Source organism: Mytilus trossulus, chromosome 11, assembly GCF_036588685.1.
Source record: "Mytilus trossulus isolate FHL-02 chromosome 11, PNRI_Mtr1.1.1.hap1, whole genome shotgun sequence".
Classification (NCBI taxonomy): Eukaryota; Metazoa; Mollusca; class Bivalvia; order Mytilida; family Mytilidae; genus Mytilus; species Mytilus trossulus.
The window spans coordinates 63,536,628-63,597,575 of NC_086383.1; the positions used below are offsets into that span (position 1 = coordinate 63,536,628).

Genomic DNA, 60,948 nt, shown 5'->3' on the forward strand with positions numbered 1-60,948 from the left:
TCGGAAGACCTCAAATGGACCACCCACATATTAAACGTGGCAAAGAAAGGAAATTCAATTCAATGTTAGGCTTTCAAAGAAGAAACTTGTAATACTGCCAACAAAATTGCAATAAAAAAACAGCTAACATTTCGCTCGTCAGATCAACGATGGAATATGGAGCCATAGTATGGGACCCATATACGGTAACAAACACAAATAAACCAGAAAGGATACAACGTTAAGCGGCAAGATTCATCACCATCTATTACACGTCAAGAGAAGACGGTTGTGTCTCCAAAAGGATTGCCAAACTGGAACTACAAGACCTCTTTACAATTGCAAGACGAACAAGCTAGAAGTTGATGTTTATGTACAAAGTGGTTCAGGGGCTGATTCTCGTTATTGAACCAGACTAATCTTCTAAAAACAAGCACGTTCTAAGAGAAACATAAATGCCAAGAAGTTCGAAGAATACCACGCCACAAATATTGTGGAAAACAAGTTAGAATCACTCTAAGTGTTTTGACATTCCGCTAAGCAAAACACCCCAATACTCAAACTCACTCTTTGAAAAAACAGTGACCGCGTCGAATCAGCTACACAAGACTGTAGGCTAAGTGCGCGCATCAAGCGTAGAGAACGTCAAATCTGCTCTTAATGCTCGTCAATATATCTGCGCGCTGTCTCAAACCGTTATATTAAATCCAGAATTGGTATCGACAATGTATTAATTTTTTTATGGAAATATTCTTCATAAGGCACAAAGGTGCCAGTTTTCACCTCAGAAACTATCAAAACCCTTGAATAGACTTAGTAAGAAGGGATATAGTTACGATACTGTTGTCAGGTCATTAGAGATTGCACATTTTGGCGTAAATATTGATTCACTTATAGGTTCTTTGCATCGGAACTATACACATTTATCAAAAAACAGTTGTTGGCATGACACGGGTTATGTTCTTCTCAAATATTTTATGATGGTATGATACTAAACCCCTAACGGGAAGGATTGTGCCTGATGTTCATATTATGAAATCATAATCTTTCTGTCAGTTTAATTGAAGATTGGAGCTGGCATGTCAGTTAGCTGATAGTAGTCTGTTGTTATTTATGTATTATTGTCATTTTGTTCATTTTCTGTGGTTACATTTTCTGTTATCAGACTCGAATTTCTCTTGAACTGAATTTAAATGTGCGTATTATTATGCGTTTACTTTTATACATTGGATCGAGGTATAGGTGGAGGGTTGGGATCTCACAAACATGTTTATTCCCGCCGCATTTTTGCGTCTGTCCCAAGGCAGGAGCCTCTGGCCTTTGTTTGGCTTGTATTATTTTAATTCTAGTTTCTTGTGTACAATTAGGAAATTAGTATGGCGTTCATTATCACTGACCTAGTACTAGTATATATTTGTTTAGGGGCAAACTGAAGGACGCTTCCGGGTGTGGGAATTTCTCGCTACATTGAAGACTAATTGGTGACCTTCTGCTGTTGTTTTTTCGGTCGGGTTGTTGTCTCTTTGACACATTCCCCATTTCCATTCTCAATTTTTAAAGAGATATGTCTTATACATTGTAAAAAATGTATCCACTAGAAGCACAAAAGAAAGGTTTGTTGCACAATGTAATGATAGTAGCAATACATTAAAACACATTTCATTTACCCTCCCTAAAAATAAGCTTATTCTTGTAGTATGTGCGCCATGTTGGACTATACCGGAAGTAGGGTTTTTGCAGACAATTAATCTATATCATATAGCCGAAGGTAGTAGATAAAAAAGGTTGGTACTTAATATTATGTTAGTAGCATGATAATAACACCTTTTCACATATTAGCCTTCGATATAGGGCTGATTTAAGTATGATGACCGCCATTTTGAATTTTACCGGAAGTGAGACATTTTTTAAAATGTCTCCGTTTCTGAAATGAAAGAGTAATGGTTGAGGAAGGTCTATGCCAAATGTCATGCTTGTAGCAGGATGTGTACAAATCGTCTGAAATATACGTGTAACCACCGCACTAATATCACTATTCCCAGAAATGCTGTTGATTCTGATGATATTTACAATGTGCCCTCCTTCTTGTATAGCCGTTTGTGATCAAACCGAACGTGTAAATCTGCCATTTGAATCCAAAGACGGTGTTGATGCTATTGACAATGTTGATAGAGTCTGGCGAGAGTCAGCGTTGATCTTAGGGTCGCCCAGTTGGCATCGATGATAATCTTCATTTTGTGTTTGTTGAGCCGTAGCTTCCGCTGGATTTCATTGTTGGTGTCTTTAATGTCATAGTAACATGGGCTCAGTGCGATGGAAAACGAGTTGGTACCATCGCCAGGAGAGTAGCAGAAGGAATTGTTACCTGTATGCCTATGGATGTTAGGGATGAAGTTATTGGTTTCTAGGTTCACCAATGCCATCTCGTAGGTCTTGGATTCCTTGAGTTGCAGTGGGGTTGAACCGGGTAAGCATTTGGCTATCGTTTCTAGAAACGATGAAAGAAAACCCATGCTTGGGATTTGTTTTTTTATCAATTTGCTTAAACCATGTATTATCGATTTATTTATGGTACACCATTGTCACATATATTTGCTTCCACTCTTCGATACCGTCATACTTCTAAGTTGTTTAATTACCTTCACCACGATTGCATATACTTCGGCTGGGCGGCTGGTAAAGAGGAGTTATTTGAAGGTGAATTTTATCCATTTTTTTTTATTTTTGTACACGACATTCATCTTCTGACCATCGGATTAAAACTGCAGGATTCTGTTGGAAATCACAGGTGCAAACACCTCGGTGTTTGCAGGTACTTTGCGTTCGAACTCGATCAGGATCTGAATGTCAATGCTCGACTCTTTCAACCGCTCGTACTGGTGACTCACATCAATGACAAGAAGTGGATACAATTCGACGAAATCGGAAAGGTTAATGTTGAAGTATTTTTTTAAGAACTCTGCGACTTTTTTGTACACTCTGGCGATCTTTGTTTGTGTGAAACTCGCATTGAAGTCTACCGCCGGGTAGCGTTCTGCGATGAGAGTGACGTAGATAGTTCGCAACTGGCAGTGGTCGAACACGATTGCAGGATGGCATTGTCGTCCGAGTCGCGTACGAGAGACAATTCGTGCTTGATCCATACACAATCTTGTTGTAATCGTCTGCAAAGCCTAAAATGTGGAGGTATGGTGAATGAAAACGATCCTTTGTTGGCGGGCTTGGTGATAATATACCCATGACCTGCTGCAAACCCTGTGTTTTCGGCCTCGGCGTCGGTAGATGGTTCTTTGTACCACAGCTAGTGGAGAAATTGTTGGGATAAATCAACATTCCCAGCATGATGATGGCAACGACTGGGATGTTCGATCAGCTAGCTTGAGAGCTTGCATTAATTGTAACTGATGGTCTTGAAGAGATACTAGTACATGATCCCATTAAAAATGAGAGACACTAGATCTGCATAAGCAGATGCACTACCGTCGTTATTGTACCAAGAGATAAATTTCAGCGGGATGGAGGAACAAGGTTTCGATTTTGATTTGGATCTCACCTGGATTATTTAGGTTGACATCAGCTTTAGGTTCGTATTCTGATATTCTTGCAGAATTTCGTCGAAGGCCAACCCCTCGGTGGTTATAAGGATGTTGGACATTATATATCTATTTAAAGCGCTGCACGAAGTCGTGGATGGTAACCATGCCAGAACCGGAGATCAAGTTGTTAAACTTGGTTTGCTGCGGTTTGCTGCGTTGAACACTAGACTGTTGAGTGGACATTCTGCGGTTAGGGGGCGGGTAACTTTATCAACCACGTAGACGAAGGCTTTTGGGCCCCTTTTGCAACACCTTTCAAGGCTGCATTGGTGGTTTCACTCACGGCCTTACTTCCTGTGGTTTTGGTGGCAGATGAACTAAACATGTGTCCAACCAAACTGGCAATTGTTTCAAACAGTCCTCTACCACCGTATGCGTTCTTTCAGGCGTAACCTTTCTTTATTTGCTACATTTACTAATAGGATGCTATGATAATGCGCCATATATTCTTCGATGCTGATATGTCTACCCTTTTTCCTAGCATGGAACATCGAAACAATTTCGTTGCGCACACCATTATTTCCTGCTCGGTAAGCTTCAGCACACAGTTCCAAGCGATCGAGAAGCTGCTTGAAGTTGAAAAAAATCACGGTTTGCAGCTCAATGCCAAACTTATACTTCGGGTAGATGTGGGACACGATTCCCCTCCACTTGTAATTCTTATTCGCCTTTGAGGTTCTTGAAAGGATGAAATTTCCTTTATACATAGTACCGGAACTTTTAAGGATCTCTGCATAGTCGTCAGGGTCGTCGAGCTCGAACGATTAGGGTTTCTTTTTCACAATGACTTCCCAGAAGCCAAGGGTTCCTTTGTACTTCACTCTATCCATAAATATTATCGCCGTCAAAAGTAACTAGTGAGCTCCCGATGAAGATACCAACGTTTTCAGATCGAAATCCAAAGGCGTGGTCGGCGGGAAAAGTCATACTGAGCTGCAAATACTGCTGTGCTCAAGCTCCGAGGACGGTGTCTGTAGGTGGTGCTGTGAGTAGTGGGTCGGCAAACTCTGGCGGTGGTGAATGGATGGCTGGCTGGCACTGTTGCAGGAAGGTGTGCCATATTTTCGGTGATCTGTGAAGCTGCCTTTCGCTGAGCCGCAACCACAGGCTTGGACACCTTTTAAAGGTCCCGGCTAAGTTCAGTCTTGTCGAGATGATGCTGCATATAAATGGTTTGAATCTTCCGTTTGGTGTCTTGCAACTTACGTCATTTATCTAATCGATCGAATGCTGTTGAACGCCCTTAAGTGTTTGTGTGAACGCACTAATCTATGAGTTGCACATGAAGGTATTACACAGCTGATACGGATCCCTTTTCTTCGATAGATTCACGTGTCATGAGTATGTGCACTGGTGGCCTCAAATCGTCCTGGCAGGCCATTTGGGATTGAGAAAATTGCTCCATCTTACCATAATGGTAGAGGTCCATGCGTTGAAATCACCTCAACCGCTTTAGATCGGGTGAAGGATCACGCAACCGCATTTTCAACATATGCTCCTCATATCGACTGGAATCTACTAAAAATTGCATTTGCAGGGCCATTCGAACTTGCAGGGCTGGGTTCCTCTGTGTCCAGATATTCATCATACTTAAAGAAATATTCGAGCTGATCCATTTTTCATCATATACCGCATAGAACTCATTTAATTTCATCGATATTTTCCATTTGCCTTGGACCAGCAATGCTTACACAGAGCGTCAAACTGTTTCTTGTGAGATCGTTGCAGTGATTGCGTCGGATGTGATCGATATTTTTAGCTTTCTGCTGGAAGAGCTAGGAGAAGAAGGCATTCTCCCGGATCGACTGGTTGGGCAGTGTGAAGTAGTTCTGGCACAGGTAGAAACAATCGTCGTTGTCTTCACACATGTTCTGTTTTCTCAGCATCGTCGAACACCATGAGGTTCACCATGAGGTTCTTCGGCTTGGGTCAATTTCTCGGGGGTCTAGTACATCGCTTCCTTGCTCGAAGAAAAAAGTTTCGATACTCGGGTGTCGTGGTGGTAGTAAGGTGTTGACCACATCGATCAACGAGTAGGGTGACTTACCCTTGCACTGTAGGATGTCTCGGATGTCTTATTTGGGAAGCTTTATTCCAGCGCTTGCTCCAACAGCTGTTAGATAGGTGGGTGAATGAATTATCCGAAGACGAACAATTGATTGTAGTCGGAGCCATCCATCGCGCAGGAATAGGTTGTTTAGCTGCGTCGTCTTACCACAGTCCGACTTCCCAATGATCGACCGTCTTATCGATCATTGAAGTAAGGAGGTAGTGAGTACTCCTCGTGTGGGCATTAGCACTGTATGACATGTCCTTAATGTTCATTTATTATGATAAAATAGCGATGATTTTCTGTGTGAAAGTCGTAGGAAGACGGACACAGTTAACACAAGCGATGTAATGACCAGCAACGGGCGACGGTGAAAGGTTGGCAACTGCTAGGTGTGCGATGCCAAGATGTCTCAGTTTGTTGCTACAACCGGTACAGGGTTCATGAACAATCTAATCAACCGATTACCCATGGAAATGCATCTACACGGACACAACTTCACCAGGCCAGGGACTTAACTTAGAGAGCGACTACTTCCCGACGGCACCCTGAAGGCTTGGTCAAAACCCATTAATCAAGTTAATCAAGACGAGGCAGCATATCACCAAGATCTTTGTTAGCTCAGTTCAAGGATTCATTCGCACACACCTCTATCGTTCACGAAGCTATGCTACAATGTAGCATCGCTTAACACTTGGACTGCAACATCGTCGGACCCATCATCGGCACCAAAGTTGGATTCGGTCTGGGTGTTAAAAGGAATGTTCGCTTGACCGATGAGCTAGCTGAGGGGTTCACAAACCAGTTTGACGCTAGTTTTATAAACGCTGTGTAGCTGTGGGTGGTGTGGATGAGACCTGGGCGGACGACCTTTATTATATGAGTGACAACAAGGGAAATAAATTTATCCTGAGCATTATCGTATATTTTCCAAATATGGCTGGATGATACCACTCAAGAAAAAGAAGGGGTAACGGTGCGGGATGCATTCAAAGCGGTGTGCCCAAGAAGCTATCGACAGACAAAAGCACTGAATTTTACAACAAACACGTAAATCAGCTGCTTCAAAAGCATGGTAACGATATCTACTCCAAAGGGAAAGAAGAGAATTCGAGTATTGTCAAACGTTGGAGCCACACCATGATTTATTAAAATGTTCAAATACTTTTCAGCCAACTCCACACGCACCTATATCGATGTCCAGGACGATCTTGTTCGCCAGTACAATACCACCAAGCACCGCTATCAATATGGCTCATGTTGCCGCAAGTCATAAGGAGCATGAAAAACAAGTTGTATTGGAACCTTTCCCTCAAATACAACCACGGAGAATTTCCGAAGAAGAAAGGTACATTCGAGAAGGGATACACCCCCGCTGGACCGAGGAAGTATTCACCATTTCCCTTGTTTTGTCAGAGGTCCACTGGGCCTTCTACGATCTTTTTATTCATCTCCTCAAGGGTTTCAACAAAGCCCGTGGCCGCGGTGAAAATCTAGTTTCCCCGAGTGAAAGTATCCCTCGTTCTCATCATCCGGCTTACCTGTTGGATTAATATTTACAAAGGTACATACAGTGCATGATCACATTGTTTTGCCCCTTAAAACGCCCAATCGTCTATTACTTTCATTTGTGACATCAGAGAGACCTTAAGGGAGGTATGCACGTCCATGCCAATAAGCGGGGTCATATTCAAGGTAGTAAATAATTCTTTAAACGTTTTTTTTTCGGCCAATGTACCTCAATTTTATCCGCAATGGCTTTCCTATCTTCCAAAATCTTTTCCTGCACCTTCTTTAGCAGTCGATCTATCGACAGCCTGCTAATCCCTTTCAAACCAAGTTGTTTTGCCTGGGTGACAATCTCCTCGTGTGGGGTTTGGGACGACGATGAATTTTAAGATTTGTCTTCGTTTCTATCAACTCTAAACCATCTGATCTTTCCTCAACCGGGATTACCCTCGAAGGTGGTTCATTTTGGCTATACCCCTCAGGGCTTTGACGTTTTCAACTACTAACTCCATGTTCACTATTGCATCAATGTCTTTATCCTAACAAAAAAAAAATATTTAGGTCACCCAAAAACCACCATTCCCAATTTACTGGTTTTTAGACCCAGTTTTCGGGCCTACAAAACATATACTGCGGATTCATTTATTTTCGTGGGTACCAATTTTCGTGGTTTAGAGAAAACTTACATATTCGTGGATATTTAATTTCGTGGTTTTTGCAAAGTCTTCACTCATTCCTTTAGAAAATTTGTAATTAGTTGAACATTTGAATTCGTGGTTGTCCTGTACCCACGAAATCCACGAAAATTGGTATCCAACGAATATAAATGAATCCACAGTATATTCGAACACTTTCGATCCTACAATCCTTATAAAAAAAGTCGTAAAACGTACGCGGTGCGTCATGATTTTTCATCCCATACCTCACAATTTGCACAGCCCTATCGGTTCTCTGTTTGCCAAGACGGTAGTCAGCTGCTTATTTAATCTCTCACATCCCCATGTGCGAATAGTTTCCGCTTTCCAGCACAAGGTTATAATTTTGCAGGCCTTTACTTCGTGTCGAAGTCTTTAATGTCTTTGACAATCTAGGATGAGTCCTGCCCTACTTTTTGCAGTTTGATAAATTCCTCATCATTGCAGCGCTGTTCTCGATTGGCCTTAACAGCAGCCAGTTTTTTTTCAGAATTTTTACCTCTTGCGCCGTATTCTATCTCTGACAAGACATATTTGTAATCTTAAAGTCTTTTGTGTTTGATATATCTAATTTCCATTTTTTTGTGTGTGTGTTCATTTCATCCACAAAGAAAATTTTTCCCTCGACTCCAACCTGAAAATGGGTGTGTGGCAGAACTCTCATAGTCATGCAACTGTTCATCTCTTAATAAGCTATTATTCGTTGCGGAACATATTGACTATATACATTTTGTTTCTCTTGTAATCAGCTTTCGAATGAGGTATAAAATTTATCTATAATTAGGGCCTAACGGGTCACTGCAGTCTATTACATTATTCAAATTATCCATTTCATTTTTCAAAATTTCCATTTCATTATTCAAAATTGACTATTTCTTAATTTTCACGCGTATTTTGGCATTTAAATCTTCTAATATTCAATTGAGGTATATGGTATATCTGTAAAAAGGGTTCAACGGGTCAAAACAGTTTATTCTGTAGGGACTGAAGGGCTGTAGTAGTCCATTCCATTATTCAAAATTGGCTATTTCTTAATTTCCATGCGTATTTTGGCATTCAGGTCCTCCGTAACCTCTCTAAGGGTCATTGTGGCCCATATCGTTTATACTCAGTTTATTCCTCTATCAATAAGCTTTAATTTGTTGTATACAATTTGCCTTTATTATGGACTGAAGAGATGTAGTAGTCCATTTCATTATTCAAAATAAGCTATTTCTTAATGTTCAAGCGAATTTCGATATTAAGGTCGTTAGTTACTTCTCTAATATGCGTTGTGGAACTTGTTGACTACATTCATATTGTTCCTCTCGTAATAAGCTTTCGAATGAGGTATAAGGTTTATCTATAATTAGGGGCGAAAGGGTCGCTGTAAAAACTGTAAAAAAAAGTAATTACAAATTTTATAAGGCTATTACATATGGCTAATCATTGTACACGTAAAAGAAAAATGGGGGTCACCGGACAAAATTTTCAAGACATTCAAATGGATAAAACCAGAGGATTCCGAAAATCTGACAAAAAAATCTAAAACAGGACAAGCCAGCTTCCTAAACTGAATAGTGTAAAAAAAATTCTGCACACGATGCGCATTTCGGCAATAGATGTATCTTTAGTGATGCTCAAGTAATATGCAAGTCTAAAACATACAAACAAATGAAGAGCTTAAAAGATATTCTGTGGTGTCATTCGTTGATGAAATATGTTCGTTGTTGTTCTGTGGTTTCCATGTTGTGTTTTTTTTTTTGTGCTGTATTTCTGTTACGTTCTGTCGTATTAGCGATATGTTTTATCATTGTCATATAAGCGTGAGGTTCGGATAGCCATTCAACCAGGTTCAACCAATCCTTTTTTCTTAAAATATTTCATAAAAAGTCAGGAATATGACAGTTGTTATCAAATACTTACGTTTTTTGGGTGAAAAAGATTTAATCTTTTAAAAATAGTATTCAAATACATATTGAAAAATAACTTTTCATTATTTTTATACCTTTATACAATTTTTTTAAAAAGTTGAAAATTATTTTGTTTATCTATATCATGTATATTTCCTTTAACTGTATTACTAAATTTTATCATATCCTAATTTCCTTGTGAAAATTAACCGACCGTGCAAGGGCTTTATAGCCAGTCAATGTCGTTAAAAAATTTGTTGTAAAATTAGAATGATGTGTGTTAAGGTGGTATGGGAGTCTAAAATAAAAATGATAGAATTTGTTCATACTTTGCCAAAATGTAGTATCTATTGATACATATTAAAAAATATTATGAAAATGATAAGTCACCGTGCATTTTTTCAAGCTACGGGTCGTGACAAAATGACACATTTTGTATGGATTATACAGGAAAAAACACAATTTTGTGAATAGAAACTAAACGAAATGATAGAATTGTAAAATAAATTAGGAAAATATAGCTTTCAAACAATGCTTTGATAATATCAAAAGAAAAGGTAGGGTCACCGTACGTTTTTTCGGCTAAAATACAAAGTAGGAAAATTCCATGAACAATCCAACAGAAAATGCACTGTTTTAGAGTTACCTCCCCTTAAAATGACAATTTAAAAATATTTAAAAACAACCAAAAATAATCTACACTTGTACATATATTTATATTTATAAGTTATATTCTTATAAATTGGATCTTTTAAATGTAAAAACACATGAAATATCTGCATTCTTGCACCAAATTTTGCTAATTTGATAGAAAATATGGACCTTAGATTTTCTGTTTTTTACAATCCAAGATGGCGAAAGACACCCATACCACCTTAAGGCTGAATAGATGGTGGTTTTGACAATGTTAAAATTACTTTTGAAAAATATTAACTACAAATTTAGTATATGATATTTGAGGTTGAACTACATCATCACAACAAGTAAAGAACATAAGACAAGACCGTGTTACACAAATTTATAAAATCTTTAAAAGTGCAATGAAATAATGATAAGATTTAAAATGACTTAACCAAGTGAACATGCGTTGATGTTTTGGTAACTTTGATTTACATTACATCAAAAATGTCCCATAAATACTGAAATTCAGCTCGAAAAAGTTCGTACGCGTTATGACCTGAGGTTTCGATTCTTCAAAACAGGTCATGACCTGCATTTTCATCGTCACAGGTTGACAGGTATGTTTGTAGTGTAGTTCTTTATGAAAATTTGAGCACACTATTGGGATACTTTTTACTTGCAGAGATTATATACTAAAGTTTAGAAAATTATGTCACTTAAAATACAAAACATAATTGAAACGCTGGACAACTTTATCAGAGTTCTAGGTTTTAAAGTGAGTCTTTATGGTTAACTTTTCATCACTAATGTTTATTTCATATTATTTTTTATCAACTCGATTTGTCATGTGTACCATTGTAACTATATAGTGTTCGAGAAATAAAGAATCTTGTTAATCCTGAGTGCAAACGACGTGTTTTTCTGAAAGACATAATCGAATCAAACATATTAAACTTGGCTTCTCCTTATATCTTCTCTTTGTTCTATGTCAAAAAGACTTGTACATTACCTTTGTTTATTTTTATTTTTACGTAGTCCCAAATAGTCAAAATAAAACAATGAGTTTATATAAATATTATTTATCAAAACACTACTTTATTATTCAAAAATACGTTTCCGCTTATACATTTTAATAAAACGTTTTATAATAACAAATCTTCTATCAATAATGAAAACAAAATTTCTCAAACAAAACAGTTCGAGTAAATTCTTATTGAATAAAGATATGAAAAGAAAACAAAACACCCCACAATTAACAAACAAACATCACTGGTCAATCATGAAAAAATCTCTGAAACTAAACAACTGTAATAGTCAATAGCACTTGCATGGAAATGAGCACTTTTGTAAATGTTCAACATTTATTTTCAAACAATGCTTTCGTCATCTGGACCTTTTCGATATTTTGTTTTGCTGTCCTGTTTGAGATTCCAAGGCATGTGTTCCTAAAATAGTAAATAAATCATATGCAATAGAATTGAGGTAAATTTCTTTTACTTATTTAAGACATTTTCTTTCTGTAATTGGTTAAATTTTAACGTAATTTATTTTATAAATACATTTTTAGCAGTAAATGCAGATAAATTGTATGCGTAATAAGGTCAACGGTAATCGTGCTTTATCGATAATTCGTATATTTTCCGTTTGATCTTATTGCCTAATATTTTCGAGTATCAACGTACTGGATGTATCACTGAAAATATTAGTCAATACATTCTGTGACGGCATGATTACCGATAAACAGAATAATAGGTAGTTTCGTTTTTGATACTGACTATATCATGTGGAATATCTTAACTCGCCCTAACGGGCTCGTCTAGAAATTCCACATGATATAAAAACGAAACTGCCTATTATTCTATATGTATCAGCTGTCCATGATGATATCATTATCTGATAGTCATCGTTGCAAAGGCTTCATCACATCTTTAAACGTCATAGATGTCAGTCACTTTTGCAAAGGCTTGAGCAAATCTCTAATCTGTATGACGTCATGTCGTCATGTCCCATATAAAAAAATATGAAGCACATGTAGAGTAGAAAAATGAAGGTATTACTATTATTGCAAATTTGTGATGGTTATTTATGATATTTTAGAGGAGATCTTTAGACTTTTTAAGAAATCTCATCGGATTGACATCCCTGGTTGAATAAAGATCATCGCAATATGCAAGATAATGAACATAACTTAAAATAAAAAATAGTGTTTCGTAAAAGTTAAAAGCTGTCAGGTCGTTGAAGTTACAACAATTAAAAACCTAACAGTTCAATTACCACTAATTGCCACTGAAACAATAACTATTTTCACAGACCAACATGTTTCTGGACAATCTTCTTATCTTTGTGACAAATCATCATATATACCTAGAGTGATATTTTGTACGCGAAACGGGCGTTTCGTCTACAAAAGACTCATCATTGACTAGATCAATAATTGATTCTCGAATAAAAACATAATAAGGCAAAATAAAGTAAAAGGTTGAAAAGCGTTTTTGACAAACACTCCCGGGAGTGTTTGATAAAAACAGCCAAGGTAATCTTTATATGAGGTTAAATGTTCGTAGTATTTCAATATATTCAAGTTTTGCAAACAGTAAATTTATAACTATGATCACGTCAATACCTTTTTTAGAATTTGAATCAAGTTGGATAAAGGGTTCGATTATGTAACATTATGAATACGATTCTCGATTCTGTGTTCTAATTTTGTAGTTATCACTTACAACTGAACCAATTTTCCTGTATTTCTTTAGCTGTAAAAACTCTATTGGGCCATCATCATCTTCATCCTTGAATAAAAGAAAATGCATTTATAATTATGTCTCATTTTTTTCAAATGATCATCTTTAAGACAATAGTGTCTCTATACTGTCAATTGCAAAACATATTAGATAAAATCCACTTACACTTTATTTTGGCATTATTCAAATTTTTTTCTGAGTCTTCGTTACACACATTTTCTTATTCTAAAATTAAATAGTATCATTGAAGTTTTTCTTTTTTAATTCATTCGTTGTTACCTCAGTCAGTGAAAATAAAGCAAACCTTTTTAAAAATAATAATTTTCGAATTTTGTGTTTCTCAGCATTTATCGTTCTATGTTGTGTTTTGTATACTGTTATTTTTCTTTTGATCAATTGATGTCGATTCAGTTGTCAGTTTGATTTCAAATAATGATTTTGAATTTCTATTGGTTTTTGTTGCTTCTCTTTTCGTTTAACCATTTTTTTTGTTCGTCCCATCCTTTAAAGGAATCATATAGCTTTGCATTCAGTCACATTGAGAGTCAAATCAGACAAGTCCTCCGAATGGAGCCATAATAATTTTTTCTTCAAATGAACAAAGTATAAAAAACGTAGACCTCTATAGAAGGAAATAAGATTTCCATAGCCGGTCTTGAAAATAATAAACTCAATATGTGTTTATATAATGTTTAGTGTAACTAAATGAAAAACTGGTTAAATAAAGAAGAAAGTGCTATTCAGCAGCTAAAATACTTCTATAATCTAATAATAAGAACAAATCATGTGTTATGCATAGTATGTGTTATGCATAGTATGTGTTATGCATAGTATGTGTCATAAATTTATGAGCTTAACTGCATCGCATTAATCAAGGCAGCACCGAAGAATTAAAAAAACTATGGTACATACCGACATTCTGCCAGCACTACTTCAAGATGATATTATAAAAAACAGATACAAGAGCAAGTTTGTTTAAAATGTTGTTGGACTCATAAAATAAATAAATAAAGGGATTTCTCGTCGAAATATTTCTTAAGTTATCATAACTTCAAAGTTTTCTTAGCATGCTTTACATAATTTACACAATATATCGTTATACTAACTTTGTCATTGTAATTATTCAAATTTTAAAAGATTTTGTATTTCTTGCTTTATAAAAATCAGTTTAAAAAAGCATAAACACTGATTATAAAATACATACAAGCAAACTATATTATAAGCAAGTCATAAGTTAGTATCAACATGCTGATTAACAGTAAATTGATGTTGTCATATTACAAGTTCGACCTTTCATAAAAAGTACGAAGCTATTCGCAGTATCATAACTCGTCAAGCAATAACTGTTGCTCTAATCTTGAATACCTGTACTTTAATTTGATATCTTCCCCAGTCCAGGACAAGTTCCAAATTCTATATTTCATTCTAGCCAATAGCATTATAGCCATATAATACGGCAACCTATGAGTAACGATGTTTGATGAGTAATAATTTTAAGATGGTGTCAATATGAGATAAAACTATGGTGAATATATGGTTTACGCATTTGGAATACATATACTGCAATTTGACTGTCCCTCTGGTATCTTTTGATCCTCTTTTTTTTACATCTTCTTCAGTCTGGGAGATATTCCCAATTCTACGTCCCGTTCTAGCCAATCATATTTTAGCCACATCATACGGCAACCAATGAGAACCGATATTCGTCAAGTAATAATTCTAAGATGGCGTCAATATCAGATGAAACTACAAGCATAGATGTATGGGTTTGTACATCTATGCTACAAGCAAACACTCTTTCAATTTCTATATTTCGGCAAGGAAAACATACTGTACCTTACAGACCATCTTTATGAGTGGTTCATTCGTATTTTTTGCAGAACTACTGACCTTTTTGGGATACATATATACATTATACTTAATTTTACCTATAACTTAATGTATTCCACATTTTCTATCATATTTCTGTATTTTATGGCATGCTTAAGACTTTTAATGATAAAATTTAAGTCTTTGCTCTAACCCTTCAGGTTAGATAAAAGTTTCAGTTAAACGATGTATTCTTTATTTGATATTATGGTTAAATGAATAAAAAAAAGAGAAACTTGATGTTTGTAGGATAGAACAGAAAGGAATATCCCCAAAACCTGTAATACATAGTTTCATTTGTTAATATATACACCAAACACCGATACCTTTAACATTAAAACATAATTATGATATAGCTAGTTGTATTAGGTCCGAAATTTAGTACACACATTTACTTTATCCATTTATGATTTATAAGCATATTTTCCTTTGATCATTCAACTAATCATTTATAGTTCCCATGTGTTAAGAAAAAAATATATCGCCAAAGTTAAAGGCTGAACATTTGTTTTCATTTTTAAAAATATATAATATGAATACGATAAATTTCTATCCCTGGAAAAAAATTAAACCCTTAAGGAGATATGAACCTGACGAATTTGAATTTTCTGCGCAACTCGAACTGTCGGTAAAATACGAAACTTATTATTGTACAAATAAATAATAAATATAAAATTTATTAAACGATTGAATATATTGAAACTTTTTTTATAAATGAAAGTTGTTTTATTGTTGTTTTATGGAAATAATTTTGCGATCGCACGATTACGACATCGTTTAATTTCCGGCGCCATTTGGAGTCCCATTTGTAAACAACAACAGTCGTCTGCTGTAACGTAAAGACTAAAGACTATAACGTAAAGTTGGTAGCTGCAGTGATGACAAGAATACGTAAGCATGGCTTCAAATCTAAAAGATATCTGAAGGTGTCGGAGAGTCAACATGCCCGATGGACCAAAAAATCGACTTACTCTAATGATCACAACTATTTTTCCAGTAAGTAATCCATTTGATTCCCGAAAAATACACGACAACATCAACACAAGTTTTACAACTACAGTATATAATATTACAATGAATAAATTATATACGTAAAAGTATGTTGACCATAAAGATAATCTTTATATAGTATTAGTCCGAGATTGTTTTTACATCCAACGACTGTTTCGCCAGAAAATCTTGGACTGAGGGGCCCTCACTGGCCAGCTTGTGCAAGTTGTGGCAAAAAACCGTTGGACGTCAGAGCAATCTTGGACTAATGAGTTTTAATACCAGTAACTGAGTAAGGTTAACATTTGCCTTCAAGAATAAATGTCCTGGACTAGCATGACAAGTCATATTTTAATTCAACTTTCAAAGGTCCTTTTCATTAAAAATCAAATACTTTCTCATAATCTTTATTAACTGTAAAAGTTGAAGTTAGCCCCAGGATGTGAACTGGGATCAAGTCTGTTTCACGCCTTGACTGGCAAGGTTATTTTTTTCTGGGACGCCTTCCTATGAGGTTGTCCAAAAAAAATTAAAATAGCATTGCCAGACCTTATAATTATTTGGACTATTTTGCTCAATAACCATGTGTATTGTCCTTCCCTTTGCCCATATAACCCTGCTCAGTCGCTCTGTAATTCTCCTATCAAGGCTTAAAAACAAGACCATGCATTATCAGCCACGTCACAATGTGAAAGGAGAAGTTAATTATCAGGGATGTCACAATACAAGAGATGTTATCAAGCTTGCTTTTGTCAAGTGTAAAACTGTCTTAGGACGAGGGAAAAGACCAGTAACAGAACAATAAAAAGATAATCAAGTTTTCTTCTTTAATATAAATCGATATCATAAAATATCAGCCACTCGACATAATGAGAAACATTCATAGGATCCAGGGGGGCCCAGGCCCCCCCTTTTGTGGGAAAAATTCGGTTGATTATATAGGGAATCATTGAAGCATGACTGGAGCAGGCCCCCTCTTAGGTCAGTCAGAGGGCCCCCCCTTAGGAAAAGTTCTTGATCCGCCACTGACATTTAGATCATTCGCTCCACTCACTCGTAAAAAAAGATTCACTTTGTGGCTTGTGGCTGATATTTTAAAATATCAATGTCACGTTGTGTAGAAAACCCCATACTCTATACGTACCACACACCTTTGCGCCCTACGTCCATTCGCGCCGTACACATTTGCACCCAATTTTTGTTGAAATTCCAGTTGAATTATTATAGATATATTTTTTCATATGTATATATATTCCCTAAAAAATTATATATATTTCCAGAATAAAATTGTGTCATAAGAGACATATCAAATGTTGTTTATTTTTTATCAAATGATGATTAATTATTAAATGTTATTTATGTACATGTATGATAGCTGTTAATTGGTTAAAGCTTCATTTGGTCTCTTGCTTTGATATAAATACTGCAGATAGGTATGAGAAACACATTGTAGGGTGTGAACATGTATAGGGTGCAAACAGACCTGAAAATCATGATTGTTTTTTTATCTCCTTTTATGTTAATACTGTAGCCAGGTATGAGTAAAACATTGAAGAATTTAAATGAAAAACATAAAAGATCGCAATACAAAAAAAACCTGTCATAATAACACTTTATTTTGAAGAAATGAACAAAAATTATTTATACCAATATACTTTATACCAAAATTCAATTACTAAATTATTATAAATCACAAAACCAATAAAAAGTGTGCAAAAGGACTTTGGGTGCAAACATGTAGGGTGTGAAAAGGACAAACATAATTGGACGTAAACATATTTTTGGGTGAACAGATCTGGATTCGATGTACATGTATAGGACACAGGGAAATAAAATCATAGAATTGACTGAGTATGCAGAAAGAATGACTTGCACAAATTTGAACTCCTTCTTTATTCTAGATCTAGATAATCCAAGCCTCCTTTCCCTATCCAAAAAAAATTGTTGCTCCGGTACAAATGTTAAAATTTACATAAGAACATTTATTCAACGTTTATGCAGGTCTCCAGCATTTTAAGACGGGATATATTGTACTTATTTATCACTTACGGGAATATATAATTTCACTTCAGGGGGGGGGGGGTGTTTAATGCTACCAATCAAATCATTTTATCAAAATTTAATAATACTTACACAGGTTGTTGGGGAAAATCTGGATTCAAAATATTTGTATTTGTCATTTGCCTGACCAAAATATGTGTTTAGGAAATAAATCTCTTTGAATTTAAATAGAAATGTTGCCTAAAATTATTTTTCTAGGGGTGGGGAGCATGATTGATAAAAAAAATAGCTAGTAATAATCATAATAATAATTCTAATGCAATTTGGATGTAACAATTTTTTTCATTGGCTAAAAGTTGCCGTCAAATCCACAGTTGACCAGGCGTAACTAAGGAGAGACCCACCATTTTGAATTGATGAATCAACAAATGTTCGATTACTACTATATAATCAAAAATAAAACAACTCCTACCTCGAATTTGCCGTCTTAATGTAATTTTATCCGAATTTGAAGCGTACAGGTAACATAATAACCTCCAGTTTGTAAGTTTTCATTTGTATGACGTCACGTTTAGCCATGCAGTCTTTGTGCCAAAATCATTCATGAAGTTTCGCGGATTTTTTTTTATTTGACAAATTTAGACATTTTTTCAAGTTTTATCGTATTTTTTCTTTTTGTAATGCATTAGAATCGGAATAACAGTACTGTAGTTGAAGAGTTGCCACCGTCAATTTTGATTTGACGGTCGCAAATCTCCGTTTTACTGTCTCCGCTACGCGTCGCCAGTAAAACTGCATTTGCGACCGTCAAATCTACAATTGACGGTGGCAACTCTTCAACTACAGTACTGTTATTCCTTAAATATATTCTATTAAAATCTGTAAATACATAACATGTATCACACCTAAAATTTGTATCATCCGATTCTAATAAACATGATAAAAACAAAAACAAAAATTTCTGATTATTAAAACTAAGCTACTTCCAATAACAAGGCTTTATATGGGTGGGTCTTTATTATAGGTTTGACTTTCTTGATTTGAATTCAATGAAATTTTGTAACTTTTTGAACAGTTTATATGTAATGTATGTATATATATATAATAGTCTCCTTTTGGGGGTTTGACAACAAAACGAAGCTTATATTTGTAATATAGATCATGTAACCAGACTTAAAATAATTTTCTTTATTCTATGTTTATTGCCACAGTGCACAAAGAAAACCTGACAAAAACAAATTGAAAGAGGGAGGACATATATTTTAATAAATTTACAGAAAAGCCTTTCAAATATGTACATGTACTTTTGTATGAAACATTGTATGTTTTATTTTTAAATTTCATATGACTTTAATTTAAGACAACAGTTGCATGTAAAATGTTGACATACCCCAAGACTAAACCTTCATACATATTGTCTATTATAATAACTCCTGAACTTATATGGATCTCTCCGTCATTGTATCTTTTATTATTCATTTATGTTTACGATTAATGACACCAATAATGATGTGACTGTAATGGTTAATAAATGCACAATTATTCCAAAAATGACGGCAATGCATCCTAGTGGAGTATCATCACTCAAAGTATATACACATTATATATACATGTATATGAATGAATATAAAATGTATACATGTACACTGTACCTGCATTCATTATTGTTTTTTTATAATTGCAGTTCCAAACATCTCAAATGCAACAAGGGAGGAAGAGGTATCTAATGAAGGAAAACAAACTAGGTCATCTGAAGACTGGAGAGAAGGGAGAATAATTGTTGAGCTAGATGTCCTTGCCACTGGTCTAAGAGCATGTCTTAAATGTGGTTTGCCCCTACAGCTTGGACATACTATTGACATACAGACATATGGTCTTGGATGTCTACTGAAAGTAAGTAATTCAGATTTAAACAAAAAATCTAAAATGTCTGAACACTTTGAATGAATTCAGCTTGTCTTTCTATCCATCAAAAATAATTTCAATCTATGATTCAAGAACAGCCCTGAATTTAAATGATCAGTTGTCATCATTGGAATACATTGTGTAACATGTGTGTTTTAACAAGAATCAAATCTTTAGGTCAAAGTTCAGTATTCAGAAAATCAAACCAGAGAAAGCCTATTCTAAAAGCTAAGTGTCAATACTAAATTTCAATATATATATATGTAATTGATGAGTGCTAACTCCCTGGTTGTGTTCAATGCATTGAAGACCTCAGCAACACTCACCTAAACAATTTGCTAGAACTATATTTTTATTTGAGAGCATTAAATATACAAAATACATGAACATGTACATGTACTACTAAAAAACAGGGGTCTGTAATCTTGAATGGTATAATGTAAATTAATTTCCAATGTGAAATGGGAAAAGACAATTTGATATGCATGTTCATACCTAATGAAGCATTATAATAAAAAATTAAAAACCAATTGTTCAGAGAACAATTGAAGGTCTTTCCCCCAAAACAATGTATTTTAATATGAAAGGTGTAAAAATAGGTTTAAAATGTCATTTCAATCGTCAAATGATAGCTTATTGTACGCTGATTCAATAAATATATGGTTTCTACACAATATTTTTTTAGATAAGGGAGATAATTTCTTACTTCCGGTTAAAAAAACGCTATTTCCGATAATATTTGACTATTAACTTGACACTGATTCCAAAAATATCTTGTTCTATATACTTTAATATTAATAAAGTACAATAAATAGATACTTCCGGTTTACACAAGTTCACTTCCGGTTGTTTTTTCAAGGTTAAGTGGTTTGATACCGTTTGCCAAAAGCCTCATGGCTTTATCATGTATACACATGAGGTAAAAGCAAAGGTCAAAATCTAGAACGTCAAATTAAACTATGACCTTGAGATCAATTTCAAGGTCATTAACCAAGAAACTCAAATCAAAAGACCATAGGTCTTAATTATGTTTAGTTAATGAGTTATATCACCATACGCGTATTTTTAAATACCAAAGGGGAGAAAACTCCCTTTTACATTCAACGTACCCTTGCAAGCAAAATTTACGTGTTACGACATGTCGCAACAAACAATTTAGAAAAAATAATTTGTCGATATCTCATACGGTTTCTGGAAATGAGTGGAAATGAGCCAAATTCAAAAATTAGAATATGACCTTGACCTTTGACCTTGACCTAATTTTCATTTTTTTGGACCAAGGACCTCAAATCAAAAGATCCTAAGTCTCTATCAATTATGGTTTACCAGTTAGAAATGCAATTGACTTATATCAAATGCATAAGGGGAAATAACTCTCATATGGAGCGTTCATATCACTTCGGTCAAAATAGGACAAATCATGCGAAGGATATAACGAGCAATTTTGTAAAATAAATTTGTCATAATATTTTACGGTTGCGAAGGAGTTGCGCATACAAGGAAAACAGTGTTTGGGGAGATAACTCCTACAAAGAAAAGTATTCGTTTACACAGGGTAAATTTCAAAAGCGCATAAACTGTTCGATATCATATACTAAATATCTAAGCGACTTATTGCGAAACAAATGTTTATCGCAAGAACAAAATTAGGCGGAAGAAAAAAAAAAAAAAAAAAAAAAAAATAATCAGAAGAAAAACAATAGGTCTTTCCACAGAAAAGTGGAAAGACCTAAAAAGAAGGATTTTGATATGACATGCTTCTAGCATTTTAATAACAAACCGAGGATGTTACTACATTTTTGTATATGTAATGATATGACATGACTTACTCACTATTTAAGCTCTGTCTGCCTTTTTGTCATTAAAAAGTAACATTGAAAAGATGGGAAGAGAGTAATGACATCTAATTTTGATGAGATTTTTGTCATACAAATACTGACGTTTGATCATTTGTCTCTTTTTTTTCTTCAGGTACAGTGTTTTAATACCATTTGTATGCATGTAAACAGTGTTCCTACTGGAAAGCGTCATGACAGAGTATGGGATGTCAACAGTAAACTTGCAACAGGTACATGGACATGAATGCACAATGTTATCCAGTCATGTAAATAGAGTCAATCAGCATCCAGGCAAATTTTTTTCACTATCACCTACATTTTCAGGGTTCACTTAGTTCAATAGTTGTTTAAAGTTTATGTCATACATTACTATATCTGAGCCATTATATTTATTAGGTCATATAAACTTGCTAGCATTTTCACAGATAGAGTTCTTGCAAGATTTTTATAAAATTTGTACTATAGAGCTAGTTTTGAAATGCTGGATGATTGACTTTTTTTCAAAGAGTTATGCCCCTTGGAAATATTAGATTTATGGAAAATGGCCTTGTTAGCACACTATGGGAGTACAGTTCGTGCCAGACTGTTGTATAACTTATACTCTTAGATTAATATCAGCAATATCTTGAAAAAAAATATAAAATGGTTGGACATCAACTATTTTTAAAGAGTTATGCCCCTTGGAAATAAAAAAAAAACCATGTTCTTATATTTTAATTAACTGGTATAATTTTAAAACTATAAAATATGATTTAAAAAAATCATCAGCATTGCGAGATCAAAAAGTATGCAAATATTCATCAAAATTTTACTGCATCATTATTTAGATCATTGTATCTTTGATTTTTTTATTACAGCCCTTGTTCACTCTGGACTTGGAGAAAGACAAGCTAATAGTTTCCTATCAGAGCTAAATATTCCAGCATTTAGTTATAAACTGGTTAGTGCAAGACTGAAAGAAGTAGGGAATGTTGTTGAAGAGGTAGCCAAGGAATCAACAAATGAAGCACTGGAGAAAGAATTGGCAGCTGTAGAACAGTATGTACCTAAAAATAATAAAAATGAAAACATTAAACTAAACTCAAATTCAACAATGGGATACTTATTATTTAAATTATAATGATAAAAAAGAAGATGTGGTTGCAAATGAGACAACTCTCCACTAGAGACCAAATTAAACACAGAGATTAACAACTACAGGTCACTGTGCAGCCTTTGACAATGAGCAAAGCCCATACCCCATAGTCAAATAAAAAAGGCCCGAAATGACCATGTAAAACAGTCAAACAAGAAAACTAAAAGCCTTATTTTACATTAAAAAAAAACTACAAAAAACAAATATGTAACACATAAACCAATGACAACCACTGAATTACCGGCTCCTGACTTGGGACAGTGGTATAACAGTACAATATAGTTAGCATTGATTGAATTTAAATTTTTCATGCACTGTAAAAAAAATAAGAAACACATTATTTTTATTATTCAGTAACTGAGACCTTCAGTTTTCATTATAAGAATTTGGATTGTGACTTAAAGTTATTTAGATTTCTAACATTTGACTAAATGATTTGATCCAATAATGCTTATGGTTAATATAGGTTTGGACACAAAGACAATATATTTCTGACTACGATTGACTATTCTTTTGATTTATACAATCTTTGACATCTCCAGTTACATTTTGTATTATGTTTAGTTTATTTACTAGTACTTTTATAAATTACAGAAAGAAGGGTACACTTGTGGTTGCTGTAGATGCAGGATGGCAGAAAAGAGGAAGTGGTAGAGCATATGACAGCAAATCAGGTATAACTAAACACCATCAGTTATAAGAATGAAAATATACATTGACATTATATGTTATTCAGGTCTCAGACAGGGTATATACTGTGACATTCCCGGCTTAGAGTTTATATCCCCTGAGCTGAAGATCACAGTATATACCCTTTCTGAGACCTGAATTACACATATATTACGGATTACCCCTGACTTAATGTTATTTTTCAGTGCAGGTTCACAACACATATATGCTGAAACCCCTAATATGTTTGGCATACGTGAAGGATTTTCTAATTTGCTGTGATCATAATTTTATGGTGTATGTAATAATTTATAATAACACTTTTAACATTAAATTTAAGTAAAAAAGTGTAAATTGCATGTTTTTGTATCAAAAATGTATTATTGACTGAAGCACGTCATTATTTTCCCTCTGTGAGCCTTTGACAATCTGATAGCTTTTGACTACGTCACATAGTAACCGGTGTTATGATGACGTTTTTGAGGTTCCAATTGAGAAAAAAGTTAAGGTGAACATGTCCAACTGTCAGGTGCCATCTGACCTTGACTTAAGTATATAAAGATTATTTATAAGATTAAAATTAATTATTATATATCTTATGTTTAGATATGTAGTAAAGAAAATATCTCAGATATCTTATAAAAACCAGATTACATAAGATATCTTGAAGTTAGAATAAATAGTAAAACGGCTTGCCATAATAAATACATATCAGTTTGATTTAAGAACTTGTTTTTAATTACTAGGTCATTGTTCCATGATTGGTCCAGAGACAGGAAAAATTATAAACTACTCCGTAAGATCAAAAGAGTGCAGAGTTTGCAGTAGAGCAGAATCCAGAAATGAAAGTCCAAGAAAGCATGCATGCTACCGTAACTGGGAAGGTAGTTCAAAGGGGATGGAGGCTGATATGGTGATAGAAATGGTTAAAGATGTACAGAGTAAAGGCTGTACAGTAGCTGCATTAGTTGGAGATGAGGATTCAACAACAATAGGACGAGTACGGGCAAACATCAGTAACAGCATTGAAAAGATATCTGATAGAAATCACTTAAAGAAGATTCTTGGAAACAGTCTATACTCTCTCAAGAAAAATCATCCTGTATTAACAGTTAAAATAATCAAATATTTACAAAGTTGCTTTCACTATATAATAGCACAAGGTGACGGTAATCCAGAACAAATAGCAAAAGATCTCAATGCACTTTCGAAACATCCTTTTGGCGATCATCAATGCTGCTCAAGTCGATGGTGTAAATTTCTAAGCAATCCAAAGTCTGTTTTTAAATCATTTCCTCAAGGAAAACCTCTGTCAGGTGCAAGTCTACAAAAGTCTCTGGAAAGTGTTTTTGAAGGATATGCTAAGAACAGCCTTAAATTGTCAACTGTCGGAAGTACTCAAGCTAATGAGAGTTTCAACAGAATGGTTTCTGCTAAAGCACCAAAGCATGTTCATTACAGTTCTTCTGGAAATTTGAATTACAGAGTTGCAGCAAGTGTTGCCCAGAAGAACACAGGTCACAGATACCTAGTTAATGTAAGTTTTACTACATTGGATTCATTATTATTTGTGGGTTTCGAGGGTACATGGGAACCATTTAAATTTTTCATGAATAACATATTCGTAATAGGCTATGTACAAATGTATATAGAGATTGGAAAAACCATGAAATCAAATATCCACAAATTTGCAAGTTTTCAGTAAACCACATAAATTGATATACACAAAAATAAATGAATCCACAGTATATTCATTAGAGCCCCTACTTGAAAAGTGGGCAGAACATAGTGTTTGTGGTGTCCTTGTGTCCACCCAAGGCCATCTGTCTGAAGACATAGCAGATTTGCATATTTCCCAACCTTTTTTATTACAACAACTTTTTAAGAGTTATGGGACTTTGACTGAGGCTCATCAAATTCAAATAAACATCCAAGGCAAATATCTTTGTATGTAGAAGCAGCATATATTGTAAAGATTAGAACTTATCTGAAAACTTTACATAATGCTGACATACCACCTCAGTCTTGTTTTTGTAGGTCAGCATTCAAAAGAATAATTGCTCTTGTAGTGTAGATCTGTTTACCTAATAGCACTTATTATTTTGTTTTTTGTAAGAAAAAATAGTTTTATATAAATATAAAGTCTTATTTGTTATTTTTCATTTTTCAGGTTAATAAGAAGTTGGGTCTTTCACCAGGTTACCATACTCAGCGCCTTGCCAGATTAAGAGATTATCAGCGATCAAAGCAGAGGGCATTGGCAACTACAAGAGCATTTAAAAGAAAACGACTGGAAAAGAAAGCTAAGATGTAATTAATGTATATTTTATTTCAAAATATAACCCATTTATTTACCTATAACAAAAATAATAATGTCCAATGAAAAACCATATTTTTTTATTGTGGAATAACCTTTACAAAACCACATCTATTGAATAACCTTATTTTTCAAAGTGGAATAACTCTTGAAAAGTACAACTTCTAGCAATTAACCTCAAAAGCCTCTTGTAACTCATAGATTAATACTGAAACACCATATATATTTGCTGTTTCGTTTCAATGAAATCAGTAAAAAGCTTTTATTGAAATTAGATTTGATATTTTCATAACTTAAATGGTAGTTTTCAAGACAAATAATATTGAATATTTAAAGCATAAAGACCCAAATGGTAAAAAAAAAAGATTTGGTAACTATTTTTCTTGATAATTGAAATAAATCTTATTTCATTTAGGCACCAAAAGCTTGCATCTGCAGAAGTCAGAGAAGGTGTCTCCTATCAAACAGGATGTTCTCTTGATGCAGCAATATCGGATGATATTCAGTCTATTCCTGCACCAGTTATTACTCCAGAATATCTTCCTTTGGAACCAAAGACCTTGAATGACAGTTGCATGACATACTTTGATGTTGAAACAACAGGACTTGGTAAGGATTACTCAATATGATGAAAAGCTTTAAGTATCTAAGATTTCAATACCTCTTTTTGTAGATTTGCTGGGGTGTAAAAGAATTGTCTGAAGTATAAAAAAGAAGATGTGGTATGATTGACAATGAGACAACTATCCACAAAAGACCAAAATGACACAAACATTAACAACTATAGGTCACCGTACGGCCTTCAACAATGAGCAAAGCCCATTATTGTTAACCAATCAAAATAATGTGTTACAATGAAACATACATGTAATGTTATTATATATCTATATATGAGTAGATGTGGTTTGAATGCCAATGTGACACCTCTCCATCTAAGTCTGCATCATGGAGCATTTGGTCGTACCAGACAACAAGCTATAAAGGATCAAAAAAGCATTGTTCTTGTAATTTGATAACAATTGTTTGAATTATAGAAATTTAAAGGATTCTTCTAATACAGTTAATGTCATCCCAACTTTTCAAAACAGAATTTCTTGTAAAAAATGTGGAAGGAGCCTGAAAGAGCTGGGCAACTGATCAACATAGATCACTGTGACATACATTTTACACTTCATCACATTTTGCTTTATTCAATGTTCAAGTTCATATATCAGCATTTAGACTATATTTGGTAGGATCAAGCAACCTTGCATAAAGATGCATCAGGGATAGAACGTCAGCTTCCAATCTAACTTGAGTTGCTGTTGCTGACATTTGATGCTTCTGAACTTATGACAATATTTTTGAACAAGGTGGTAACTAATACTAAATGTAATTTGTCTAACAGGTAACTTTGAACCTCTAGATTATATTATTTTTATTTCAGGCAGAGATTCTCACATAATACAATTGTCTGCTGTCAACAGCCAAAACACAACATTCAATAGATACATAAAACCAGCTAGACCTATATTACCACAAGCCTCAGAAGTGACTGGTTTGAAGTTTCAAAATGGGAAAATGTACCATGAGGATAGAGAAGTTCAGAGTATTGGAATTTCTAATGCCTTAAAAGCTTTTATTCTCTTTCTGAAAGAAATTCACAACACTGTACTTGTTGGGCATAACTCTAAAATTTTTGATGTTCCAATCTTAATTAATGCACTTGAAAAAAATGGTCTACTTAATAACTTTATGTCATCAGTGAAAGGATTTATTGACACACTTCCTCTTTTCAAAGAGTGTATACCAAATCAACCATCATATTCACAGCCAAAAATTTATAACGCTTTATTTGGTGAACTGTATAGTGCTCATGATTCAATGGAAGATGTTGTGGCTCTACGTCGCATATTCGAGAAAATATCACCTAGTCTTGTATTGAAATCCAAATTCTCTGGCACTAATGAATCTGTAATGCAGTTGTATCAACACAGAAACTGTACAAAAGGTTTGCTTACAACACTGAGACCTCTAACAAATAGCAAAACTATAACGAACTGTATGGCTACGAAAATTGCTAGCAGTGGATTAGGTCTAAGCCATCTTAAACTGGCACATAAAAGAGACAGACAACAAGGAATAGAGAATCTATTTACAGAATTATGTGGACATCCATCAAAAGCTCGTGTTACAAAGTCAAAAAAAATAATTCAGGCAACATCAACCTATCTGAATGACTTGGAGGAATGAACTATAATACACATGTAGATATAGTTTTATTGACATAATAGACTACTAAGCTTGATTTTAATTGTAGTTGATTTTTTTTTTACTATATATCAAAATTTAGATGTAAAAAGAAATTGTAATTTGAGTAAGGGCTGTGTCGTAAAATAATGACCACTTAAAGGCAGAAAAATATATCCTATCATATGGGTAATAAGGGTATTTTTTTTTAAATTTTACAAATCTACTGTACCCTACTTATGCTGTACATAAAAGAATACGATTGCAGACCAAAAGTGTACAGGGAAGATAACAAAACTTATGATAGATTTGTTCACAATTTATCAACATTTAGATGAAAAAAGAAATTGTAATTGAGTAAGGGCTGTGTCCTAAAATAATGACCCCTTAAAGGCAGAAAATTATCCTATCATATGGGTAATAAGGGTACTTTTTATGTTCATTTTTAGCTTGACATAGGGTAATTGGATGTTTCATTAAACTTTACACTTCTACTGTACACTACTTAGGCTGTACATAAAAGAATATGATTGCAGACCAAAAGTGTAAATGGAAGATAACCAATGTTATATCTTTAAAAGGGGGATATACTCTGTCTCATTCCTAATTTATATAGTGAAAAGGGGGGGGGGGGTAATCTAAATCTTGGGCAAATACCATTCAAATACCAAGAAAGGTCCTGCTGGATCTTTCTTGCCTAACATATACTTTTTTTCTGTCTTCAGAAATTAGCAAAAAAAAATCATACATCAAGTAAAGCAGAATTATACACACATAAGGGAATGTTCGAATATTCAGATTTAAAATTATTTCTTTGGACAAAGATAAAAATAGAATATTTTGTTCCCAATAACTTGGACATAAACTTTCTTAAAAAATTTTAAAAGATAAAATAGTGAAAAGTACGGGAAAATTTTCCCTCCAAATTTCCACTATATAACCAGTCAAAATTTTCCTGCCATCTTTTGGCTTGATTTGAAATTTTAGGTTTACAAAATTTATCTTTAGGGCAAAGTAACCACATTTTAAAGGTAAAATAATTTTATACTTTTATTATGTACTGTCTACTGCACCATTATTAGGTGGACAAGCTCATCACAATTTGAGATGGTAAAGTTATATTTTTCCTGTTATTGTAACTTTTTTTCGAAATCATGTACCCATACTTTTTTTTCTGTAATAATTTAGCTTACTGTAAAGGCTTTAAGATGATAACAAAAAAAAAGAAGATTAATTATTGCAAATTATATTTTATGTCATATATATGGGCCATGGTTGTAATAAAATCAGTGAAAATTTATTAAATTTGGAAATTCTGGAATATCTTATTTGAACAAGTTTGTGTAATCTCATATTTTTTTGTTATTTACCGAATGCTGATGCCATTGACATGTGAATACTACCAATAAATCAATTTCCAACAAATGCAATTACTCTTTTTTGTTGATTTTTATCCTTATATCCTTCTTCTGAGAATATGCACAAATATGGTATATTCAGAGGTCGTTGCCATGGAAACGGTGTCATGTACATGCCAATTTTATTTCATTTTTTTGACAATGGATATTGTCCCTTTGAGTACATACCTTTTTTATGTTACTTTAATTATTATTTTGTCAGGTTCATATCACCTTAAGAATTTTTGAACGTTTAATTTATTCCTTAAAATTTGCAAAAGATAAACATAAGAAAACCTAGTATAATTATCAAACAATGGGGAACAGTGTATCAAATGCCAAAAATGGTAAATTTTTAACCCAATATACGGCTTAAACAAATAGTATGAATATATGTGAAACAAATTGAGTGCAAAAATTAGCAATCCTTGAAGCTTTATTATACATGCAATAGGCTCTTGAAGCATACATTATAATCTCTGGTTAGGGAATATATTGACGTGATGTGCGATGAATGGATTCTTATTTATGTTTAATGCTTACATTATCCACATCCTACATAGATAGAATAAATACATAATAACTTATTTTATAGATTGTACAAAAAGCCACACAACTAAACAGTTAGAATTAAAATAAGCTTTAATATTAAGCCAGATATTAGAATTCATTGTAGTAAACAATCAGATATTATGAAAACTTAAAAAAATAAAGAAATTTGCCATTTCATATGAACAGAGTGACACAAATCTGAAATATTGAAAAAATAAAGATTGACAAAAAGGAAGAAAGTATAATACTGGTATGAATACATAAACTAGCGCAAATGTTGAAAATTAATTTTTTGTTACGTAACTCAAAAGATTACTTGAATGTACAGGATTCTGAAAATAAAAAAAAAGTCGTTAAAATATAAAGATATAAAGACTTACGTCGTCCATATCATCGTCGTCTACAATCAATTCTCCCTCATCTTCCTGTTTCATCATTTTGTCTTCCGGCATTAGTTCGTCCAGCCATTTTAATTCATTCTTTGAAAAAATTCTTTCCATTCCCTTTCTTACAAAACATGTGCCCAATACCATAACAGGAAAAACAATAGATATAGTTTTTACAGCTTTAATGGCCCATAGTATTCCCAAACATAAGATTTGGAAAAATGTAAAGAGGTGAACTCGTTTTATCCTGACGTGTCGAAGGTACATATGGTCTGGTTGATATTTAGCAGGCATAAGCATCAGCATCATACGGTCCATAAACTGTAAAATAAAAGACTTTGGACTTAGATGAAAAAGTTCTCCCACCACATTTCTTTTGTTCCTAAATGGTAAAACACGAAATAAACCCATTAAATTCTTCCTTTGTTACAATATACGCATCCATCTTTGTCTATATTAGCTTTGAAAGATGTAAATGGTTTATCAAAATTAGTGTTTTGAATGACACAAAAGGTTCTTTGAATTTTAACGCATTAAGGAGTAATACCACCCTTGATTTTCCCATATTAGTCCTTGTTAAATTTGCACTTTTAAAACAAAATGTGCAGAATTTATCTTCGTTTCAAATAAAGAAATACTTGGCATGCGTAAAGTTTTATTCTGTCCAGTAATATAGAAACAAAAAAATCACATAATATTTCATTGCATATAAGAAAATAACCATCACTGGAAGTTAACCAATCGAATTTCCCCCCTTGTTTTATCGGTGTACAAGGTTAAGTCACCATATAACCTCAAGAATTTTTTTTATCTAAAATCTGATTTATTGCACTATTGCTGTTATAATGAATACCTTGTCTACAGCATTTGACAGGGCACCCCTGTAGTGTTAGTTTTACTGAGCAAACAGGGAGATTGTTCAGTAAATTAATAATTATAATAAATGGTTAGATTTACATGTAACAATATTATGCAAACAGATTAATACAGAAATTAATTTCCGGAAAAAAACTACACTTGTGAACTGCTTTGACTCTGAATATATGCTAGTTGATCTGGTCATGACCTATTGATCAAGGATCACACGATGGAGGCAAATTACCAGTCGAAGCAGTTTGTTATATATTAACTATGTAAGTGAACATACTTGGTTGCGAATTGAAGTACATTATATAAGTTTATTAATTTATGAATATGTGATATATTACATGAAGAATGCTTCAGGAATAGTAGTGGTAAATCTTTTATCACTGTCACTGATCATGATCATGACGAAGTCCACAGCAAGTGGTTTTACGATTAGATGATATTGAGACACATGTATTGCTGCATAAATATAGCATATAACATATATGCAATAAGAAAACTTATATGTACAAGCTTACTTCTTTCAAAATTTTACCATGTTAACAACCTGAAAGTGTCGAGATATTTAAGTAGTTCAAAAAATCTTCTTTCAACAGGGCATACACATCAAAATCTCAAGATTAAAAAGATATTCTTTAGAAGTCCCGAATAAAAAAATAATGGTGCTTTGAAATACCCAAGACATATGTTTATGACACATGAATGATTGACTGCAATGAAATGTAGGATTAGTTACCTACAACTGTCTAACTCAAGGGAATATTTTTTTCGACCTATTTTCGTATACAATGGATCGCACCATGATTTGGTGGTATTACACTTTAACTACTGGCTATTGGTATATTCAATTTGTTATTCAACCAAAGAACTAAATCTGACGATGCATTAGGTCGCTTATTTGGCATTGTTGTGTATTGAAAAGAAAAGAATATATATTTGTCTTTGTATTAAATTTTTGAACATACCTGCATTCCCCTGAGAGCAGATACTCCCATGTAAAGAAATACACCATATAAAACAGGCATAGGTACAAGCTGAAATAAATTAATTATAAATGATTAAAGCTATCTATATGCATACCCATTAAAAGAAAACTTAACAGTTTTCTCGAAGGCAACACTTATCAATTCTTAAATGTGTATAAGTGCTCTCTTACGAGTTTCTGGTCCATGCTAATTAGTCATGTGAATGTAGTACAAATAATAAAGTACGGGCTATCTTTGACTGTTGTTTACACGATTTGCATAATTCAGCCATTTCTTTCTCCATGAGAATACACCTGATTACCTTTTAGGTTTCGCGACAAAGCAAAGGTGTCCAATTTGATATCTGTATTTAGTTGGAATTAAATATCAGTTACAGCTGACGATATATTTTTTTTATATGTGCAACTGTTGCATCAAATTGATTTTGGTATCTTGATAATTCGCTTTACTACCAATTGATGGTGTGGACTAAAATGGAAAACTGTATAGACTATAGGTTGCACTTTGTAAATACAGCTGTTTCTCAAAACACGCCTCTTTTGGGGAGAACTTGAATATTCATAGACAATTAATTTTGTTAACATACTGGTTCCCAGTTATGCTCTCTGTGTTCCATCTCACAGAGACAAAACTTGGGAATGTTACCAGTAGATATACATGTGAACATTGTTTACATTGAAATCTGTGGTAACCTTTCATTCGAGGTAGGGGTAGTTAAGAAAATTAGTGTTAGTTTAAACTCTGAGAAGTTCAGGGCAGATAAACGTTGAAAAAAATGCCGCACAGCCCTATATGTTGACCTTTGAAAAAAATTGTGATGCATATGAACTTTCAATTCTAGGATAAGACTTTTTTTCATAACTTCATGGTAAAAGTGGTACAGTTTAAGCCGTAAAAGAAATTGCATTGTCAATATTTACAGAAATGCAACCTATAGTTACGTCGAGACTATATAATAAGATATTAATAATATTTAACCGATATTCATGACAAAAGCTTTTTTTTTTTAATAATTTGCAGAACTGAAAAGTCCTCTTCCCTCATAAAACGTATTGTGTGGTAACTATGCCTCAAATATTTTCTTATACTTATTTTTCATCTATAACATATATCAACACAAAGAATGAGGAAACAAAGAGGCAATAAGTGGAACCACTTATCAGAGAACTTACTTGTAATATACTTGTCATAAATACAGAACATCCATTTAGTATTGCAATAATCAAAGGTGTAAGGCGCTGTTCCCTGTAAGAAAGATAATCCGATCTACAACTTACTTACATAATAAAATATATGATATACATTTCAAGGTGAAGGTCTACCAATTTAACACATTTTATTGATTACAAATATTTCAATTTATGTATAGCAAAAAATACATCGAAACCCAAATCGACATACAAACAACATCATAACCAATGTATAAAAAGCAATTCACACAGCACAGAAAACTTGAGATTGAGCATTACAAATCCTATCAATGCATGGGCTCTACAAATATGCACCACAAGTCAAGAGACAGACAAATTTGATACAAAATACATTATTCCATTCAAATTCGTTATATGGTGAAAATGCATATTAAAAAAGCAGTGGAATAGTATACATCTAATTACATAACAAAATTATTAAACCATTAATACATATGCATGAAAACAATTAACATTCAGATATATTTCTGGCATTTTTCTTATTATTTTCTTAAGCATTTGCTAAATGCAATCTGCTTGGCTAATTTCAAATAACTAGCAGAGACAACTGTAGTTTACCAATGTTTAGATTTCATTATCTTATTTCAAAGGATACTAAATACTAAACTGAGGGAATTGAATAAATTCCAGAGTAGTGACACTGAGAGTGTCCACTCATTAACTGTTTCCAGATATGATACTTTTCATTTGATCGAAATGTCCCGATCGGGAATAGGACACAGGAACAAGATTAGCAGATTTCAGTCGTTCTTCCTGATTACACTGCGGGAACGGGTTTTCAGTCACTTTGACATTTAAATACGAACACAACTATTCGTTTCAGATACCTATGTATGTATGATTAACGTACCTACAACCAAGGAAGACAGGTTTCTCACCGGGTGCAGTACATTCAGATTCCATTTTGAGACTGTTAACATGTGCCATTGATCGAACTGTGGCAGCAACATACCATGGGAGACCGAAAAATGAGCACACCACAAGGCAGAACGTTGTTATTGTCAAATCTAAATGGTAACCACAACCTTTCTGTAAAAAAAATATGTAAGTTAGTTAAGGGATAGCTGCAAAATCGTAACTATTGTGGTCCTAGTAATTATTTTTTGATAATTGCTGATCAGCTAGCTTTGAAATCGTATCTGCTATAGTCATAATAAGTATTTTTGCCGAATATTTGAGAGCCAATGATGCACAAGAACCTAAAATAATAGCCTAATCCATCTAAGGTCAACTTCACGTTAGGAAGTTGCAACCTTAGTTTCTAGATAATTTCTCAATGAATTAATTGACAATTTAAGAAGAAATGTTATTTACAAACCATGGCAATGCAGTTGTACTGTAAATCAAATTCAAACGGGAACACAAGATTAGATCTATGCATCAAGAAATACTAGTGACCTTCTGCTGTTGTGTTTTTTTATTTTGGTCGGGTTGTTGTCTCTTTGACACATTCCCCATTTCCATTCTCAATTTTATTATAGATATATATTCATATATACATTTAAAGTAAACATAAGCATATTAGTAGACATATTAGAATATATATGTTTACATGATATTAAACATATTAGATACTAGTATATGCAGCAATATTCTATGCGATTAATTCGATGACAGTTATGAAACATAATTATGTCATACGTTCTAAAATGCCACACTTTTACTTACAATTATTTCAGCTGGAATATGAAATAATGGATCTATAATGTATAAAAAGTAACCTAATCATTTAGTTTCTTTGATGTTAGTCTGTGTATTTTACCCATTTCAAGACATTGTTTATTGAGCAACAGGCAATGATAATACAGAATGCACCTTTAAAGCAGTGAAATATACTGAAAATATTTGTTTCATCACAAAATGTGTACAAAATAAATAAAAAAACATGAATTGAGAAGTTTCTTTAAGTACACAATGATTAAAAGACAATTGGATGAATAGAGGAATTAAATTTTGCATCATAGATATGAGATATATAACCATATCTTAAATTGGGTTTTGATTCAAAGTTGAAATAAATACAATGCCGTTTAATAAAATTCCTTTATTTTAGCTGAGAAAAAAAATATTGCCTTTTCAAATCAAAAATGAGTTTTATGTCTACGGAATCTGTTTTAATTTTAAAAGTGTACTCCAAATCCATGTTAAATTAATTGCCCCAAGAGAAAGAACATAATGAATGATAACAAAATGGTTATACAAAATAATGCAACAGACGTTGAATATGATATTATCTAACCTATCTTGGGGTCTTACCTTCAGTTTGTTTTCTTTTCTATTAATGATCACAGCTGTTATTTGTTGGTCCATAAAAATCAGAATCACAGCTACTAATGCTGGCAAAGCTGTAGCTAACCACACCCACCATGGATTGTGTGCACTGTATGGACTTATGAACCATGGTCTATCTGGCCGGGAAGGCTGCAGCAAATTGTTTTTATTTATTTTTTAATTTTTTAAGGAACATGGTGTCTAGATTAAAAATGACAGAATTTTGAAAACTGGATAAATCAAGTTTATATTATTCTTTTTTCAAAAACATAGTAAAGATGATCGTAAAACAAAATTCTGGTCAAGTGATCCGTTTAAAAAAAAAGTAAATCACAATTCATGTATATATATTTATTTATTTTTGAAGTGTGATTTTCTTAGATATCTACTGTTATTTAGTCAAGTTAAACAAAACAAACGAGTCAATCTAAAATATTATGTGATTATAAAGATCTAGACCGATTGGTTACTGCCAATCCACATCCCAAGATGACGAAACACACCCTTTCTATCATACAATTGTTACAATCTATTAATTCATATTTCTGGAGGAACCAAATGATAATTATCCCATACACTATGATATGGGTATTACACAAAACAAATCTGAAATCGTTGAAACAAGTTTAAACAAACCTGAATCGTATTTGGTACCATTAGCTTTGGAGTTGGAACACCAAGAAGTACATCAAGTAAAACCATTGAACAAATAGATATGAAAACGGCAAAATCTCCAATTGTCTGACGTACCTGAAATAAAATCAGTTTGAATTCTATATTGTAAGTTATTGATGATGCTCATAGTAAATAGATACAGAAAGCTGTTATTATGAAAAGATTTAATGGTCTTCCATTTACTTCTTTTATTGGTTTGTATACTATTCAAAACGGATTCAAAACTTCGGAACATCGTTAAACTATTGCTGTCACTTATAATTATTGTGTCTATGGTGAGCCTTTTTAAAAACGTTTCAAACAATTTTTTTGTACAAAGTCTAGAAATTAACAAGTTAAACAATCTAATAAAATAAAACCACGAAATATTAAGTGGCAAAATATAGGTTAATCACAGTCATTTTCAGAAATAAGATTTACAAACTGAATTCCGTATTTTTAAATGAAAAAATTAAAGAAGTTTTCTGTTTCTGTATTGAGATATATTCATTATCTATTTTGTGGATAATAAATGCAATTAGTAAAGATTAATTTGACAACTTAAATGTGATGGAAATGCAATAACAACCATTAATCAACAAGTTCGGTTCATTATGGATGTATGTGGTAAAATAAATGTGAAATTGTAAAGTTATCTCTCTTTGATTATAGTTATCAAAAGTACCAGGATTATAATTTCATACGCCAGACGCGGGTTTCGTCTACATAAGACTCATCAGTGACGCTCAGATCAAAATAGTTTAAAAAGCCAAATAAATACAAAGTTGAAGAGCATTGAGGACCCAAAATTCCAAAAAGTTGTGCCAAATACGGCTAAGGTAATCTACTCCTGGGGTAAGAAAATCCTTAGTTTTTCGAAAAAATCTAAGTTTTGTAAACAGAAAATTTATAAAAATGACCATGTAATTGATATTCATGTCAACACCGAAGTGCTGACTACTGGGCTGGTGATACCCTGATTAAAGTATAATCAGTCTACACCGTTAAAATAAATACGACTAAATAGGGCAATATACACATTTCAAGTCATAAACAAATGACCAAAGACGATTATTTCAGGCTTTCTAAAAATATATTCTATTACCCAATTGAAAAACCTAAGAATTAAATTAAAAGCCCTCTAATGACACTTCTACTTTCATTGGTCCATAATCTAATTACATTTAATCGAAGGCTTTTTAACGGTTTTTTATTTGGCAAATCGGTAAAATCCAAGACACTGGCCAAGACGTTTCGATTATTTTATTGATCAACGAAAAATATGGCTCTTAACGCTATCACTGTATTTGACTCAACTTTACGGAATTTTTGTCTTTTTATTTTTTCTCTCCAACTTTGCAATACTTGATTATGCTTTGAAACTGTTTTGTTTCCAGTGCCAGTAGCGAGTAATCGGAGTATTATATAAACGGAATTCACGTCTGGTGTGTCAAAACACAACCCTGGTATCTTGAATGATTGTAGCAGTATATACGTGTTTCTCGTTTCTCGTTTTGTTTATATAGATTAGACCGTTGGTTTTCCCGTTTGAATGGTTTTACACTAGTAATTTTGGGGCACTTTATAGCTTGTTGTTCGGTGTGAGCCAAGGTTCCGTGTTGAAGGCCGTACTTTAACCTATAATGGTTTTATTTTTTAAATTGTTATTTGGATGGAGAGTTGTCTCATAGGCACTCACACAACATCTTCCTATATCTATATAAAGTTTAAAGAACTCACAACTGTTGGGAAGAATGTACTTTTCTTCATGTTCACCAATGCCCATGCAACACCGAAGGTTCCAACACCAATAATAAACGATAAGAAAAATACATTGTCATGATAGACTGTAGTATCACAACCAGAACCTTCCAGAACACCTCCTAGTCTGGCACAGTCTTCCCTTTGTACGTTGGTCCAGTTTGTAATTGTATCCGTGGTTGAATTGAAAGCATATGTAGTCAATGGCACTGTGGTCATATTATATACACTTGATTGATTATTTGGGACACAGAAACATGTATAATCCAATGGAATTTCTGGATGGGTATTAAACGGATGTGTGTCAGCTATTGAGAATATTTTCTTGAAGGCTTCCACTATGAAAATAATTGCAATTAAGCAAGCAAAGCTTTCCTCTGTAAATCTTGTAATATATCGAACTAATGCGCTCAAGTCAAATGCAACTATGATCAGTAAGAACAAAGCTGACCACAGTCCTACCAGACATCGAAATGGTAGAAAGTCCCAGTCACTGTCTCTAAAAGAAAAGACGATGTAAAAGAAAAACAAATCTGGATAATTTTTTTCAAATAGTTTTTTACATTGTCATTTTAGATAGTTGATTAGGAGCATTATTAATCATAAATTTAGAATCTCAGATCTGGCTTGATGAATGGGAAACTGTTGGAATGGCACTTACCCTAAACGTAAATAAAAAAGGTTTCTGACAAGATAATAAGATTCTTAGAAAAACTTATACTGTGAGTAACTAACTCATTCGCTTTATTGTAATCATAACTTATATATATGAAACCAATGCGTTCCTAATATGCAATTGCATTCGTAAGTCTTTCAAAAAGGTAAACTAAAATTCAAGAAAAGATTTGAAATATTTAAATTCTGCATACCGACACATTGTGTATATTATAATTTCCAACACAAGTACAGGTCCGGTACTACCCATTATAATCAATGGCTGTCCACCAAACAATGCAAAAACCAGATTCACAAATGCAACAGCTACAATACATTCCATTGTTCCCTGTAAAAAGAAATAAATAATAGAGTGAAAATGATATATTAAACCATTGTACGAATTTTTCGTATATGTCTATTTATAAAAAAAAAGGCAACAGTAGTATACAGTCATAAATACGGGTACAAACTAAAACCGAGAGAAACTTTACAAATTGCTGACTCACTGAGTGAATAAACTGAAACATGGGTTAAAAGTCGACGAAACAGCAATTCAAAGATTATGACGAAAGTGTGATAGAATCCAATTTCTCTGTTAAAATGGTTTGGTGAATCTTTTTGCTGAAATGGGGGGGGGGGGGGGGGGGGGTTATACTCTTTCTTTTCTTTTCAATTTTGTAAAAATATATGTATTTTTTTTAATTATTTTTTTTTTATTTATTAAACCGTTTCTTCTTTTTATACATTAGTTTACTTTATTAGTGTCACGTACCATGTAGTGGTGTGTTGATTGTCCTAGTAAAGCTCCAAATGTAATGTTAGGTGTTAGTGTGGCTAGATACATAAAAAGAACAGCACCGAGACACTGTATGTGAAAACCATCTTTGAAGTCACTGATGTAAAATGGAACCTTTCGTTTTACGTCTTCAATCAGACCACCAAATAATCTATACAAATGTAAAATAAGAATCTGAATATAATTTTGTGATGTAATTAAACTTTGAAAAATAACCTTACTTTTCACTAGAATATCTAAGCTAGTTTTTAATAAAAATGATAAAATAACACATATAGTGTTAATTCTTCGAGAAACATTTGGTATACTCTGTCTTTAATATTGTAATAATTGTAGTTTTGAATCTTACTTTTAATACATTTATCACAAAATAGAAAACAAAGGGAACAGCTACAAAAATTTAAAATTTAAAGATCTGTAACAAATTCTAGATAAGAACACTTTAAAAATATTATATACCTTCCAGTTCGTACTAGTGTAGGATCGCTGTGTTCCTCTTCAGCGATTGATTCAAACCTCCTTCGTCCCTCCTATGTGATAGAGGAAATATTAAAAGATAAGACCAGTGACAGTAATAACAAAACATTCAGGGAAATAGAAAAAAAGGTTGAACCCTAATACAATCACAGATTAAAACAGTTTCTGATAATTTAATTATCCCAAAAATAATATGCAGCATAGAAGAATTTATATTTCTTTTCATTTAAGTATTGAATGCTTCTCTTTGTAAATTTATTGGGTTGTAAAAGCGTTGACCGAAGTACATTTTGTATGAAGCGAGAAAGCGCTTGATACTAAAAATGTGCGCACGGTCAACGCTTTTACAACCCTACAAAGTTACAAAAAGAAGCATTCAATACTTATAATTACATTTTTTAGCTATGATCATGAAAACACAAATTTAACAATTTTTATATTTTATTTACCTGTGCACTTTATTGTGGGACCAAGTGTTATCATGAATGAAAAGTTTTATTGAGTGATGCAATTGCTTACGGAATAACACGTGATGTGCAGTTAGCCAATCAAAATAAAGTATTATTATGAAACATACATCTAATGTAATTATTTGTATATACTTGAGAAAGAAATTAATAAACAACTAGCTTAACTAAGAATATCAACCAATTGATTTATAAATTACAGACCTGAGATGGTACTTTCGTCGGCGGTTCTAGACGTATTTCTGGATCCCACTGCCCGGGAGGAAGAACTGTTGTTTGATCTAGAAATTCGTCAAATCCATGCATTATATCCTCTCTTGATTTTGCTTTGTATGCAACCTCACTAAAAATCTGCAGATTGATACAAAAATTCAATGTTTAACTTACAAGAGGTCTCTTAGTTTTTTAATCTTCAAATGATTTTGGTATTTTACTGATTCCATCCGTTGACGATAAACATATTTTTTTGATGAGTTGATATTGAATTCGAGCAAGGTTTCAGTAACTGAGAGTGCTCTTAGATCGGCATTTTTTGTCTTTTGCTTTTTTCATGTTTGTTTTTTAGTATTTGTGCTTTGTGTGCAGATCTAATGAGTGAAATCATTTCCGTTAATACTATTACAGCTGTTTTTAGGCCGTTGATTTTTTTATTTTGCATTGCTCAACAGTTTGTCATGTCGGGGAATTTTATAACTGACTTTACGGTATGGGTATAACTGCTGATTTAAACTTTTTAAAACATGTCCATTTAACCAGCTCCATTTCGCATCGAAAACAAACTTTAATATATAACTGCACAAGTCAAACTTATATTAATATTTATCTTTTTTACCAATAGAAAAGACACTGATTCGGACATCAGTTTGTCTTACCATTCAGTTTTTAGTTAAGTTTTGATTAAAGCGGGGATGACACGGATAAGCTCTTTTTCCAATCCCGCGTTTTTGTAATATTTTCCCATTTCCCACTTTTTCTCAATTTATTCCAAGACTCAACTTGTTTACCCGCTATATCCCAGATCCCAAAAAAACGTGGCATACCGGTTTTGTTCTCGAAAAGGTTTATTTTTCAATGCATTTTATTTCAACCTGAATGTGATTCAAATGTTCCCTATTTGCAAAGAGATGTCATTTACATTAATCTTCTGTGATTTATAATTTCCAATTGCTCCCTTGTTTGTTTTCGCTTCTTTTTTTTATTGCATTCTTATTACCTTTTAGTTCCGGTTGACTACTTTCAATGAATGTTTGAAGACAACAAAGTGTCCTTTCCTGTCTGTCGTTAATGAAGATGTTCGTTTGTATTCTTCAGTTTTCATGCTGTATTGACTATTATATTATTCATTTGTGCGTTTCTCTGTTGTGCGTATTCTTGGATGCTTTATTTCTGTCGCGTAGCATTGTCATTTTAGCGATTTTTAACATTGCAATATGAGCGGGAGGTTTGGCATGTCTTAAAACCAGGTTCAACCCACTATTTGTTCTTAAAATGTCCTGTACCATTTCATGAATATTGAAGCTGTTATCAAATAGTACTTTTCTATGTAGTTGGCGTCTGTTTTTGTTGCACTTCGGTGTTTCTGTTGTTCCTGTATTCCCCTCATAATTGATGTGTTTTACTCGGTTTAATAAAATTAACAGTACCAATTTTCTTGCACCAGATGCGCATTTCGACAATACATGTCTCCTTAGTGATGTTCGTGGCCAAAATATTTGAAATCCAAAGCTTATATAAAAGATAAAGAGCTTTAATCCAAAGGGTCCAAAAAGTATAGCCAAATCCGTGAAAGGAATCAGAGCTTTGCATGCTTAAGTTTGTAACCTGATTTCTTTCACTCATTTTAAAAATTTTGAATAGCGGTATACTACTGTTGCTTTTATTTTAAATAACTTTAAATATTAAGTAATATGAACGCATCACACCAATCAAAATGTGTTACTTACCACATCAACCATCATGTTTGACATTGCTCTTCCAATTGCAAAAATGTGGCCTGGTTCCCCGACAGGACTAAGATGAAGAAAAATGAATCGAGTTGGTAATGGTACTTCTGTCAAATCACCAATAGATCTGGGTTTATCTAATCGAATGAAAGCCGTGATTGGTTCCTTCAAATCATCTATTTCACCAACCCATACATTGGCGACTTGTGCCCCTTCGGGAATCTTTTTCATAAAAGGTTTATTAAGCTGAAGAGAGAATACATTGTTTGATCATAATTTCTGACACCACTACAAACACTTTCAGTTGAAAATTGTTCTTAAGATACTAGTATTATTGCTACTAACCGTGATTTTTTGGCCTGAAGTGACTGGTATACGTTCGTTAATTTTCACTGCAAAATTGACTTGTTTCATATATTACAATGTACAAATCAGAATTTCGAATTAGTAGAAATACCACAGTTGCGTAATGATTATGTGCCACATTTTGTAAAAAAAATGTCCTAGAAAATATGAAATAAATTGACTATAAAAATGAAAATACTTGCCTTGACAAGAGGCGATGATTCTGGAAGATGACCGTTTGTTTCACCTCTGCCTTCTGCGTGTTGTCGCGCTTTCATTTTGGCAAAATCTGCAGAACTGGTGGCTAAAAAATATACTTAGATATGTAGAGATGGGTTAACAAGCATAAACAACATTTTTGGGAAATTTTTTTTGTTATGTGTAAAATATTCTTTGTTGTTGGCAGATTTGTTATTTTAACTGACTTTCACAGATTCGAGTCAATGATTCAAAGCTTAACATATTGTACAGTCTTCCTTCTCGAGCTTAAGTTTGTAATTACCTTTCTCAGTTTCAATGCCGATTTTATCGTTTGGTTGCTGTCTCATTGACGGTTACTCTACATCAATGTGTTTTCACCCAGACTTCCATTTATTAATAAATGTGTTTTGTCAATTTTCAAGAAAAGCCAATTTATCGAAGTCGTGCTGTATTTTATGTTTTCTTCCGTTGACATTATCAATAATTGTAAGGACTTTTAGAATTGAATGATATCATGTCTTACTTTTTGGCATCCTGCATTGTGTGATTATATTTCCTCCTGAATCACTTGTCGAGATACGTCTCCGTTTTAAATGAGGATGAACATGACGCGCTAACAACGATGATCTAATTAGAGATTTTGTATTTTCTGTTATTGTTTTGTTCTTTGATAGTTCTTCGATGATAAGATCTGAAAATTAAATAAAAGTATATCAGTTTAGATATGTCTTATTATGTTGAAGTTAACAATGAAACTAGTTCTCTTTAGATTCCATCTATTCGATACGGTTTCTGGGTTGACCTTCACCAGGAACATTGAAAGCCGAATATTTAACAAGAAGTATCTTTAAAAAACATATCCGACGTATTTAAATTTGAATAATTACATTAGATGCATGTTTCATTATAATACTTTATTCTGATTGGCTAACTTCACATCACATGTTATTCCGTAAGCAATTGCATCACTCAATAAAACTTATCATTCATGATGACAAGAGGTCCCACAATAAAGTGCACAGGTGAATTAAACAAAAACTTGATAGAAATCATGTTTTAATGATCCTAGCTAAAAAAAAGTAATTATAAGTATTGAATGCTTCTTTTTGTAACTTTATAGGGTTGTAAAAGCGTTGACCGTGCGTACATTTTTAGAATGTACTTCGGTCAACGCTTTTTCACCCCAATACATTTACAAAAAGAAGCATTCAATTCTTAAGTGTTTGTTTAAAAGAGGGACGAAAGATACCAAAGGGACAGTCAAACTCGTAAATCTAAAACAAACTGACAACGCCATGGCTAAAAATGAAAAAGACAAACAGAAAAACAATAGTACACATGACACAACATAGAAAACTAAAGAATAAACAACACGAACCCCACCAAAAACTAGGGGTGATCTCAGGTGCTCCGGAAGGGTAAGCAGATCCTGCTCCACATGCGGCACCCGTCGTGTTGCTTTTGTGATTACAAATCCGGTAAATAGTCTAATTCGGTAGGTCAAATTCATGAAAGGGAAGGGGATTATAGTTACGACGTAAGGAACATATCCGATATCATTTGTGAAACGGTTATTCCATAACGGTCAACCAACTCGTAATGACGTCCGTAAAATTTACGAAGGGATGATTTCAACTTCACCATTTGGAACTCTTGGTTTAATAGCTTCCTTGTGAGCAGTAACCCTCTATCAAGAAAATCATGATAGGAAATGCAAGCACGGGAATATCGTATCAATTGGGAGGTATATACCCCGTATGCTGGTGCTGCTGGAATGTTGCTACTTAAAAATGGAAAGTTTACAATTGGAAAGCTGAAATCATCTCTTTTGTCGTAAAGTTTTGTCTTCAACCGACCCTCATTGTCAATTTCTAGATGTAAGTCAAGATATGAAACTATCATTTCGATTTACCATTAATAACGTTTTCATTAGAAAATGCCTGTACCAAGTCAGGAATATGACAGTTGTTATCCATTCTTTTGATGTGTTTGGACTTTTGATTTTGCTTTTTGATTTTGGACTTTCAATTTTGAATTTTCCTCGCAGTTCAGTATTTTTGTGTTTTGCTTTTTTCTGTTTGTGTTCAGTATTTTCGGTCCTCGTATCTTTCTTTATACATTCACCAAAACCCCGCGGAAATCTCACATGCGTAGGTGCGTTCTAAAAGTCATGTACGTTCGTACAACAAAGTTTACATTAAAAATTATATAATTGTCCCGAATAAATAGCTGTCATGGATGCAAAGAGCTATTGGAGAAACAATTATTTGAATAAAAATATAAATCTTTGTAAGATCTAGTTTAAATATTTATAGTTTTTCATTTGCTTTCCATTCCGATATAATTAACGAGACGTTTTTTTTCAAACACAACCAAATCACCCACCATGACAGCATTTTGTCCAATCACAGAAAGGAATTTCGAGCACGCGTATTCTGTTGCCATAGTTAAGCGTCCTTAAGTTCAAAGGGCACAAACCGAAACTATACCGACTACGTCGGAACAAAAAACAAGGATGTATTAAAAATACATCCATGCGTGTATCCAAACTCTAAATGTACAATTTTAAAGGAACTTGTGACGTGTCAGGTGAAGTAATTATGTGTAAACGATAAAATATATCTTATTTAAACGAAAATTCTTTAATGAAACATCTTACCAGCTAACTGAGGAATGTTTGTGACATCTGCATCTAGTACCAAGGCTCCTCCGAACATTTGTGTTCTTAACTCCAATACATTATGTAATGTAACAGAAGCCACATGTGGTTTTGACCAACGTTTGCCATTCTCCTCGACATCCTCTTCGTATTTTACCCATCTGAAAAAGCCAAAACATACATCTTTACACTTACAATTTATAACGTTATTTTAAAGATATAGAAAAAGGAAAGAAAACTTCGAAATCCCAGTAATTAAACTCAATATCCCAAAAAGGAAAGAACAAAATAAATGTAAGTTTAAACTAACAATAATCGATCAATTAATACAACAATGTCATAGTTGAAACATACGTTGCATTGGAATCCGGCTCTTTTCGATCAAGGTATGACTGAGCTACTTTTGGCACTCGATGTATGCGACGGGGACAGTTCTTTATGGTTACTATTGTTTAGAAAGTTTTTCATTTTTTTATAGACTTTGTCATTCAGGTACACCCTTAAATAATTACATTAGATGTAAGTTTCATTATAATACGTTATTCTGATTGGCTAACATGTTATTCTGTAAACAATTGCATCAGACAATAACATTTATCATGCATGATGACACGAGGTCCCACAAAAAAGTGCACAGGTGAATTAAATAAAACTGGATAAAAATCGTGTTTTCATGATTTTAGCTAAAAAAAATGTTATTTCAAGTATTGAATACTTCTTTTTGAAACTTTATAGGGTTGTAAAAGCGTTGACCGTACGTACATTTTTAGAATGAAGCGCTTCCGCGCTTCATACAAAATGTACTTCGGTCAACGCTTTTACCACCCAATAAATTTACAAAAAGAAGCATTCAATTCTTAATTATTTTCATATTTTTTGTCACATATGTATAGCATGAGACACTTTTAAAACACGTCGACACATTTGATTTATCCCCAGTTGAAGGTGGTGTATTTCCGATTGCTTCTTCACCATCGTTTGTTTTTTTATCCAGAATTCAAACAATATTATTGAAACTGGTTTAAGCTGGGGTCACATTTTCACGATTTTTACTGCCGTCCTTCACAGGACCATTCCCGATTAAAATTTGTCAAAAGTCTGATCAAGATCCGGTAAATCGTGGATGGAAATTCAAACTTTAATTAAAATTTATATAAATATATATTTTTAATCACGACAAAAAACAGATATTGTTCAGGAAGCGTGAATATTCAACCGTTTTAAAACGAATTTGTCCCGATAATCCAGTTCCAAATCCGAATCTAATCCGATTTGTATCATCGCATGGTAAAATTCGAACGATTCTGTCACGACTGTGTCCCGATTCTACTGAATGTAATTCAACAGAGTTCAGGCAGTGAACCGACGCTGACGGAGTTTATCCGTTAAGCTGGGGTCACACATTCACGATTTTACTGCAGTCCTTGACAGGACCATTCCCGATTAAAATTTGTCAAAAGTCTGATCAAGATCCTGTAGATCGTGGATGGAAATTCAAACTTTAATTCAAATTTGTAATGCGGGGTTCACACATTGCCGATTATTGCTCCCGTTTGAGATCAGACAGCGATACGAAACGAAAAGTGAAAAAATCGTATTACTATCCTCAGTTATCTGGAATGTCCTATCATTGTCTGAACGCAGTCGTTTAAGTTCGTAACAGATTCCTACGGGTCGGGAAGGACCCGAATAGTTCGGCGAAGCACCCCGACAGTTAGGTGCGTCCCGTAACATTCAGGGAAACTCAGCCGATTTGGTTTAGTTGGATTACAATTGTGCCTATGTCGTGACAGATTCTTCTGTATCGGATCACTATCCTAACAATGTTCTGTGTATTCTGGACGGTGTCCTGTGAAACGGGAATGATCTGGAGAAATTTTTCATTGCTTTTTTTCTGCCGATTGAGTCCAGAATGCATCCAGATCTTGTCGATTACGAACCGTTTTTGCCGAAACTGTTCCGGAACAGTCCCGTTATTAATACGAAATTCGTCTATAATACCCACGTCAGAGTCCCGACAATTACAGAATACAATACGACTGAGACCAGACAAAGCCGTTTGCAATACAATAGAGCGGACCGTGATAGGATTACGTTCCGACAGTACCTGCTGATCCCGATTATGCCGACAATTTTCGAACGGATAACTTCCGTCAGCGTCGGTTCATTGTCTGGTCACTGCCTGATCTCTGTCGGTTTACATACGATAGAATCGGGACGCAGTCGTAACAGGCTCTGTCGAAATTTACCTGGCGAAAGATACAAATTGGATTAGAATCGGATTGAGAACGGGATTTACGGGATAAATTCGCTTGGAATATCGGCGCTTCCTGAACAATAACTGATTGTTGTCGTGATTAAATTATTTGTTTTACAAATTTTAATTAAAGTTTAAATTTCCATCCACGATTCACAGGATCTTGATCAGACTTTTGACAAATTTTAATCGGGAATGGTCCTGTCAAGGACGACAGTAAAAATCGTGAATGTGTGACCCCAGCTTAAAACAAATAATTCTAATCACGACAACAATCAGATATTGTTCAGGAAGAGTCCCGATAATCCCGTTCTCAATCCGCTTCCAATCCAATTTGTATCTATAGCCAGGTAAAATTCGACCGAGTATGTTACGACTGCGTCCAGATTCTACCGAATGTAATCCGACAGAGATCAGACAGTGACCAGACAGTGATTTGACGCTGACGGAAGTTATCCGTTCGAAAACTGTCGACATAATCGGAATCAGCAGGTACTGTCGGAACGTAATCCTATAACGATCCGCTCTATCACATTGCAAACGGCTTTATCTGGTCTTAGTCGTATTGTATTTTGTAATTGTCGGGACTCTGACGGGACAATAATCGGAAATGTGTGAACCCCGCATTAGAAAACTGTCGGCATATTCGAGATAATCAGGTACTATCGAAATGTAATCCTATCATGGTCCGCTCCATCGCATTGTAAACGGCTTTTTCTGGTCTCAGTCGTATTGCTTTCTGTTATTGTCGGGAGTCTGACGTGGGTATCATTGACGAATTTCTTATTAATAATGGGACTGTCCCCGAACGGTTTCGGCAAAGACTGCTCGCAATCGACAAGATCTGGAGGCAATTTGAACTCAATCGGCAGAAAAACAGCAATGAAAAATTTCTCCAGATCATTCCCGTTCCTCAGGACACCGTCCAGAAAGCACAGAACGTTGTTAGGATTTTGATCCGATACAGCAGAATCTGTCACGACATAGTCACGGTTGTAATCCGACTAGACAAAATCGGCTGAGGTCTCCCGAATGTTACGGGACGCGCCTAACTGTCGGGATGCTTCGCCGAACTACCAGGACCATTCCCGACCCGTAGGAATCTGTTATAAACTCAAACCGACTGCGTTCAGACAATGATAGGACATTCCAGATAATTGAGGATAATAATCCTTTTTTTCTCACTTTTTGTATCTTATCGCTGTCTGGTCTCAAACGGGAGCAATAATCGGCAACTATCGTTTTATGTTATGATAATTACCTGGCAGACTCTCGCCAAATAACTTCTTCGTCTTTTTTAGTTAAAGTGTCTAACTGACAGAAAACAACATGTGTTTCGTCATCATTTTTTGTGAGTAGACCCTGGATGAACTCCGTTACTGCTAGACTGCCTGAAGAAAAGAAAATATTTACAAATAAAAAAATTGCTTTACTTTTCTACATAATTATCATACGTTTGGAGCAGATCAGACTTAAAACTACATATTTTTGCAAAAAAAAAAAGACAATATCATGGAAAAAATCAAAGAAAAAACAAACTATACCATTGTTAAAATCGATGAAAAAAACCCAAAGACGATGCCAATGTAAAAAAGGTTGAAATTACCAGACAATATCATTTAAAAAAAAAAGACGAAACAAACACAAAATAGCATGACCAAAAAAAGAAAAACAGTGTATTCCATGGTCAAAAGAAAAAAAAAAAAAAAAAACAAACACCAAGCTACGACACTTATTTCAGGTTTCTTAACAAATGGAAGACAAGACTTTTGTATACCGAACCAGCTAAGCAAACCAACAAATAAATAATTGAAAATTACAATACTGAAACTGAGAAAAAATTACAACACCATTTAAAAAGAATTGAGGGGTGAGCTCACTATTTAACAGACCACATTTTTATGTTGCTAGATGTAAGTTGATCCTTTGAGACTTGGATCTATTTTATGCTGGAACACAGGTTTGATCTCCTCCTGACAATATAAGTTAAAAGGTTAATATTTATCACGTCACATGTTTATCTTGACAACTCTTACATAATAGTTACCGTGCATCGATTGTGGATTTCTTTTCGATGATAAAAAAAGAATCCAGGACCTGAATTGTATACACAACAAGGTCAATGAAGTTTTTCGTAACAACCAAAACTCGCATTCTTACGTACAATCTTTGAATACCATGAACCTCGGTATTACAACTAGTCCATTCTTTTACGCCTTCTTTGAATTAATATAGCCTTTCAAGACGTCATTATAATTTGGATTACATTAAAGCTACAAAATTTCACAGATATGTATATAGTTTAGAGAGTTAAACTGTAGTAGCCATTTATTTTAAATACTTTAATTTTTCCATGAACAGATGTTTCAATATTTCTGTTTGAGCAAAATTTAATCATATAAACACGTCAGTCTTAGTTTAAATAATTTCACTGTCGTGATTATTTGCTCAGGAATAATTAAATCTTAATGCTAAGCATTCGGAAAATTGGAGACATCTAGGAAATTCTTTGTCTTTGTTAATGAGTGGATTCTTACAATTAAGAGTCAAACTATTATTGGGTTCTTAACGTTTTATCATTTTGTATTAACAATTAATCCCCCAAGAATTATTTGAATAACGCTGCAATTGTTATTCTTTCGAATTTTTTTAACAAGGTACAATCCACCGTTTTTTACATTTGAAAATGCCTGTATCACGTCAGGAATATGACAGTTGTTTTCCATTCGTTTGATGTGTTTTCTCATTTGATTTTGCCATTTGATTAGGGACTTTCCGATTGAATTTTCCTCGGAGTTCAGTATGTTTGTGATTTTACTTTTTGCACTTGTTAATTTTGTCTTTAGCGCTTAATTGTGTAAAACCCGTTTGAACCTCTGTATGGCGCGATATAACATATATAGGTTCTTCTAAACACCCTTATGGTGTGAGCTAAAGATTCGTTTTTTCTGGACCTCTCGTTCCAGAAAATTTCTTCTGAACCATAAATGGTATGAGTAATGAAAAAGGCTCTACTAAACCTCGGTATGATGTGAGCTAACAAAACGGTTCTTCTGCAACTTTGTATAGTGTGAGCTAACAAAAAAAGATCTTCTGAACATCTGTATGATGTAGCGAACAAAAAAGTTCTATATGTAACATGTGTATGAAATGTGTCAACAAACAAGTTCGTTTAAACGAATATTTTGTATGAGCTAACATAATATAAAGAGTCGTCTGCTCGTCTCCATAGTGTGATGTTAGCTTTATCGTTGAAAATTATATATGAAGAACTGAAGTGGTGTCAAAAAAAGGGGGGGTTCCAACCCCCGGAACCCTTCCCCTGGATCCGGCATTGGGTTTGTATGTTTGCCTCTACACATATAGGGCATAGTTCGTATAAAATACCATACCGAGGTACATACTGTTTAGTTGTTGATACCACCGAAAATGACAGTCTAGCGATATCGGTCAAGTTGTGGTAAAACAAAACCAAACTTTGTGAACATACAAGGTTACTGTTACTGTCAAAATAACATACAAAATCAGCAGTTTGCAAAGTCGATGCATATGACTTAGAAATAAATATGGGAAACTAAATAAAAATGATTATAAAACCTAAGGTCAACTTATGTATATTTAACCTAATGTTACTGAAAATTAGAATAAAAGGCTTTGAATTAATGAAACATAAACAGCCCATGTCAATGTACTCTAGCCCAGTTCTAGTTGTGTGTTTGACAACACGTAACCATGTAGCTGTGATGTAAAAGTGCGTTAAATCTCGGTTGCACATATAAACAAGACTTAGTGATGATCAGTTGATTACCCAACAAATCTGACCTTGATCCATTAACCTGCAAGATAAAACCGATCGAAGTAGGACAAATAGGTAAAATATGCCTAACAGACAGAAATTCAAATTGGAATCAATCTATTATTATAGATATCCTTTCTTTTGTCAAAGATTGTATACTAGTTTATATGTAGACGTACGCCCTTTTTTGTCTTTATGTCGTTGTCCAAAATGAAAAGTACTAAGATAAAAGAATTTTGCAGATTTATATAGGATACTGTAACAGCATTATTGGCCTTCCGAATATCGTACGAGTAAAGGTCAATTAAGTGTCAGAGCCCAACAGTAACCTTGAACTTGTAGCTTCCTATATTGTTAAGACAGCAATCAATAAAGTCTGGAGACATTTAAATCATTTTCAAGTCATTTTTATCTAATATACAACAATTTAAAGATCTATATCTTGAGAAAGATTTTTCTGTAGTTAGGAGTGAAAGTTCGCTTAATTTCAAAATTATTCAGTTAAATGCGGCTTAATGTTACGAAGATATAACCTAAACTTGACCTATTATTATTTATGCCAATTCATCAAAAAGTATGCTAGTCTTCTGAAAAAGTATGACAGAAACCTTGGTATTAAAACTCATTAAAGGCCCGTTAATAAAAAAAAACCTGATGCATTTGTTATCGTTTAAGATGTTGTCTCGTAACTATGTGTCCTTTGTCCCATATGTTTGCCATGCAGTCTTAAAATAGAACAACTTTATCACCATTATATAACACCTGTATAGACCTTCAATGTGGCCTTGGATCTATCCATCTATCTAGACTATATTTGTATATCACGAAGTTTTTTTTATCAAATAACTTAAGTTTACTCACACAACATTGTTGATACTAGCTTAAGATTAAGACCAATAATGTCGGTCAATTGACATTTCTCAAAAGTAAGATTATTAACCCACTGTAGAGTGACATTATAATTTTTAATTTCTTTTGTATGCATCGACATGAGGGAGCTACCATTTGAGACACTTGCAAACAAAAAGTGAGGACGACAATTTAGGTAAAAAAAAGGCAAGATAAACTTTAAAAAAAAAATGCAGGACCGAACAGATTGAAAAATAAAAGAGCAGGACAGAGATTACAGCTAAATAAAAAATGCAGGACAAAATTTTACATCCTAGCCCCCCCCCCCCCCCCCCCCATAAATATCAAATGGTAGCTCCCTTAGATAGTGTTATATTATGAACCAGTCGAATGCATTTCATCATCACCATCTTTGTTACCCTGTCGTATAGTACAATTTCCGTCAATTCAAAGTCAAAGGTCAAGGACGAACGATTTCTTATTTTCCAAGATATAAGCAATAAAAATCTTATGAATATACTTATAATATACAGAACAGGCATTAAAGTTGAATTATCAAATGTACTTTTAAAGAAAAAATTACGTATATTTAAATGAAAATTGCCTTTTTCAGATAATCTATTAAAGGCATTTTTGACATCATTTATCAACTTCAATATGCACAGAACAAACCATGACACCTATAGGTTTGTATATATAATGCAAACGATTACGTCAGTGCAAACACAAATTATTTGTTTAACGGAGTTGTCGTTGGGCACTTTTAATATGACTACAAATGAAAACCTGTTCGAAAAAAATTAAATTCATGTATGAATGTAGCCCGCTTATTTCTTTTTTGCAAATTTATAACTACTTGAGCAATTATTAGAAATAACGTACTAGCATGTAGACATGAATAGCAAAACGTTCCCGCGTATTTACAAAAAATTGAAAACAACAAGTTTAATAATTCTATGCGTTCTTAGCGCATTTCTGGATTTACCTTCATCAGAAACGCTTACAGCCAAACATTTGAAATCCGACTACCGAAACCGTTGAAGAGAACAAATGGCGACAATTCAATGGATCTGTAAAAGCTTCCATAGATGACTGTTTCAGTGATAATGTACATGCATACCAGTTTAAAAAAATGTTTGGAATTAATAAAAAATGAGATGTGGTATGTAAATACGCGGGAACATTTTGCTATTGAAACAATGAAACAAATATCCACCATCCTTATGCGGCGATTTCTGAAAACGAGTTGATATATTGTTCTTTTGTAAATATTGTTTTACTCTTAGATGAATTTGTTTTGAAAATGTAAACTTACGTTTTCTGTGACTTAATTGTTCTCCATGTTTCACTTCGTATGAGCCATTCATGCCATTCATTTTGATACTTGTTTAGGTTGTACAGTCTTCTTTCTGAAACAAAAAAGAAAGTACTTGAAGTTTGATGCATCTCTATTTTTGAACAGTATAAAGATAAGAAAATGTGGGGTGCAAAATGTTCCTATAACATAGTTTTAATATTATATTGTCTGAACAAGGAAACGGTAATTCTGATAATGTTATTCGTTTGTAAGGATTATTTAAAAAAAATTCATTGGACTTTGACAATTATTTTTAATGGTTATATTCCACATTTTACCATTTCGTAACTAAGAAATCCGCCATTTTGAATTTTGATAAAAAAAAAAATTGGTATTCGATTTCTAAAAATGTAAACAAGAAGGTCGCGTTTCGTGCTTCAAAATCGTCATTTTTTCAGTATTAAAACCGTTTAGAAGCGAACGAAAATTATAAATACCTGAGTCCTCTAGTGTTTATGTTTGACATTCGGAGTATATATATGACGTCGCGTTCATGGTTACGGTACCAAAGATGATGCAATAAGTTCCCGGACTTTTTCATTTATGGAATTTAAGCCAAATGACATTTATTTTAATTTGTGGCATTATAATGGAGATCATTGTGTTGTATTTTAAGGCTTGGCCTTAGTAAAACTTGATATTATTGTCGCAAATATCCGTTTTCCTAGTTCCGATACGCAACGTTAGATAAACCTAATACAATTTGCGACAGTAAAAGAGTGTGTGTGTGGGGGGGGGGGGGGGAGGGGGGGGGGGGTCGAAAGGGTCCTGATCGGCTTGAAACATGAAATCTCGAGGTCCAAAATTTAAAATAAAATAAATCCCGACATCCCAAAATTTGAAAAAAGAAATTCCGAAACCCGAAAGGTCAATCCCGAGCTTAAAAACACCCGTTCCCGACGTCCCGAAAAAGGTCATGTGCTTCCCCCTTCCTCTCGTTAACCTACGAAGGTCAAGCTTTAAATACAGTTATCAGTTATCTCTTAAGATTTCAAAAAATAGGACCTCGTAAAGTAAATCAAGACATCATAACGTCATGCCCCCGCACGTGTATCTTCCCATGCACGACGAGTTTACCTTCTTGTTGCCGGAGGGTTACTGTACATGTATGGACATCGACTGTGCCGGAAGGAACCATGTATGTTCACATTTTTAATTTATGCAAGCATTTGTTCATTACTGTATTTGTTTCAAGTAAAACAGAAAACTATGCAGTGTACATTTTTTTTCTTCAATGGGCCTCCAATGTAACGCCATTATAGAACTTGAAGTCACAGAAGACGTAAAACAAACCGTTTACCAAACACTACATAAAAAAACTAAAGATCGATAATATTGAATCATACTAAAAGACGGGTGCACTCAGATACTCTGTTAAAATACATTGATAAAGTTATTACTAGTGACAAGAAATACACGTATCGGATTGATAAATGTTTTTGTATGACCTCAAAGACACTGCCAATTTTATAAAACATCGGTACATGTAAACTCACTATAGCACTCATAAGTGTGAATGTTTAAAATACACGCAGCTTTTCAGCACAAATTATAAATAAGACCGCTGCAAATATATTGAAAATAAAATTGGAAAATATAAAATGCAACCTTCAAAAACAATACAAAGTAAAGACAGCATATTTAAGTACACACTAAGTATGACGACAATTAAATTAGATCTGATTAGCACCAAAGTAAACGATAGTAGGCCGCTAATTTTCTCGTTTGAATTACTTTACATTTATCATTTTGGGGCTGTTATAGCTGACTATGCGGTATGGACTTTGCTCATTGTCGAAGGCCGTACGGTGACCTATAATTTACATAATTTAATTTATTAATCATTTGGTCTATTAGGGAGAGTTGTCTCATTGGAAATCATACCACTTCTTCTTTTATATGGGGCTGATCGTCACACAATAATGATATTATGTGTAGGTATAAAAATAAGATGTGGCATGACTGCCAATGCCACAAGTATCCATAGATGTGGCATGACTGCCAATGCCACAAGTATCCATAGATGACGTTAAGCAAATGCATGTCACCGTAAGGCTGTCAGCAGTGAGCAAAAACCAAACCTCATAGAAAGATATAAAAGGCAAATTGAAGGTGCAAAAAAAAAAATACAAAAAAAATATAAAAACAAAAAACAACGAAAAACAAGCGGTCTATTTTTGAACACAACAGTAATCAAAAACAAATATGACAGACAGCAGCCAACGGAAAAATATGAATTTCACTCATCAAATTATATTTATTTCGAACAGTCCTATAACTTTTATCTGAATGTGAAAACGTTTTGAAAGTTGTTATTCTAAATAAAACATTGCAGTTTTAATGCCAAATTCGATAAAAGCATAAAATAAAAGGAACTCAACTCGTGCCTAAAAATAACATATTTCAATGTAATATTGTTTGTCTATAGATATAGGAAGATGTGGTGTGAGTGCCAATGAGACAACTCTCCATCCAAATAACAATTTAAAAAGTAAACCATTATAGGTTAACGTACGGCCTTCAACACGGAGCCTTGGCTCACACCGAACAACAAGCTATAAAGGGCCCCAAAATTACTAGTGTAAAACCATTCAAAGGGGAAAACCAACGGTCTAATCTATATAAACAAAACGAGAAACGAGAAACACGTATATATTACATAAACAAACGGCAACTATGTACATCAGACTCCTGACTTAGGACAGGTGCAAACATTTGCAGCGGGATTAAACGTTTTAATGGATCCAAACCTTCTCCTCTTTTCTGAAACAATAGTATGAATTCGGTTTAAAAGTTATGTACAATTGTTAATTGACTGAATAGATCGGATTAAAAAAAATCATTAGGAATTTAAGCAATTATAGCCTTTCAGCACTACAGATGTTTGACCGCTTGGTGCCGAATTATGCAGGTCAACAGAAATATGATAACCAGTTCATACTTGTATCTTTCAGACCAAACAAAAACTAAGAATAGGCGAGCAATTGAATGCACAATATAACACAATACTTGCCTAGCTGAATAAAGAAGACATGGAAAATAGTATAAAAAGTGTATAACTACGACAACCCACCAATTTAATAAAATAAATTGCTTGATGTGTACACTTGCATACAAAAGTATACAATAACAAAAATCCAGCAATTGGATTCAATAAGAAAATTATTAAATTCCAGAATGTGAGACCTTTTTGAAGAAGCATTGTGCTATCATTATAAAAAAAGAAGATGTTGTATGATTGCCAATGAGACAACTATCCACAAAAGACCAAAATGACACAAACATTAGCAATTATAGGTCACCGTACGGCCTTCAACAATGAGCAAAGCCCATACAGCATATAGTCAGCTATAAGAGGCCCCGATAAGACAATGTAAAACAATTCAAGCGAGAAAACTAAAGGCCTTATTTATGTAAAAAAAAATAGTTTTCTCGAGTCTGTTGTTTTGCTTTAAATGAGTAGTTTTCAAATTTAAGATATATCAAACTAAAATATGAAATGCTGTAAATGACACCAAAAGGTTCAAGTGATCTAATTTCTGTAGATTTACATTCTTTCTTTTTCTTACGACCACCACCATTATGCATCATGTTTTGGCACATTTATATTCGTTAATATTGCTTCGAAAAAGATATTGTTGCGGTTATGCAAATGTGCATATAATACGTTTATGTTACTTTGATTCATTGTAAACGTTGTTTTTGTCCGGAAATTTACATCAGGCACTTACATAATTAGTTGTTGTAATCGAAATAATTGATTTTGATTTTCAAAGAAATCCACGTAGTTTTAAACGCGGACCGCGAAGAGGACCCTCAAAATGAGCTACCTTGCAAAAATAAATATTCACATTACCGCTTGCACAACATTGAAGCGGGTTGATAGGATATATAATTTGTGCAAATAATGAGAAAAAAGTTTATTCGAGTACATGTTATTTGTACAGCAGTTGGCTGATAGCAGGATAAAGAGTTGAACTATGCATATAACATGAATACGCTTATATTGATTCGATTTTTCGTAACAGTTTGAACTTGCGTCAGTTTTACTTAAAATAATAACAGAATCAATTTTATAAATACAAAGATAAAAAAACAATAAGAACGGTACGCACGCGTAATAAAGAAGATAGTTTGTCAAATCCATAATGATTAGTTATTACTCTGAAGAAAGATTTGAAAGAAGAAAATATAACAATAGAAGGACAGTGCAATTGGATCTTGAAGAATTAATAAACTTAACATAGCACGTCTTAAGCATTTATCTATTCCAATTTGAGATAACTAAGTGAAGTATAGAGAACAATTTTATGAAGGTAAATAGTATAAGCAAATGTTAAAAAAAATCCTTCATGCATCTAGGTATTTCCTCATGGGGATGTCCAAGTATCCATATAATCATAAATGTTTTGCCAAAATGATCACATAATCATTGTTTTTTAATCACAATAATCACATAATTAAAAAATACAGTCCACAATTATCAAATAATCAATTAATCACGAAATATTTGGTCAGGTAATCAAATAATCACACTAAAAGCGGCAAAGTAGTCACATAATCAAAAACCCTATTAGGAGGCTCTATAGTAATTAGCAGCTCTTTTACTCACCTTGCGCAACAGGTAGAATCGGTTTCCAGATAATTTTAGGTAATGTAATACCGATTTAAAGTTGCTATTTACACTGTTGTCCGAATATGACTCCGTTTTCTTAAATAACATATGTGATATTAAAAAAATCGGGAAACGCGATTTTTCACCGAATTGCTTTTAAACTCTAATTGTGACCGTATCTGCATACATTTTAGGTAAACTATGGTTAATGTTGTGTCTTTTATACTGTTATCTTCAACATTCCTGATAGGGAGGGCAATACACCCCGATAACAAATGATAGGGGTATTTATAAAAAAAAATTGTTGATAGTGAACTTATTTTTCAAATCGAAATAATTAGTGTTGTCTAGCCGGTTGGTAACGAAGTTTAAATAGATTAATTATGACAAATAAATTTAAAAAAAAAAGCATATCTATTCAAATTGCGGCAATGTACGTATTGTTATTATATGATTTGAATCCAATTGTATTATAGTCCCTCATTAATTTCATATATACATTTAAAACATATAATGGATTGTTCTTTATTGTGTATTTGGATGTAGGACGTGTAGGTAGAATATGGGGCCTGTTGTTCTCCGGATTTCGGGTTAAAGAATGTTTACAAATAATCGGTGATCAAATTATTATTAACAGATGTTCTGGAAGGGATTACTCTAATATAAATTGAAAACTTTTTTTAAGGCAAGATTACCTCTACTCGTTTTAAAATTCCAATTTTGATTACAAATTTTAATCATATATATTCGAGTAAACAAACAATTTAACTGATACTTTAACAAGATTTGTGTGAATAGTATCACGTTATACAAAGTTATCAACAAAATACCCGAGACAAACAGTTTGACTGCTTGTATATCTAATTTGTTTTACCGATTATATTAATATGGATAAACCCTATATCTATATCATTACAAGATCTTACTATTGCAAATATCATTGAAGTCATCTAGACAAATGTAAAATTGGATTAAAATCACGGGAATAAAAATTTACAGCATATTTACTTAAAGATTACATGTTTGTTACAGGAACAATTAAATTGATAATACCCGGAGAACAATAGGTTTACTTAGTCAATTAAATCAAAGAACGAATAGCAGATAGTATAGTTGTTTGGTGCCATATTATACATTATATATTAATAATTACATTTGATGTATGTTTCATTATAATACGTTATTCTGAATGGCTAATTGCTCATCACATGTTATTCCGTAAGCAATTGCATGAGACAATAACATTTCACTCATGATGACACGAGGTCCCACAATAAAGTGCACAGGTGAATTAAAGAATTAAACTTCATGAAAATCGTGTTTTTATAATCCTAGCTAAAAAATGTAATTATAAGTATTGAATGCTTCTTTTTGTAACTTTATAGGGTTGTAAAAGCGTTGACCGTGCGTACATTTTTAGAATGAAGAGCTTCCGCGCTTCATACAAAATGTACTTCGGTCAACGCTTTTACACCCCAATAAATTTACAAAAAGAAGCATTCAATTCTTAAAATAAAGAATTCATAGTTCAACTAACAAAAACTTGAAGCATCATGAATTTGTGTGCACGAGTTGGTGCAAATAGTTGGATGTATATCAAAATATTTCAACTGGAAAGCAACAATATGGTGTTTGATTAGTGGAGCAGGAACTCCATACCATTTCAGGTCACATGAGTTCGTCTCGATTTTTTGGGGGTGGGTTGGGGTGGGTTGGGGTGGTCCACAGTCTTTAGTTTTGTCTGTTTATTTAACTGGGGGTGGTTTTTTTTGCTGTTCGTTAATTTTTCATTCCGTTGTCCATGTCATTGTCAGTTATTTTTCTATGTGTGATTACTAGTATTGATTGCTTCCAACCAATTACAAACATCCCTTTGTAACAAACCCCAATGCTCGAAACAAATTCCTTACTTTTATTGGTTAAATTCTGAGCCTAACATGTAGTACGATGTATTTAATGACATGTATTCAAAATGCAGCCACGTGAAATGTTAAATTTTAAGAATTAGTCATTGTTTTGTAAACTGGTTCATCTTTATGTTTATTTTGGCTTTATTTAAGAATTTCAAAGATGGCATACAGACGAACAACAAAAAGGACATAACTTGCTTTACGGGGTTTTGTTTATAAATATTTCCTAACCTCTTTTACCATATTGAACTATTTTAAGCGCATATTTAAATTCACATTGCCTAGATAATGTTTGAACGTCCTTGTAACAGTAAAATGATGCAATGTTTGTTGATTATGTTATTGTTATCACAGAGACACACCATCCATCTCATAAAATTGAATATTTAATACAGATCATCTGTATTAAATATTCATTTCTAAAGCACAAAGATTGAACCATTTGAAATATATACAAAACGATTCTATAACAAATTAAAACAATGTACATACCGAAAC

At 33.5% G+C, this 60,948-nt stretch overlaps 2 protein-coding genes across 3 annotated transcripts; one reads left to right on the forward strand and one right to left on the reverse strand.

Moving 5' to 3' along the window:
* Nucleotides 1-11,703: 11,703 nt before the first annotated feature.
* On the reverse strand, nt 11,704-58,724 carry LOC134691402 (electroneutral sodium bicarbonate exchanger 1-like). 2 transcript variants are annotated; one of them, XM_063551931.1, is made up of 20 exons: nt 58,538-58,724; nt 53,884-53,977; nt 49,185-49,314; nt 45,667-45,827; nt 43,531-43,698; nt 43,010-43,110; nt 42,462-42,707; nt 40,723-40,869; nt 40,034-40,104; nt 39,551-39,725; nt 38,991-39,124; nt 38,101-38,620; nt 36,343-36,456; nt 35,692-35,856; nt 34,286-34,464; nt 33,397-33,469; nt 32,204-32,272; nt 30,366-30,692; nt 13,066-13,131; nt 11,704-11,787 (listed from the first exon to the last, which is right to left on the reverse strand). In XM_063551931.1, exons 2-20 carry the CDS (start codon nt 53,942-53,944, stop codon nt 11,710-11,712), a joined length of 2,985 nt encoding a protein of 994 aa, XP_063408001.1. In that variant the 5' UTR covers nt 53,945-53,977; nt 58,538-58,724; the 3' UTR covers nt 11,704-11,709. The 2 variants fall into 2 exon arrangements, with proteins under 2 accessions (XP_063408001.1, XP_063408000.1); XM_063551930.1 differs by lacking the exon at nt 58,538-58,724 and adding an exon at nt 54,363-54,455.
* Nucleotides 19,619-29,461, forward strand: LOC134691518 (uncharacterized). Its single transcript, XM_063552076.1, has 8 exons — nt 19,619-19,836; nt 21,820-21,916; nt 22,544-22,724; nt 23,416-23,495; nt 24,237-25,027; nt 25,661-25,800; nt 26,223-26,416; nt 27,234-29,461. The coding sequence occupies exons 2-8, from the start codon at nt 21,844-21,846 to the stop codon at nt 28,037-28,039; spliced, it is 2,265 nt and encodes a 754-aa protein (XP_063408146.1). The 5' UTR covers nt 19,619-19,836; nt 21,820-21,843; the 3' UTR covers nt 28,040-29,461.
* Nucleotides 58,725-60,948: the final 2,224 nt, after the last annotated feature.

Coding starts and splice junctions, on each gene's coding strand:
- LOC134691518 (XM_063552076.1), top strand. CDS start 21,844: ATGCATGTAAACAGTGTTCCTACTGGAAAGCGTCATGACAGAGTATGG. Junction 23,496..24,236: donor AGCATATGACAGCAAATCAG/GTATAACTAAAC, acceptor TTTAATTACTAG/GTCATTGTTCCATGATTGGT. Junction 26,417..27,233: donor TGTTGAAACAACAGGACTTG/GTAAGGATTACT, acceptor TTTTTATTTCAG/GCAGAGATTCTCACATAATA.
- LOC134691402 (XM_063551931.1), bottom strand. CDS start 53,944: ATGAATGGCATGAATGGCTCATACGAAGTGAAACATGGAGAACAATTA. Junction 35,857..36,342: donor TGGTACCAAATACGATTCAG/GTTTGTTTAAAC, acceptor AATTTGCTGCAG/CCTTCCCGGCCAGATAGACC. Junction 11,788..13,065: donor ACAGGAAAATTGGTTCAGTT/GTAAGTGATAAC, acceptor TTACTATTTTAG/GAACACATGCCTTGGAATCT.